The sequence below is a fragment of the Budorcas taxicolor genome, chromosome 7 (assembly GCF_023091745.1).
Source record: "Budorcas taxicolor isolate Tak-1 chromosome 7, Takin1.1, whole genome shotgun sequence".
Classification (NCBI taxonomy): Eukaryota; Metazoa; Chordata; class Mammalia; order Artiodactyla; family Bovidae; genus Budorcas; species Budorcas taxicolor.
Window position 1 is genome coordinate 108,401,454 of NC_068916.1, and position 72,089 is coordinate 108,473,542.

The following is a 72,089-nucleotide window of genomic DNA, read 5'->3' on the forward strand; positions in this document are numbered from 1 at the left end:
TTATACAGTGGAAGTGAGAAATAGATTTAAGGGACTAGATCTGATAGATAGAGTGCCTGATGAACTATGGACTGAGGTTCATGACATTGTACAGAGACAGGGATCGAGGCCATCCTCATGGAAAAGAAATGCAAAAAAGCAAAATGGCTGTCTGAGGCAGACTTACAAATAGCTGTGAAAAGAAGAGAAGTGAAAAGCAAAGGAGAAAGGCAAAGATATAAGCATCTGATGCAGAGTTCCAAAGAATAGCAAGGAGAGATAGGAAAGCCTTCCTGAGTGATCAATGCAAAGAAATAGAGGAAAACAACAGAATGGGAAAGACTAGAGATCTCTTCAAGAAAATTAGAGATATGATGGGAACACACTAACAAAATAATGCTCAAAATTCTCCAAGCCAGTCTTCAACAGTACGTGAACCATGAAATTCCAGATTTTCAAGGTGGATTTAGAAACGGCAGAGGAACCAGAGATCAAATTGCCAACATCTGTTGTATCATCAAAAAAGCAAGAGAGTTCCAGAAAAACATCTATTTCTGCTTTATTGACTAAGCAAAGCCTTTGACTGTGTGGATCGCAGGAAACTGTGGAAAATTCATAAAGAGATGGGAATACTAGACCACCTTACCTACTTCCTGAGAGATCTGTATGCAAGTCAGGAAGCAGCAGTTAGGACTGGACATGGAAACAGACTGGTTCCAAATCAGGAAAGGAGTCCGTCAAGGCTGTATATTGTCACTCTGCTTATTTAACTTATATGCAGAGTACATCATGAGAAATGCTGGGCTTGATGAAGCACAAGCCGGCATCTAGATTGCCAGGAGAAATATCAATAACCTCAGTTATGCAGATGACCACACTCTTATGGCAGAAAGCCAAGAAGAACTAAAGAGCCTCTTGATGAAAGTGAAAGACAAGAATGAAGAAGCTGGCTTAAAGCTCAACATTCAGAAAACGAAGATCACGGCATCCGGTCCCATCACTTCATGGGAAATAGATGGGGAAACAGTGGAAACAGTGGCAGACTTCATTTTCTTGGGCCCCAAAATCACTGCAGATGGTGACTGCAGCCATGAAATTAAAAGTCGCTTACTCCTTGGAAGGAAAGTTATGAGCAACCCAGATGGCGGAGGAGATCTGCGGACGCGAGGGCCCTTTGCTGCAGCTGCACAGGTACCTGGGATAAGTGGAAGCCGTGGTGGCAAGTGAAGGGCTACAGTCCCTGCTGCTGCCTAAGGCGGGCAGGTGAGGCGACAAGCCAGCGGCAGAGGGCAGGACAGGGGTCTGAGAGACTCCTTCTGAGCGTGATGGCTGCTGCGACAGTCCAGCGCCGCGTCTCATGCAGACTCTTCTGTGGCAATGCCTGCGTGAACCACGAGACGGAGGGAGACCTGGGGTCAGAGTTCCAGCTTAGGGAAAACGCCAGTTTTATTCTTTTTTAAATGAAACAAAGAGGAGTATTTTTAATGATAAAAGGTACAATTGACAAGATAAACATCATAAACCATTAGACATACAACAACAAAGAAACAAAGATACATAAAGCAAAAATCAGAAGAAATATAAGGGAAAAGAAAAAATATGTACTCATAGTGAAACATACTGACATTTCTCTGAGAATATTTCATCAAGTGCAGAAAAAATAAGAGTAGGAGCCTCTTGAATGATGTGTTTAATCATTTAAATATAATAGATTTCTATTTATATTAATTTGTACTAATCTTAGGTCCTACACAAATATATTTACAATTTTATATTTCATACTTCATATATTTCATATATTTAGATGTCCAAATACCAGCTTTATATTTGAGTTTAATCCTTACTATTTAGGGGCTTAATAACGGGCTATATAGGGCTATATAGGCCTTTCAGAAGGTCTAAGTAACTTGGGAACAACTTCAGCAAGACATATTTTAGAATTTAATAAATGGAAGCCAAGACAAGGAAAACGAGCTAGAGGTTTTAATGAGCCAGAAGTATAAATGGAAACGACAACTAGGATCCTTGGCTCTGAGTCTACGTCCCTCCTCTAAACCAAGTTGAAACAGAAAATTCATTCATCTCACTGTGCCTTACTTCATAGACCATTGAGAGGTTCAGAATTCTTTAAATGGCTCCTTTTTCTCCTCAGAGGAAGGCTTGTTGCAACCTATTTCCTTCCAGGCAGGACTCAGAGTTGCAGATAGCATCATTTCTCCTCAGGGGCCGTGACTGAGTTGGACCTTGAGTACGAGTATTCAGTGGAGACCAAGCGGCTTCCCAGGTGACTCAGTGGTGAAGAGTCTGCCTGCCATTGTAGGAGACGCAGGAGACAGCTGCTTGATCCCTGCGTGGGGACGATCCCCAGGAGGAGGAAAATGGCAACCCACTCCAGTATCTTCACCTGGGAAATTCCGTGAACAGAGGGGCCTGCAGGCTATAGCCCCTGGGGTTGCGAAGAGGCAGACATGACTGAGCATGCACGCACTCAGTGGGGACCACACCCTTCGAGTCAGGTTAAATGTGATACAATTCCATAAATAGCCTCTTCACACCAAAGCAGCATTATCAAGTACAGGTTTCCTTGGCTTTCTAGGATCCAGGGTGACCTCAGAATCTTGACTCCTTGTGTTTCTTTCGAGGGCAAACTTGAGCTTGCCCCTCGTGGCGCTTTCCTGCCTAATGGATGCGTGTTTCTCGAGAGACTTCGATGTCTAGTTATTTCTCACCCAGAGCCACACTTTAACATGTCCTCTGCAGCATGCAACGACCAGAGCTTTACAGCATCATTAAATTAGGTAGGCGTGGGCCCACCGCAGCCGAGGAGGGATGGAGTCTTTTCATCTTACTATTAAAGGGCCCTCTTTGGGAAAGGAAATGGGTGGTTTCTCATGTTTACTGGAGCTGTGGTCCTGTGAAGGAGAGAAGAAGGTTCTCCACTTACATTACACTATTATGGGATTGCAAATAACATACTGCACAATGGTGATTACAGCTCATTGAGTCTTTTGAGAACTCAGCCACCAGGGCTTGGTCTCTCTAAAGAGGTTGGATTGCATCTATGGAGAAAGCGAGAGAAATTGCTGGGTTCAGAGTGGATGGAAAGTCACAACAGCAGGAAGACAGCCCCTCCCTTTTTTCTTAGAGCTTTGGGAGAGAACTCCAGCACCATTCTTAAGTTATTCCTAGTGCCAGCGGGATGACTGAAACAGGCTTCCAGTTCTCGGGATTGCTGAGCTCCAACAGGTTAATGAACACCTAGACTAATAGCTCTGTTGAGAATTCAATTTAGAATTTTATGTAAGGTAATATCCACTTCCATGGGAATGCACATTTTTCATCTACACACAGGATTTAGCTCTTGGTTTAAGTCATCAGTTGGGTAATTTCTTCTGAAATTTCTTGCCAAAATGGAAACAGCAGCAAAATCCAAACCAGCCTGGTGCTGATAGTCATTACTAACTTCATTTTCCTTTCAGTTCAGAATAGCTTTTTCTTCAGAGCAAACATAAACGATTTGGGTCTGTGCACAGGAGTATCATAAATGCTCGGAGACATGCTACTCTGCATTAAGGAAAGCATCACGTTAAAGTCCGCTAGGAGTCTCCTGGCAATAGAAATGTTACTGGATGTCATTACGTGTGGGTTTAGATTTTGTGACCTTTAGCGGCCAGCTAACACGGAGGATGAGAGACAGACACGTCTTACTGAGCGGGGAGTGCGCAGGGTGAGACAGGCTGCAAAAGGCGATTGCTTCCGTCACATAAATCACTGTGCCTCAGCAAGGATGGAAGAATCTTAGTGATTCATGGGCACAGACTTTAATCTACTGCTTTCCCTCAGTGCCACTGAGGGGCGGTAGGAAGAGGAAGCCTTATTACAAGGAGCACTGTTCTTCTGTTGGAAGAAAGAAAGGATGTGAGAGAGGCTCAGGGCTGGCCATCAGCACGTGCTTGATCGCAAGATCGGCTATCAACATGCACTTGATCGCAAGATCAAGGGGGCTAACTGTTGTCAAGTCTTTGTGCATAACTGTCTGAGCAGTCTTAGAGCGCCGTCCATTTCCTTTAGAACCGCATGTACACACCGAAGCAGTAGGCTGGTGTTTTGAATGGTTATGTGTCCTGTTATGTCAGGATAAACCAAAGAAAATCATTTTCATGGGTGTATTGTTTCATGAGAATCCATTTTCGGGAAGTGTCTCTTGATGTCGTGTATGTGAGAGACGACATGGACAGAGGCGGATCACATACCCTCCTTTCTGATTTGGAGTTCATCACGATTCCGAGGGGAGAAGTTTCAACATTTGAGAATTGGGTAGCAAAGTACCACCTCTTCAGACTCTGCTCTCACCCTTGTTTGCAACGTGCTAAAAAAAGGGCCTGAGACATCTGGACTGTGGTTTTATTTCTGACAGTGCTGTCTGCTCCCAATCCCCAGCGCTGCGGGTGGTACCTTCTTATTCATCTTATTACTCCTGGGTATCTTTGGGGTGCAACATAAGTCGTCTCTGGCAGGAAGCAAACCCAAGGCAGACACTTTAACATCTCTTCCCGTTCCACACTCGAGACAGTAGCGTCAGACATCTGGAGCCACGGGAAGTTCCTTGGAAAGTGATTTCTCAGCGCTCACAGTGTGCTGCGAGCCCTCACACCTGCCCGCACCAGGTGTCCCTGGCGCAGCTTTGCAGATCAGCCTGCTCTCACAAGGCCCCTCCTAAGGAGAGGCTCTTGAGGCAACTCTCCAACTCTGGCATGCCCTAGAATGCAACCAGCATCTCCAGAGCGTGAGTCACGCTGGCAGGTTACATTTAATTTATAAATCAGATAACATGTTCGTTATCTCCAAGGACCTGGAAATTAGCACTGGAAATTAAATTGAGTTTCAGGCCACCTCCGTTCTGCTTTGAAGAAAACAGCAGGGAATTGGAAATGTTTTCATGGACGCCGATAATACTGTCATAAAGGAAAGTTCCCCCAGTGAAACTAGTGGTGTACACGTGTTGAAGATAGTAACGATGATTACAACCACAAAAACCTGTTATTCCTTTTTCAGCAAATTCACAGTTGGCCAGGTAAATCATATCAATGGAACTTAGATCACGAAAAGCGTTTTATCACATGCTCTTCTTACAGAGCACAGCAGGAGGAATATTCTAGATTCGGCATCTGTCACTCCAGGCTGATATACTCAGGACAACTCAGTAGGAAAAAGTAGGCCACATGCTTTAAAGCAGGCACCTTTGGCATTTTCCAGTTTTGTCTCTTTGAATATTGCTGTTGTTCTAGACCCATAGGCATTGTATGTGTGGGACAGGACAGTATGCTAAATAATTTTTGTTTGGTTTTTCCAAAGTTTTTTCCCATCAGGTAGACAGCCTCTTAGTATTTTCCCACTTTAGGATGTCTTTGACGACCCCAGAGCAGAAGTCAGAGGCTATTTCTGCCCCTTTCGCAATGCTGTAAGTTCTTTGAAGGAATGATGGTTGTATCTCAGAGGGAAGAAGGAGAACAAGGGCTTCTCAGGAGAAACCGGTGCAAACCTGCCCCAGCACCCATAGCAAAACACAAGGGGAGGGGAGAGGGGCTGCCTGCGGCGGGGCTCAGAGCAGGTTAAATACACACTTTGAGTTAAATATATGTTATATTGAATATATTATATTATATCTATATTATATACTATAGAATATATTTTAAAATATATTAAATGCATATTTTGAAATATACATTAAATACATACTTTTAATTAAATGTCATATTGGATATATTAAATTATATTTATATTATAATATATACTATAGAGTATATTTTGAAATATATATTAAATACATACTTTGAATTAAATATATGTTATATTGGATATATTATATACTATATATTTTGAAATATATATTAAATACATACTTTGAAATATATGTGTATTTGACACATGCATTCTGACTATCTGTGCCCAGGTTCATGGGGTGAGGTTCGTGCCCTCTCGTCTTGTGTGTGTATCCCAGCCCCTATGTGGTGCCCTGCACGACAGTTGGTGTGAATCACTCTGCTAGACTGTAGCTGCAGGGCTATAGAAATGAGTGAGCCTCTGTCTCCGCTTCAAACGTTCCCCTCCAAGGTCTGCTTTTTGCTGCAACTCGCCAGCCACGTGCCTGCTGCGTCCAGCAGCTCTCTGCCGGCTCTGCCAGGAGGGAAAGTGGAGGCAGACAGGAAGGTGGCGGAGGAGGAAGGCACCCCCGCCTCCCGCTGGCTTCACGTCCTTGTCACGTCCCCCAGGAGCACCTCTCACGTCAGCGTGGCGGGTCGTTCTCGAAGGAGCACTCGATTTTGCCCCTGCAGTTTCCCAGAGCCAGGGACGCTGTGTCCCCTGAGACCCAGCTCCGCCAGCCCGGCTTCCCTCTGTGGCGTCTGCCCCCCAGCGTCACGAAGCCTTTCTGAGTGAGACCCCAGCCCCTGCGGGCTGACTCCTCCTCGGAGGTCTGAGGGGTGAATCTGTGGGTCCCCACCTTCCAAGTCTAAGTTTCAGAAGTTCTAAGCTTTTCCCTCTGATCCTTCAGTTCTAGGGGCCGAATATGTGTCCTACTACATTTGTGAGCGTTGAACGTTTATTTCGTTGTGATCTTTCAGTTCTTCAAGAGCTGGACGCTATTCTATGCGTTCTTTACATGGCACTCTCTGTGACAAAGTAATGGGTAGTTTCTGTCTCCTGGCAGAGTCCTCTCCAGCACGATGGGACTTGCTCTTGCATCCCTGCTTTGGCCCCTGATGTCTAGAGTGTTGTCTTGCACTTACATGCGCAGTGACTGTGCCTTGGTTTGATTTAAATCACTGCCATAATATGGCCAGAGTTTTGCCATTAAAGCAGCGTGGTGAGGACCAGGAGACTGGAAATTTCACAAAGTCAGGTTCAAATTTTGGTTCTGCTGTTTAGTAGCTGTTTTATTTTAAGTGAATTACTGCATTCCTTCTAGCCGTAAAGTTCTCGTATGTGACCCGTCTGTAATAAAGTGTCCACCTTTGGCTGTTGTTAATGAACGCAAATGGGCCACTGAAAGCAAAATTCTGAGCAACTAGTAAGTGTTCAGTACATGAGAGTTATTACCATTGTTTAAAAACAAAAGGTGAAATTCAGAAGAAAAGTGACCCTGCCAAGCGTAGAGGCTTGCAGGACGGTGAAAGAAGGGAATAGAAGGGCAGTTAGGAAGCCAGAAGAGAGCAGAGTGTGCATTGGGAAGGGCGGGGAGGAGGCGGTCATACAGGCAGAGTGAGGGAGTGTGTGAAGCCACCTGGGCTGGTTTTTAGTAAAATCTGTCATCTTATAGCAAAGGGTCTAGAGTATGCTTCATTTTGTCCTTTGTCCATTTAAAAATCTATGACAAGTCACAAGGATGTTTAATTTACTCAGCTTAAGATAACTGAATTTCTGAACATCAAAAATTTTTTTTCAAATTTAACTATGTTGGAATCCTTTCTAAAGGAGATTACATATTTCATCACCCGCTTTCATTCTTTTCTTTGACTTATACTTTGCTAGAGAAATGTTGCTTCCAACCTTGATAACACGTCAAACATTTCCGCTTATCTCTTCCTGAAACTGCTCCCTTTTCTTCCTGTTGAATTTAGGAGTCCATGTCCTTAGACGTGGATCTTGTGACAATTCTGTCACATCCTTAAATCATACTGTGAAGGCATAAAACTCTCATCTGCTCAAGCTGATGCTTGGAATCATCTCACTTTTGTGGAATGACAGGCCGCAATTTGCGAACAGGTTCACGCACCGGCAACTGGGCTGAGCTCACGACACATGATGTTTTCCCTGGGGTGTTTCCTAGTATGTGTGTGTTATGCTAGATGCCAGGTATAAATTAGTCTCTGCCTTTGCAGAGCAGGCTGGTATGTTTGACAACAGCATCTCTTGTCTTCAGAGGAGGCCTCATATGAACCAAACCACACAGCACTTGCCGTCTTCGACCAACAAGTCAGTAAGGGTGAGACTAACTTGAGTTGATCTGTAGCAATTGCTCTGTCTGTTTAAGCCTCCACGCTTCCTCTAACAGACACATGCACACCACTAGCGCCGGTCAGCATGAATGCTACGCAGATTTCTTTGTTCCTACACTGAGTGGTTCCAGGTGGCTGTGAGCTATGAGCATAAGGTCAGTGGTGAGGAACAGACAGAAAAAACTGTAAAAGAAAGCACCGCTCATGTTTATTTATGTAGTACATATGGGTCTATGTATGTATGTGCACATATACCTGGTAGAATCCAAATGTGTGCGTGTGAATCACACACGTTTTCTCCACACTTTTCTGTTGTTTTTAAGTGTTCATGGTCTCCCTTCTCCCTGTTCGCCCTTCAACCCCTTCTCTCCGTATTAATTGGCTGTCCCCCACTGGAAAGGAAAGGAAAAAACTGTGCTGACTGCTGCGAGTCCTAAGACGCTCAAGCCACAAAGGTTATTGCTGCTGCTCAGTTGCCAAGCCACATCCGATTCATTGCAATCCCACGGACTGTGGTCCACCAGGCTCCTCTGATCATGGGGTTCTACAGGCCAGAATACTGGAGTGGGTAGCCATTCCCTTCTCTAGGGGATCTTCCTGACCCAGAGATCAAACGCCTCTGTGTTGCGGGAAGTTTCTTTATCACAGAGTCACCAGGGAAGACCAAAACCAAAAATGGGCTCCTTCTAACCTGAAGTCCTAGTGCCAAAAGGAAGCACCAAAATTGTGTGTGTGTGTGTGTGTGTGTGATTGAGAGAAGGACACACACAGAGAGGCAGGTGTAACGGTCAAGTCATAGGTTGTTAGAGGCAGCAGGGCGCTAAAGATGGCTGTGAGGATGGAGAGGCCTCTGAACTGAAGGCCTCCTGGTTAAATGTGAGTGACTCTTGATGACTATGACTGGTCATTTGTACCAAGGATAACTATGTTCATGGACACAAGCAATTCAGAGGACCTAGGACCGATCAGGGTGTGTTTGCCAATTTGCCTTTTCCAGAAGACCCTCAAATTCCCTTTCCATACAGCTTTCTGCTTATAGTCTGCTAGGGATTAGAGCTCTAGATAAGAAAATTATTAGACTACTGTTCACATTAAAGATACAAAAATTGTGAATGAGATTGTGGAATTGCATAGGATTTAATCCACAGATGGTTTGATACGTATAGTGGATTCTATGTTATTCCACGAGAGTAAGGATTTTAAGATATGTCAATCATATATAAAAATAGTGAATTTTATTATATATTATTATTAAAAATGTTTGTTGAACAGGACTAAGTTAGGAGTGTGAAGAATTACGAAGCTTTTCAAACAAGTAAAGTATAATTTCATAATTGCTTGGAAATTTTATGTTCAAGACGTTGTAAAATAATGGTAATGTGATCTTTCATTAGGAAGAAAATATATAATCACATGAAATGGTACATTTGAAATGGTACATTTAAAGTGGTAACCTTTGTTAAGAATTTTATTTATAAATTATAGGAAATGTGACTAAATATATAATTAGAATTAAAATATTATACATACACTGTAAGAGCTCTGCCCTAAACAAGGGTTTAAAATTTGACATGTCAACTTAAAAAATCAAAGGATAAAAAACTGTGTTTATATAAAATTATTAGGAGTCATTTCTAATTAAGGAGTCTTTGAGTCCTTGCTCTGGACATCATCTTATTCCATCTTGCATTGTACTGTTACTCAGCTGTGTCTCTTTGCGACCCCATGGAGCCCCCCACCAGGCTCCTCCATCCATGGGATTCTCCAGGCAAGAGTACTGGAGCAGGTTGCCATTTCCTCCTCCAGGGGATCTTCCCAACCCAGGGATGGAACCTGGGTCTCCTGCCCTGGCACGCTGGCAGGCAGGCTCTTTACCACTGAGCCACCTGGGGGTCCCTCTGCTTCCCTCTAGTCCTACCCAAGTCCACACTTTGTAAATTTCATGTTATTTTTCAGTGCATTCTAAAGACACTCCTGAGGTGTCTGCCATATGCCACCCTGTCCTAGCTGCATGTGACAGAACTATTAATGGAGCAGAGATGGTTTCTGTCCTCCTGGAGTTTGCATTCTTACGGAGGAGACGGAAAACAGCCTCATGATCCAAGAAATACATCCTATATTAAAAAAAAAAAAAAAAAGAATCTCAAGAAAAAGTAGAAAACAAAAGTGGCGACGGAGCGCACAGGCGCTGGAGTGGTCTGTTAGACGCGGTGGTGGACAGAGGCCTCCCTGAGGAGGTCGTGGTTGATCCGAGGCTTGAAGGCGACGAGCGTGCGAGGCAGGGAGCAACCGAAGCGTCCCAGGTGCAGCCAGCACCCCGTCAAAGGGCCTGGGGCAGAAATGAGCCTGTCGTATTCCAGGAAGAGAGAGAAGACCTCAGGCCAAGACGGCAAGATGGAAGAGAAGATGGCAGGTCAGCATGGAGAGCCGTGTCCTTTCTCTAACGCTGTCTCTTACACGCACCGTGTCTCCTGAAACAGTAGCCAAATGTTTGGTCACAGTTCCGCAGTCTGGGCTGGGTCGGGTGAGTCGTTCTGCTCCCCGTGTCTGCTGGTCTGAAGTGGTCTCACTCACGTATCTGAAGATCAGGGCTGGCTCCCGGCTGAGTTATGTGCTGCCCGCTAAATTTCTTTACAAGATGGTGACAATATTCCCAGAATATGAGTCTCAGTTCCCAACCGCCACCCCAGCCTCTGCTTGCATCCTGTTTTCGATGTCCCAGGGACCGAAGCAAATCACAAGGTCGGGCCCAGGATCGAGGTAGAAGTAGGAGGCGCAGGCCTTAGGATAGCTGGAGGGCTCACTGAGGTCAGCGGTGTGCACGCGCACCACGGGAGGCGTGGAAGGAGGAGGCGACTCTACTCCTTCTGTGCCCTGACTCTTCCATCTTGCTTCTCTTCATCGTTTGTTCTCTAGACTGCATTTTGCTTTTCCCCAGAGTTTAGTTGAAGTTCCTGCCACCATCCTCTAGCAATTAGAAATGATCCCAACCCTTCCTACATAACTCCACACACAAAATGTGGTCATCCTTAAATGTACCACCAGGATAATAAGATGAACTGTTGGATGTTAGAGGTAATCAGCCCTGGTCTCTGGGAGCACAATACAGCCTGTGTGTGGCACACTCAGTAACTCTGGTTTGCTACTTGGGAAGTCCTGAACCCCAAAATCTTCTAATATCTTACTTAAGAGCCACCATTTTGAGATAGTGTAACAGCTGAAGAATTGATGCTCTTGAACTGTGGTGTTGGAGAAGACTCTTGAGAGTCCCTTGGACTGCAAGGAGATCCAACCAGTCCATTCTAAAGGAGATCAGTCCTGGGATTTCTTTGGAAGGAGTGATGCTAAAGCTGAAACTCCAGTACTTTGGCCACGTCATTCGAAGAGTTAACTCATTGGAAAAGACTCTGATGCTGGGAGGGATTGGGGGCAGGAGGAAAAGGGGACGACAGAGGATGAGATGGCTGGATGGCATCACTGACTTCGATGGACATGAGTTTTAGTAAACTCTGGGAGTTGGTGATGGGCATGGAGGCCTGGCGTGCTGCGATTCATGGGGTCTCAAAGAGTCAGACACGACTCAACAACTGAACTGAACTGAACTGAACTGAACAGCTAACACTGATTTGGATGACACTTTTTTCCTACTCAATATTCATTATCCTCTGCTCTCCTGCTTCGAAGCACACAGACATTGTTTGGGAAAACATTATGCTGTTTCCAAGCAGGGAGACTTGCTAGAGCTAAGCCAGTCATAGGGAGTGCGTCCTTCACTTTCTTGGGGTTTGGTTGAACTAGGAACACCTCATTATTAGTGACCCAGCTAAGGAAAAAATAAGGAAAGCCTGCTAGAGAGGGTCACTTCGTGGAGAGCTCTCTCAATTCAAGGGACATCCGCAGCATTCTCTCTCTATTCGTTTGTCTGGGACAGAGACATGATGCTTGGAGGTGTGACAGCCATCTTGACAGAACGAGGGAAAGATTGAGCGGCTGCCGGAGACACTGGCTTTCAAATCGATGAGCCTCTTAAAGCTGCCGGAACACACTCACCGCGGACTGGGCGGCTGCAACAACAGCATTCATTCTCTCTCAGCTCAAAGGGCACAAGCCTGTGAGATGAGTCTGTCAGCGGAGCTGTGCTCCCGCTGAGGGCTTTACAGGGTGTGCTTCCTTCCTGCTTCAGCCTCTGGTCACTCGGGGCAATCTTTAGCGTTCCTTGGGTAGCACACACATCCCTGCAACCCCACCTCCATCTTCCCACCACCACTGTTGCCTGACACTCCAGCCTTCTGTTCTCCTGCTGGGTGTTGTGGAAGCAAGTGTTGACAGAAAGGTGTTGTAAAATCAAAGGAGCTGAAATGCTAAGCTGACACCTGGGGGACTGCTCCTCAGAAACTTGTCTGCAGAGATCTTCATGAAGGGGCTGCGTGAGAGTTGGAGGTGTTTTTTTTATCACCCCAAACCTAACCTGTCTTGACACGTACACTATCTTTGATGGGTAATGGAAGGGGTGAGACTGTAAATATTTATGTTAATATTTTTCACATGTACGTCAAGCAACCCTATCGGTTGATTAAATACATTCCCGCGATGTGCACATATCAAATCTATGGAAAGCACATAAAATGAAATGTTTTTCACGCGGAGTGAGGCGCTTCTTTTACTTCTGTTTGACAGGCGGGGACAATGGCTCAGAGAAGTGAGCACAGCCCTTCAGGCGGCAGGGTCGCTGAGTCCTGCTCCCAGCGCTCACTCGGCTGCCTGCTGAGAGAGGGCCGAGGGCCGAGGGCCGAGGGCCGAGTGAGTCCGTGGTCACTCATTCCCCCTGAAGCTCGGAACTCTTTCTGCCCCAATGTCACAATCCTCCAAGGTCTGCCTAGTGCCGGTTGTACACCAGCCTAGCAAGCTTTCCTTTTTTCTTTCTTAGCTAGGTCAGAATAAAGACATGCTTCTCATCCCAGAGGGTTAAATGCCAAATTTAACCAGAGAAGAGGTGGTTTTCCTGATTTTATGGAACTTTTGTGTATTCTACTGGTTACAATGACGTGCAAAAACTGATTAGAAATACAATCAACTTATAGTTAAAAATGCTGTACTGTTATGGTGAAAGAGTAGATCTCATGTTAAATGCTCTTACTACAATAAAAAACAAAAAGACAGTGAAAAATTGGTTTTCTCACAAGATGTACAGAGATATGTAACTGTACACACCCATACTGTCACAGGTTACCTGCTCTGCTGAGTGCTGAATAGATACAATATTTATTCTAGTTACTTGTAATGCCCATTGTTTTGATTTCCAAACGGACATTGAGTGGTCATCTTATTGATGGATTAAATACATCCCAGTGACGTACACACAGCAATCTACCGCAGGCACGTGGGATGAGATGAGTTCCTGTGGAGGGAGGTGCAGTTAAAAGGCCCATTTCATTTCAGCCCCCCACCCAAGTTGGCTGGTTTAGCAGAGATTTTCATTCGTCCAAACTATGCCAATGATGCATTCTGATAATTTCTCTCTAAATTGCCCTACATTTTCCTTCAAACTATTCCACTTCTTGTAGCAACCATACTTCACAAAGCTTTATGTGACAGCAAGTTCTTGTCCCTGAAATAAATGTCTAGTGGATGCCTTCCTTCAGCTATGTGGAATTGAAACTCTTCTGTTTTCATTTGTTCAGATAACTTCCTAGTCACACAGAGGCCGCAAAGGAATCAACAGAAATACTTGCTGCTCAGCACTTTGGTGGTTTCAGCCATCGCCATTAGCAAGTGAATAGAATGCCTTTTCCTGACATAAGCCAGCTACTTTTTAAATTTCCCTGTGCCTTTCCATATTCAAGAAGCTGTGATTCAAAAAATAAATGTAATTTCCATGTTTATATTAAAAGTCTGCTCCAGATATTCTCATTGAATATTTTATCTTCTCTGAAGTGTATGAGTTTCAGATACAGATAAATAGAGCTCTAGTCTGTGACCTCCTGTCTCTACACTTGCTATTGCATTTGATAGAAATTAGACTCGTCAGATCTGTAGCAGTCAGAGTTGACTGTAGTTCCTGATAAAGTTAGCCTTTATCAGTTTAAATCCTACTTTAAAGGACATCAGGAGAGCCAGCTAGACTTTGTAAAAATTATTAATGTTCTGAATGTTCTTACAAAGCAAGAAAAAGAAACATCTTCCAAAATTTCTTGGTGCTTTCACCCTAACATAAGGTCCTTAAGTTGTACGTAACATATAAGGTATTGACTGATATTTGAAGACATTTGATTAAATGCTTACTAGCTTAGGGATGGCGAGCATGAAATTAAAAGACAAGAGATAATAGCAATGATGAGTACCTATTACCAAGAGAAATTCAAGTGGTTTTATGTTAGGTCCAACACTCACTTTTTTCTAGCTGTGCATTCCGACAGGATGTGGATTCAGTGTTACTCCTGCCTAGGTAAAGTGAGGGTCGCGGTAAAGGTGGAGGATTCCTTCCTGACTCACACAGTGCCATGACCTTGTTTCACCTGTTTCAGCACAAAAAGGACCTAGTGTGGACCATTTTGGTTCCAGAACACTGCCAAAAACTACACATACGTGCTTCATAGTAGAACCGTGTACTTATCTCATCAACAGAAAATAAGGTTGGTTTTGTTTGTATATTGGAATATCTCAAAGCTCCCAGAGAGTCCAGATTCTGAGAAGGACAGTAAATCGTAGGACCTCTGCTATTCACAGAAATAAAACCATACTTTACATGATGTTAGCAAGGGCCATTAATTGGAATTTCTTTTTTAAATCAAACTTCTATATATGTTTTGGTATTTGATTACTGTATAAAACCTATTCCAAAACTTAGCTGTTTAAAAGCAACATAGGAGAAAATATTTACAAACTGTGTAGCCGATAGGTGGTTAATATACAAAATATCTAAGGTACTCAAGTAACAACAGCAAGAAAACAAATATTCTCCATGAGCATTCATGTTGCTGCCAATGACAATATTCCACTCTTTTTTATAGCTGAATACTGTTCCATTGTATACACGCTTCTCCTTACGCCAGTTGTCTTTCGATGAGCATTTGGGGTTTCTATGTCTCGGCTACTGTAAATAGTGCTGCTGTTGTCATTGGGATGCATGCATCTATTTGAATTAGCGCTTTCGTCTGCAAACTGTGGTGTTTTCACCTAGCTCTTCACCGAGGCCAAGCAGGTGCGGGAGGCCGAGTGGCACTGTCGGGTCATGCGGTAGCTCTGCTCTTAGTCTCTGTGGACCCGCCATACTGTTTTGTCTAGTGGCTGCACCAGCGTACGTTCCTGCCAACAGGGTAGGAAGGCTCCGCTTTCTCCACACCCCCTCCTGCATTTATTATTTGTAGACTTTACGATCATGGTCATTTTCACAGGTATGAGGAGATACCTCATTGTGGTTTTGATTTGCATTTCTCTAATTAGTGGTGCTGAGCGTTTTTTCATGTTCCCATTGGCCACCTGGATATCTTCTTTGGAGAAATGTCGATGTAGGTCTTCTGCCCATTTGTTTTATTAGGTTGCTTTTTATTTTGAGTTGTTTGAACTGTTTGTATATTTTGGATATTAGCTCCTTGTTGGTTGCATCATCTGGAAATATTTTCTCCCATTCCGTAGGTTTTTTGTTCATTTTGTTGGTTTCCTTTGCTGTGTAAAAGCTTTTAAGTGTGATTAGGCCCCATTTGCTTATTTTTTGCCTTTATTTCTTTTGCTTTGGGAGACTTGTCTAAAAATATTGCTATAATTTACATCTGAGAATGCTTGCCTATGTACTCTCCTAGAAGTTTTATGGTGTAATGTCTTATATTTAAGTCTTTAAGCCATTTTGAGTTTGTTTTTATATATGGTTTGAGTGAGTGTTCTGATTTCATTGATTTACTGCCCAGCTTTCCCAGCACCACTTCCTAAAGAGGCTGTGATTTCTCTACCATATCTTCCTGCCGCCTTTGTCATAGATTAACTGACTGTGGGTGTGTAGGTTTAGATCAGGGCTCTCCACCCTGTTCCCCTGATCTGTATGTCTCTTTTTGTGCCAATAATGCACTATTCTGACTACTGTAGCTTTGTAGCTTTGTAGTATACTCTGACATCTAGAAGGATTATTCCTCCAACTTTGTTCCTTTTCCTCAGGATTGCTTTGGCAATTCTATCTTCTGTGGTTGCATATAAGTTTTAGGATTATTTGTTCTCGTTCTATGAAAGATGCCATGGACATTTTGATAGGGATAACATTAAATTTGTAGGTTGCTTTGGGTAGTGTGGCCATTTTAACAATATTAATTCTTCCTGTCCAAGAGTATAGAGTAGCTTTCCACCTCTTCACATCATCTTAACCTTCCTTTATCAGTGTTTTCTTGTTTTCAGCATACAGGTCTTTGACCTCCTTGGTTAAGTTTATTCCTAGGATTTTTTTTTTTTTTTTTTTTGAGGGAGGGCATCATTTTAAAGGGGCTTCCCTGGTGGCTCAGAGGTTAAAGTGTCTGCCTCCAATGCAGGACACCTGGGTTCGATCCCTGGGTCGGGAAGATCCCCTGGAGAAGGAAATGGCAACCCACTCCAGTATTCTTGCCTGGAGAATCCCATGGACGGAGGAGCCTGGTAGGCTACAGTCCACGGGATTGCAAAGAGTCAGACACGACTGAGCGACTTCACCATCACCATCATCATTTTAAATGGATTTTTTTTTTTCTCCAGCAGAGTAGATCTTTATTGTTCTCACAAAGGGGAAGAGGGAGAACACATAACTATATAAGGTGATGATGTGTTAATTATCTTGATTATGGTAATCATTTCACAATGTATATATATATTAAAACATCCATAAATACATGCAATTTTTGAAAATTATACTTCAATAAAGTTCAAAAAAGTAAAAATAAAGCAAGACAATTATTAGCTCATGAGTTTGTAATTGGTCAGGATTATGTGTGGTCCGTTTGCTTCTGTGCTGTGTGGTATCAGTTGGCCCAGACGAGGCTGATAGATTCATCTATAAGCTGGCTTACCCACAGGATGAGCAAATTGTTTATTGCTATCAGCTGGCAGGTCAGCTAGGACTGTTGTCTAAAATCCTTGACTCTTGTTCACATGGACTTATCTGTGTAGTTGCTTGGGCATCTCAGAGCATGGGGGCTGGTTCTAAGAGGGAGAAAGCAGAAAACATCAGTCTTCCTAACTATTTGGCCTCATTTCTACTGTATTTTAACAGTCAAAGAAATCCCAAGCCAGCTAAAATTCGAGAGGGTGAAGGAATCGACTGCATTTGATAAGAAACTGGCATACCTGCCTGGTCGTTGGTCAGTCGCCCAGTCGTGTCCAGCGCTTTGTGACCCTTCGGACTGCAGAATGCCAGGTCTCCCTGTCCCTCACCAGTAGGTTCTCACCTGATTTCTGGTCAGTAGAGTCTCTGAAACTCTTTTTCAATCACTGACTAATCATTTTCTCCTTTGTAAATGTCAGCTGCATGCTCATTTGCTTTAGTTGTGTCCGACTCTTTGTGACCCCATGGACTGTAGCCCTCCAGGCTCCTCTGTCCATGGGATTCTCCAGACAAGAATATTGGAGTGGGTTGCCATGCCCTCCTCCAGGGGATCTTCCTGACCCAGGGGTTGAACCCGTGTCTTTTATGTCTCCTGCGTTGGCAGATGGGCCCTTCACCACTCTCACCACGTGGGAAGCCCAAATGTCAGCTACCAGTGTTTATTTGAGAGATAGAGAAGACTGATGCCCAACATAAAAGTCTAGGAGACGCAGAGAACAGAAGTAGTCTGAATATGGGGGTACCTGAAACTGCAGCATGGCTCTGCATTAATATCTTCTGATTTGATAGTCCTCAGGAATGCCTGAAAATCTGACTAGCTTCCTGGATTGTCATATTTTTCAATATGACTTTAACTAATATTAGCTGTCTTTTTTTGCTTGAGATTGAAAAAGAATATTTAGAAACCAAGATATGAAATAGCAATATAGGAAACACAAAAAAGCTGAGTTTGCTGGATTTTAACTCAGAGTATAGGAATAAATGCTTGTATTCACAAAAGTAATATTTTTGCCTAACTTCTTTAGAGAATTTCATCTGAGAGGATGGTTTCTCTCTAGGCAAAACTAAAATAACCATTTTGTGGTGAGGCAACTGCTCTCAATGTCAACTTGGGTATTTCAAGCTCAACATAATATGGTTAGTAGTCTTGAGAGCGTCATATCTGGGTTTTTCAACCTTGGCAGTATTGATATTTTAGGCTGGCTAATTTTATGTTATAGAGGCTGTTCTGTGCCTTGTGGGATGATTAGCAGCATCCCTGACCTCTTCTCACTAAAGGCCAATAGTTCTCACCAGTTTTGAGAACCAAAAACTGTCTCCAGACATTGCTTGATGTCTCCTGGGGTAAAATTGTCCCCAGTTGAGAACTGCCAGCTTTTAAAAAATTGGTAATTAGAAAAAAGCTTCTCTAAGGCAACTTTGTCCCCGTAGTGTTCTTCTCTCTACCCTTTCATAGTTGAAGGTATCTTCATGACCTAGATTTGTCTTCCATTTAAATGAAAAAAAGGCTTCTTCAATTTAAAATTTAAATTTATAATTTCAAGAACTATAAAAATGGATGTGTTTGCTTATTTTTTCTGCGTTTTACCCCAGTGCTATTTTTGGTGACCCCAATAAATGACTTTCAAATTTAATAATTTAAAGAAAGAAATTTAAAAAATAGAAAATATACAAGCTCCCAATCCTGAATCTTCAGGATTGGGAGCTTGTATACACCCGTGGTGGATTCATGTCAATGTATGGCAAAACCAATACAGTATTGTAAAGTAAAATAAAGTAAAAATAAAAAAAGAAAAAAATAATAATAATTTAAAAAAAAAGAAAAAAATAGAAAATATAAACAAGACTTCATGTAACAGTGCTGGAAAGAACCTTTGCTATCTTATGGCAGCAGAACTAGAAGAGCTTTAGATTGAATGTTGTTCAAAAAATTCTTATTTACGAATAAAAAAGGCAAGATTTAAAAAGGTCATTTGATGTGGTCACATCTTCAGGCTCAACCACAGGTAGAATCAAAAGTAGAAGCCAGAATCTCTCGGTTTTAAGCCCAGCTCTCTTTCCACTGTCCCGTGGTGCCTTTCAAGGGAGTCCTCCCTTATTATCCTCATGGAGCAGTATTTTTGCATAAACATATGTTGCAGTATTTTTAGACAGGACCCTATAGCACTGTGGGTGTAATATTGAAAAGCTGCAGGAAGAGAAGAGCTAGCAAGGAATGCTTATTTTAAGAAAACTTCATGTCTGTGGAGTCTGTTATGATGAGGTTTAACTGTACTAATAAACAGTTGGATATGTACTTTCTATTTCCAGCATTTGGCTGTAGCAACACCTACATGTGAAACTTTCTCCTTGTCTGCTCTCCCACTCTCAGAAGCCCTGAGAGATTGTTTGACATTGACACCATGCTCTTGGGAGTATAATTTGCCTCACCTGTTTAAGAAGCAGGCAAGTCTAATTCCAAAGGTTTTCCCTAGGGTGACATTCACACTGTGGCTTGACAGTGTTTTGACTGGCTTCCCATAGAAATGAGGCCCTCGGAATGAGATCAGAGGAGGAGCGTGGGGCACCTGCCTTGCAGTGATGGGGAGAAGAGCTCAGACGAAAGCTGCCTTGGAGATGTCTCTGAGCCAGAACTTTTCTTCTCCAAGGTTCTACTGTCTCTACCTTCTAGCTTCCTCCCAAACCTCTCTCTATGTTGCCCATTTGCTATTCCTGATGCCAAAAAAAGGTCTTCTCTTAGTTCAGCCGATTCTTTATACATTTGGCCTTTAAAAATTAGGATAACTCTTCTAAACAGCCATTTATTGAGGGGCAATTTACTGATACTAGCAAGTGACTCAGGATGGGTACGTCCTAAGGGAAGATGAGACATAGACATCTTATTCTAAAGATGGGGAAATCAGGCACAAGAAATGAAGGATGTGTCTGAAGACTCAAACACCTTAAGCAACAATGCCAAAGATTCAGCGCTTTACACCAGACCCTGCCCTCCCAATGCTTCTTAAACGCATGGTCCTTAAGATGAACTAGAGAGGAGCGAAATGTTTGGCATCTTGTCTGCTGGAAAAAGAGAACACCTGAGATATGGAAGTCAAAGGTAATTGTTTACAGTGTTAGAGGATGTAGTAGGTATTCTCCACTATCTCTTACCCTCTTCTCTTCAAATAGTATTTTTAAAATGTTGTTGTTGTTCAGTTGCTAAGTCATGTCTAACTCTTCGTGACGCCACAGGATGAAGCACACCAGTCTCCCCTGGCCTCTGCTGTCTTCTGGAACTTGCTCAGATTCACATCCATTGCATCTGTGATGCCACCCAACCACCTCATCCTCTGTTGTTGCCTTCTCCTCCTGCCCCAATCCCTCCCAGCATGAGGATCTTCTCTAGTGAGTCAGCTCTTCACATCAGGTAGGCAAAGGACTGGAGTTTCAGCTTCAGCAGCAGTGCTTCCAATGAATATTCAGGGTTGATTTCCTTTAAGATTGACTGGTTTGATCTCCTTGCAGTCCAAGGGCCTCTCAAGAGTCTTCTCCAACACCACAGTTCAGAAGCATCAATTCTCCAGCGTTCAGCCTTCTTCATGGCCGAACTCTCACATCTGTACATGACTACTAGAAAGACCTCTTTTAAAAAATAAATGATTTTTTAAAATAGAAGGATTACATGAAACTATTGTTGTTATTCTCAAACTTAATTCAAAAATATTGGTGAGGGTCAACGCTCTAGTAGAAAGATTGGTATTCATGAATCCTCACCAGACATTTTCTTAACATCTGGCAAATGAACCACTTTAAATTGTTTGGGATATATGCTTGGATGGGTAGGTGAATGGATAGTTGGCTAGATAAGCAGATAAACCGTAGATAGAAAACTTAGGGTTCCTGCTGCATCTCTAAGTATGTCAGTCCTGCTTTTTTGACTGGTTGGAACTGCCTCCCTAAAGCTATATATGCCTTTTCTTATTCCTTCTCCGTCACTGGTGCTTAGACTCCTTCCTCTTTCCCCCAGTGTAATCTGTATCTATTTCACTTGAGAAGGGATGAAGACTTTGAGTTTCTAAACTCCTTCTTTGCATCAAAGAATGCTGCTGAACTCTGAAAAGGAGCAAAGGAAGATCACAAAAAAGAGGAAGTACAGATTTCTCTAATCGCTGGTACTTTTTAGGCAGTCAAAGCAACTAGGTGTTTCAAGTTGTTTATGATTATGGAAATTCTGAATAGATCACAGAGTCTATCTTACTGACATACTAATGTCACTGATCTGTTCTCATTTGGTATCCATCATTGTATTCATTGTCACTGATAATTTATCGGTTTGACTGTAATGCTTCTTTTTTTCCAACAACTTTGAATAGTCAGTAGTTAATATCCTCCCTGTAAAAGACTTGTATAGAATTGCTACCAAGAGGTTCCCAAACATTGGTTCTCTATGTACTATACTCATTTTGAATTTTCTAAACTCTTAAGAACAGAAATAATTCTGTTTAGGTCATTTAGAATGATATATTCTATTTTTAACAGTTTATATAAGAAAAAAAATGGTTTTCAGTTGTCAGAATGCAGCAAAATTGTTTGCTCGTCCTCTGAAATGGTGGGGAAACATTTTTAAAGATTTGTGTACAAAGACATTTATCATAGCTTTATCTATAAAGAAAAAGTGGTTAACATGGATATTCCAACACAGTAGATTAAATTGTGGTACATCCAAACAGTGAGATGCTGTTCCATGAAAAAAACAGCCTCAAGGATTCATTAATTGAGAAAATTTCACCCCAAATGACGTGTGTTGACTCCTCAGGTGAAGGGAGGTATGTGTTCAAAGATTCCCCTCTACTCTTGTGGAAAAGAGTTTTCACATGGGAGCAGGATGGTCAGTCCCCCTGGCCATTCTGCTGGAGGGTGAAGTCTTGGATATGGCCAAAGAAAAAGGCAGTAATCAAAGGCTTCCCTGGATTTTCACACTTGCTCTTGGAACTTTTTTCTCTCTAGATTCTCTCTCTTAAAAGTACATGGTGAGTATAGCGGTCCAGGAGAAAGAGGAAAACAAATCTCTTAGCGTAATCCTAAACCAGAGAGCCCGACATAGCCCCCTGTCACCTATCAGATATGGTCAAATTCCCCAGAGATGGGGCTCTGCAGAGAAGCATAAAGCCAGGGCCTGACAGTAATAATGAGAGTAGCTGCTGTGAGGTTTGGGGAGTTTGTGGTCCCTGCTGTCTCTCAATCTCATGCACGATATGTTTTTACATTAAAAAAATTCAGTCTACCAAACAGCATGCAAGATATATATGAAAAAATATATGATGGATATAACAAAACATTAAGAACACTTCTCTGTAAATGGAGAAAGCATGAGTAACTTTTATTAGTTTTTCTTGAAACTCTTCTGTGTTTTCTATGATGATCTTTTTTTAAAATCAGAATAATCACATGTATGTGAACTTCTACACACAAATATACATGCCCGAGGCATAAAAAAGAAGGGCGAAGTATATTTCAGATTCTGTGGGTGTAAGTTTCAAGACAAGATCAAAAAGCGTAGCTCAAATATGTTCATTGCTTATCTGAGAAAATAACACTGTGATTCCATTTGAATATCAGTGTAGATCTGTGTTCATCTGGCCGTAATTCTGTACAGAGGGTTTATATCTACACAAAGCAAAGCTCATTGTCTTGGGTCTGCGCAACAGCATACCCATCCTTACAAAGGCTGCTTGGTTCCTGCTCGAGGGTGGAAAGAGCAGCTCACTGAGCAAAGAGAAAGACTCTCTGCTCAGCTCAGGGCTCCTGGGCCAGCGGGACCCCCACTGGAGGCGAAAGCGTCAGGGGGGCCAGCCACTCTTCCAGTTCCTCACCGTGCTGAGGCCAAATGTTTTTCCCCTTTGATCTGGAGGGCACAGTCATGGGGGTGGCAGCCACACAGAGCGAGCAGTTGGGGCTGGCCGCCCGCGGGGATGGCCACGTGCCCCTCGCGGCTCCTTCGGGGCCTGGCGGTGCTTGCAGCCAGACTCCTGGTGAGCGTGGCCTTCTGTCTCCAGACTTGTCCCGGACTCCAGCCTTCCTCTCTTCAGCAGCATCTCGGTTGAGCTTCTTGCATGATTCTGCACAAATCCTGACCTGCTTCGCACCCAGATGAAAAGCTGAGAACTGAGAGAAAGAAACAAATAAGGAGATTTGGACCTTTTCGTGTCTCACCCCTGAAAATTCCTGGTCAGCTCCCAGAAATGCATGTCTAGTAGCGCCAGATACTTCTGGGTGCTAAGTAATTGTTCATGTTGGTGCTCAGAAATATCGGCCATTCTCGGGTGTCTCCAGATCAGAGACGTTTCTGAGGCATTTGTGGAAGTTTGGAGGGCGATGGGAGCTGCTTTACCTGTTCAGAGCCTGCTCCAGCCTCTGCAGGAACCTCTGAAGCCCTGCCGATGTGGATCCAGATGGCCAGGTTGTCCCAACTTGCGCTGAGGCTAACTCTGGACTGTAAAAGCAGCCCCAGGAGGTGCCTGCTGTTAACCCAGGTGACATTTAATCTAGTGAGAATCCACACGTGGTCCTGGGACTTGAGTCCTGAGCCTTCAGTTGGAAAGCACACGGCAGTGGGCAGCGGGCTGAGATGGCCCCCAAACTCCGCCCCCTGGGGTGCGTGCCTTGCATACTTCTCTCCCCGGGGTGTCCGCAGAAACCATCGACATCGTGGCACGTCATTCCCATGATGAGGTTATGAGCCGGCTGACTCTGAGATGATCAAAAATGAAATTATCTAGATGGGGCTGACCGAATCAAATTAGCCCTCAAAGGCCCTCGGCCCTGCCTGACGGGATTTGAAGCGGTCGAGTGTGAGGGGCTACGGTGGCCACAGGGCAAGGGAGGGAGAGCCTCTAATAACCTAGAGTGGCTCCTGGCCCGGGACCAGCAAGAAAATGGGCGCCTGGTCCAAGAGCTGTCAGCAGCTGAACAGCCTAAGTGCATTCGGAAGAGAGCCCCAGGCATCAGACAAGACCCCAGGGCTAGCTGATGCCATTCTTTTAACCTGGTGAGACCTACCTAACTCATACCAGGCTCCTGACCTGTGAAAACTGTTCAGTGATACATTTGCATTGTTTTAAGCTGCTAGTTTTATGATAACTTATTATAGAGCAGTAGAAAACTAATATATGCCTCAAAGTGCATTTAGTTTATGGTGTAAAAACTACACTGATAATCTCCATGAAGGTGATCACCCAGCTTCTCCTTAGTCGCCTTCAGTTCAAGGGGGTTGTTCTCTTTCAAAGCAGCTCATTCATCTGCTAGAAAAGCTTTTAATTATTAGACATTAGGATCTTTTTCATAGAGGGTTGAAATCCACTCTGTGATTTCTATTCTTTGATCTCGGGTCCATGCAGTGCCATTAAAAAAAAAAAATCCCCAAATCTTCCATCATATGTTAGTGTTTCAATTATCTGAAGAATGCCAGCTTGATCTAACTAGATCTAATGTACTCTGTTTAAAATCTCAGACTGCCGGGACTGCCCTTATCTGATACTTTTCCAGATATTTCACCAACTCAGGCACTCGGATTTGTCAGACATTCTTAAAGCTGGAGACCCAGAACGTTGTCCAAACTGTGGTCTATGAGTAAGGACCCTAGGCTTTTATCACCTCTCTAATTTGGGTATGGAGCAACTAACTAAGAATGTGATCAAGTTTATTTTAAGTTAGGGGCCCTGGGAAACAGACCATGACCTAGAGTTTCGCTTGTAAGGTGTTCAATGGTGGGTGCGCCCGGAAACAGCGGGAGCGGGGTCCTGGGGGAAGCGGGTAGGCGGAGGAGATGCGAATACCCAGCGTAGGTGCTGTGGGAGCCTCCGCCTGCACCCAGCAAGCTCTGGAACCCTGATGACTGCATAGAGCGGACCTGAACTGAGCCAAGAGAGGGCCTTTTATACCGTGTCATCCACCAATCACGGTGTAGCCGGCTCCTGGGGTGGAGGCAAATGCCAGATCATCAGTTGAGGCCGGTTTCCAGGGAGGGACTAATCTATGGGCCTCGGGCCGCTGGGGATGGGGTGTCTCGAGGGGTTAGAGCTGGCAACCAACGAGAGTTTAGTGTCCACTTCCTGTGCTCCTCAGACCTACTTGCTCCATAGAAACGCTCCATTCCACCAGCAAACAGCGGTTCCAGGCTTCCGGTTGGTTTCACTTCCTGCGGAACCGAAGAGAGGAAATTTGCAGCCTCCTGCCGCTGATACTCACCTCAGGATGCAATTTGCACTCATTTTTGTCCTGTATTGCTCAATGTAGATCCTCACCTTCAGCTAGCATCTCGGCTGGTCTAAGGTGTTTATTTGGATCAGTTCTGTTCAGTTCAGTCGCTCAGTTGTGTCCGATTCTCTGAGACCCCATGGACTGCAGCACGCCAGGCCTCCCTGTCCATCACCAACTCCCAGAGTCCACCCAAACCCATGTCCATTGAGTCGGTGATGCCATCCAACTATCTCATCCTCTGTCGTCCCCTTCTCCTCCTGCCCCCAATCCCTCCCAGCATCAGGGTCTTTTCCAATGAGTCAACTCTTTGCATCAGGTGGCCAAAGTATTGGAGCTTCAGCTTCAGCATTAGTCCTTCCAGTGAATTTTCAGGACTGATTTCCTTTAGGATGGACTGGTTGGATCTCCTTGCAGTCTAAGGGACTCTCAGGAGTCTTCTCCAACACCACAGTTCAAAAGCATCAATTCTTTGGCACTCAGCTTTCTTTATGATCCAACTCTCACATCCATCCATGACCACTGGAAAAACCATAGTTTTGACTAGATGGACCTTTGTTGGCAAAGTAATGTCTCTGCTTTTTAATATGCTGTTTATTTGGTAAAATGACTCAAATCCTCATCACTGAAAGGGTGGAGGCCCTAGTCAGCCTTGCCTTTTTCAGGACACGTTTGCTGTAGCTATCCATTTCCTGACCGCTGGGCAGAGAGTAAGAAAGAGATGCTCCAGTGTATCACCTGGATGTCCGGGTGTTCTCCCTCCCCCCAGCTGTGAAACAGCCCACCTGCCTCATCCTATGACTGGGGTCGATTTTCCCTGACAGGCTGTAAGTCTTCCTTGCTTGCTTGTCTCTCAGCACGAGGAACCTGTCATAACTGGGTGGCAGACATAGCTCAACGTTTAACTTCACGCTTTCTGTGTTTCCTTGTAAATGTATTTCCTCTTGGGAGCTAAGACCCAAGACACAAAGCTTAGACGAGTGGGGAAAAATACCAGACATTTCCAGGTAGGTCACTGGAATAATACCAAGCAGTTCCATTATTTCTATCTTACGCCAGGGGCGGCAGCTGGGAGGAGCCACCCATGCCCAAGGCCAGGGCCGGCGGCCGGGAGGAGCATCCAGAGGAGCAGTGGGGAGGGCCTAGAGGAGCTATCCCACGTTGAAGGTCAGGAACGGTGGTGGTAAGGATGCACCCCTCGTTCAAGGTAAGGAGCAGCAGCTGTGCTTGCTGGAGCAGCCGTGAAGAGATACCCCACGCCCAAGGTAAGAGAAACCCAAGTAAGATGGTAGGTGTTGCAAGAGGGCATCAGAGGGCAGACACACTGAAACCATACTCACAATCTAATCACACTAGGACCACACCCTTGTCTAACTCAATGAAACAAAGCATTGCCCTCGGGGCAACCCAAGACGGGTGGGTCATGGTGGAGAGGTCTGACAGAGTGTGGTCCACTGGAGAAGGGAATGGCAAGCCACTTCAGTATTCTTGCCTTGAGAACCCCATGAACAGTATGAAAAGGCAAAATGATAGGATACCAAAAGAGGAACTCCCCAGGTCAGTAGGTGCCCAATATGCTACTGGAGATCAGTGGAGAAATAACTCCAGAAAGAATGAAGGGATGGAGCCAAAGCAGAAACAATAGCCAGTTGTGGATGTGACTGGTGATAGAAGCAAGATCCGATGCTGTAAAGAGCAATATTGCATAGGAACCTGGAATGTCAGGTCCATGAATCAAGGCAAATTGGAAGTGGTCAAACAAGAGATGGCAAGGATGAACGTTGACATTCTAGGAATCAGCGAACTAAAATGGACTGGAATGGGTGAATTTAACTCAGATGACCATTATATCTACTACTGCGGGCAGGAATCCCTCAGAAGAAATGGAGTAGCCATCATGGTGAACAAAATGGGAAAGACTAGCGATCTCTTCAATAAAATTAGAGATACCAAGGGAACATTTCATGCAAAGATAAAGGGCTTTATAAAGGACAGAAATGGTATGGACCTAACAGAAGCAGAAGATATTAAGAAGAGGTGGCAAGAATACACGGAAGAACCGTACAAAAAAGATCTTCACGACCCAGATAATCATGATGATGTGATCACTAATCTAGAGCCAGACATCTTGGAATGTGAAGTCAAGTGGGCCTTAGAAAGCATCACTATGAACAAAGCTAGTGGAGGTGATGGAATTCCAGTTGAGCTGTTTCAAATCCTGGAAGATGATGCTGTGAAAGTGCTGCACTTAATATGACAGCAAATTTGGAAAACTCAGCAGTGGCCACAGAACTGGAAAAAGTCAGTTTTCATTCCAATCCCAAAGAAAGGCAATGCCAAAGAATGCTCAAACTACCACACAATTGCACTCATCTCACATGTTAGTAAAGTAATGCTCAAAATTCTCCAAGCCAGGCTTCAGCAATACGTGAACCGTGAACTCCCTGATGTTCAAGCTGGTTTTAGAAAAGGCAGAGGAACCAGGGATCAAATTGCCAACATCCACTGGATCATGGAAAAAGCAAGAGAGTTCCAGAAAAACATCTATTTCTGCTTTATTGACTATGCCAAAGCCTTTGACTGTGTGGATCACAATAAACTGTGGAAAATTCTGAAAGAGATGGGAATACCAGACCACCTAACCTGCCTCTTGAGAAATCTGTATGCAGGTCAGGAAGCAACAGTTAGAACTGGACATGGAACAACAGACTGGTTCCAAATAGGAAAAGGAATACATCAAGGCTGTATATTGTCACCCTGCTTATTTAACTTACATGCAGAGTACAACATGAGAAACGCTGGACTGGAAGAAACACAAGCTGAAATCAAGATTGCCGGGAGAAATATCAGTAACCTCAGATATGCAGATGACACCACCCTTATGGCAGAAAGTGAAGAGGAACTCAAAAGCCTCTTGATGAAAGTAAAAGAGGAGAGTGAAAAAGTTGACTTAAAGCTCAACATTCAGAAAACGAAGATCATGGCATCTGGTCCCATCACTTCATGGGAAATAGATGTGTAAAACAGTGGAAACAGTGTCAGACTTTATTTTTTGGGCTCCAAAATCACTGCAAATGGTGACTGCAGCCATGAAATTAAAAGACGCTTACTCTTTGGAAGAAAAGTTATGACCAACCTAGATAGTATATTCAAAAGCAGAGACATTACTTTGCCAACAAAGGTCCGTCTAGTCAAGGCTATGGTTTTTCCTGTGGTCATGTATGAATGTGAGAGTTGGACTGTGAAGAAGGCTGAGCACCGAAGAATTGATGCTTTTGAACTGTGGTGTTGGAGAAGACTCTTGAGAGTCCCTTGGACTGCAAGGGGATCCAACCTGTCCATTCTGAAGGAGATCAACCCTGGGATTTCTTTGGAAGGAAAGATGCTAAAGCTGAAGCTCCAGTCCTTTGGCCACCTCATGCGAAGAGTTGACTCATTGGAAAAGACTCTGATGCTAGGAGGGATTGGGGGCAGGAGGAGAAGGGGACGACCAAGGATGAGATGGCTGGATGGCATCATGGACTCGATGGACGTGAATCTGAGTGAACTCCAGGAGTTGGTGATGGACAGGGAGGCCTGGCGTGCTTAGTTCATGGGGTCCCAAAGAGTCAGACATGACTGAGCGACTGAACTGAACTGAACTGGTTCTGGGACCTGTGACTTTGACATACTGAGTGAACTTGATAACTTTATAATCACAGCGGTTTATAATGGTGGTTGATTGAAGGCATAGATTCTGTGCAGATGGATGGATATCGCAGTATCATAACCATTGTGGCACTTCAGTTGTGTCTGCAAAAGAGCATTTGATTTCTCCATCATCCTGATGGTTTCTGAGGGTGATATATAATATCTGTTAGAATTAGTGGCTATCAGAGTTATATGCCCACTGACAAAATTCTGCTGCAAAGCAGGATCCTTAGACCGATGCCATGTTAAACAAGATCCTGCTTCAGTGAATCAAAAATCTGTAAATCCTCAGATAAGCCAGCTAGCTGAGATACAGAGAACATAAAAGGCAGCCGTATACCCAGAATACGTATCAGTTTTTGTCAAGATGAAATGCTGACTCTTCAAGTGGTTCCATCAGAATGAAAGAGGTTCGATGCAATGCACTTGCCACTGGCGACCGGCTCCTTGAGAGGCAGGGGTGCAGCAGTGGTGTGCAGCCGCATCAGGGAGACCGCGGCAGCCTTTGTTTCTGGCAGGTCGAACATTCGGCAGTGACGGAAATGAGAGTGGCCTTCGAGAGTGGGAGTTCCATGCCTAGCCTCCATTCCTGTCACTAACGTGACTGTGTTAACAAAATCTGTTACAGGTAGTGGAGGAGCTGGTGATGAATACAGGTGAAAATCCACTGGCGAAGTCGTTCAGTCCCTCCCCCAGTGGATAAGATCTGGCGGACATTCACGCGTGACAGCAAGGTTTCCACCTTCGTGCCCGTTTCCATAGGGTGCCTCTTTTCGACTTTCCTTGTTACAATCATCTTTTCCATCCCGCACCCAAATTAATAAACAAAGCCATTCACCTCTGTCCATAAATTAATATGTATTATTACGTCAGGCTGGCTTCCCTGATAGCTTGGTCGGTAAAGAATCTGCCTGCAATGTAGGAGACCCTGGTTCGATTCTTGGTGAGGAAGATCCGCTGGAGAAGGGATAGGCTACCCACTCCAGGATTCTGGCCTGGAGCATCCCAGGGACAGTCCATGGAGTCACAAAGAGTCAGACACGACTGAGCGCGTTTCACTTTCAACTGCCATTACGTCAGCGTACTTTTCTACCTGTATGTAAACCAGGTGGCTATCTGAAGCCCTGCCCCACTGGAAGAGCCCCTCTCACCACTGTGTTTTAGCAGCAGATCACACTGGGGTAACTGTGCAGCCACAGCTCATTTCTGGCTTGTGCCAACATGCGCAGCCAGCCCATCCATGAATCAGCCAGTCTTGCCCGGACTCCCCAGCCCAGCCCCTTTCCAAACTGGCCGCGAGGACTGCTCTGCAGGCACCGAGGAGAGGGGCAGGGCAGCGCTCCCGTGGTGGAAGTCATGGACCTGTGGCACCAGCCAGCGCCGCTGCCCTCCGCCCTCTGGCCTTGTTCACGCCAGCTTCAGAGGTGCTTCTCCCGTCTTGTGGTGAAGCACCGTTGGGCCCCCGCACACGTGTGCCTTGGTGGGTCGGAGAGGAAGCGGCTCACGGCGGCCAGTCTGTCTCCGAGGCCGCTCACGTCTCCAGATGCTGCCCTGCTGCTCTCAGAACTGGGCAACACGCCGAAAGCTACGGATTACAGAGGCGCTGGCGGAGCCTTTCCCCAGAGCCCAAGGTTTGGGGCTGTGATTCTGCTACTGGGGCTTGCCATGATGTCGAAGGGCATGTCCTACCACTGGCGCCTCACCTGCCACTGGGCCTTCCCAGCCGCACAAGCAGAGCGGCGGGGCTGTGGACCCACCGCCAGGGCCCCCGTCAGAGGTCACCCCTGGCCTGGGCCCAGAAGTCAGCCACCGTCTGTTCCTCCCAAATGTGAGCAAAGCAGTGTTCCTAAGAGTCAAATACACTGGCTCCAGAACCTAAAGAGGCCACCCAGTAACGCGCATCTTTAAATGCAAAAATGGGTCTTCTGCTTTGAACGGTGGATGGTACGCCCCTCATTACTGAGCCCTTAAAAAAGTGACAGGCCTGAAAGTTTGCGGGGTTTACCTCCTACCATCTGGAGCACGTCCCTTTCTGACACCGTGAACATTTTGCCACTTCTTTCTCATCCAGTTTGATTAATGCAATGTCGTACACATGTGGACCAGTGGAATTTGCTGCCAGGTGTCCAAATAGAGTATATCCCTAAGGATTACATTGTCCAGAGAGCAAGAGAATCAACATAGGCTAGGGTAAGCCTGTAAGTGTGTACGTTTGTGAATTTCCCAGGAATGCAGACTTCTTCAGGTCCTCCGTCCTGACTGGGATGGAGGATAGCTCTCTTGTCTGATCAGTGGTCGTCTGCCACTGAAACCCTGCTGGTTTGCTCTACTAAAGATGCCACAACCTACAAGCAGCAGTAGCAACGGAGGTGACGACTTGGGTGAGTTAGACGTGGTCTGCGGTTATCCTCCAAGGCATCGCTTATGTAGGTCACGCTGGTGAGGCAATGGATATGTGATGTGGCCACCACCTGGCCTGTCTACAGGCCATGAAGAGTGGCATTAATTTCTTCAATTCGGCCTATATGCCCTGCTGTTTTCAACTTAACTGTCTTGGTGGGAGATGGGGGGTAGTTTCAGAGAGGTAGTTTCCAATTAGCCTTCCTTCATGCTCGCTTTTACAGACTAGGGGAAAAACAGAGCGTGCTCTCAACCTCCAAGTAGGCCATGACATTCAGGGACCCGAGAAGTGACCACTGAAGGGCTTCATGGACCCCCTGCACCTACTGTGAGCTGCCCCCACCCAACACGCCATTCGTTTCCTTACCTGGCAAAACCTGCCGCAACGGGAGGGCTATAAAGACGCTTTGAGTCCCTGGGTGTAACTGCCAGCTTGATACTTGCTAAGCTTGTTTTGAACACTTTATTTCATTATATATTATCTTAGTTCAGGCTGCTATAGCAAAATACCATAGACTGGATGGCTTAAAGACAAATTTAGTTTGGGCTGCTATAGCAAAATACCATAGACTGGATAGCTTAAAGACAAATTTAGTTTTTACGGTTTTGGAGGCTGGAAGACCGAGATCAGGGTGCTGGTATGACCCAGTTCTGGTGAGAGCTCCTCCAGGTTACAGGTGGCTGCCTTACCATCGTCTCTTCACCTGGTAGAGGGCAGAGGGAAGGAGCAAGTTCCTCAGTGACCCCTATAAGACACTAATACCATTCACGAGGGCCCCACTTTTATGGTGTCATCTAATTCTAATTACCTTCCTACCTCCTAATACCATCACACTGGGGGATAGGGTGTCGGTATATGAATTTGGTGGGAACACTAACATTCAGTCTGTAACGTGTATGGTGAAACAAAGTAAATGGTCCTTGATTCCTTTGGGGAAGAGTTTGATAAATCACAGTCATTTCTGTGCTGTTGCAAAGTCCTTCTTCCTGGGGACTGATCCTCTCCTTCAACAATCTAAACGTGGGCTTACATCCAGAATTTGGCCAAGGGATCGTGAGTTTTCATTGAGGTGACTGCCTTTGGCTTCCAAATCTTCCACTTTTATTTTAAACATATAAATTAAACCATAAACGCATTGGCTACCGTCTGTTTTGCTGCTAGCAATTCCACATTCCATACTCCTCTGGGTTAGGTTACCCTGGATGCCACTCTGAACATGCCCTTCATTTAAATAATTGTGTCCACCTTGCTTATGATGAATGAATGTCATCATCTGACTTCTCTTGTGTTGAGATCCCTTTACCCTGCTTACTATTAGGAAATAACAGATTTTTGGGTCATCAGCTCTGAAGCATAGGAGACAAGCACAGCTGAATTTATCAACAACTTCCATTTCTTATTGTTTTCATAAACAGGCTGGATTTTTGGATATATTTTTAGGAATAACCAAAAGAATCTGCTGGTGAATTTTGAGTAGAGAATGAGAAAAAGAGAAATAAAGATGAACACTAGAGTTTTGGCTCTAAAAATGGGAGTAAGATGTGCTTACTCACCACTGCACTGGAGGCTGCAAGAGTAGCAGGCTGGGTGGAAGAGGAAACTGGAGAAGCACGGAAACTTGTAGAGCTGGAATTTATTTTTTGTGCTGGAAGCTAAGACTTTGCATATAATCCTGCTACATTTCAGCCGCTTATTTTTTGGTCTGTCTGGTTAGCCTGGGATATTAGGAAAATAATCATCTGTCTCTAATTGGAGCTTACTTACCAAGGTCTGACTCTGAATCAAACCAACATCTGTGGTGGTAAAACATGAGATAAAGGAAGAAGTCAAGATGCTTGGCACTCTTCCAGGTCTTCGTATTTCTCAGTATTCCATATGGCTCTGTTTCTTGGGCGGCTGGAAGCAGCTGCCTTTCAGGATTTAACATCTGCATGGGGGAATTTAAGAAGGAGATGGAGGAAGAAGGTACCACCATTGCCATTATACATCGTGGATTTTCAAGGAAATCAGGTAAGACACATCTCTGAAGAGCGCACTCCACTGGAAATGGCTCTAATAATATTCAGGGGCTAGAAAATCTGACCTTCTCTTCCTGACTCGTTAAGGGGTAGCTAGTTCTCCTTGCTGCACTGCTACAGCTTCCCTGAAAGAATCAACTGTCAGATTGAAATGTAGTTTGTCAGCAAGCTTTCCCCTCACTGATTACAGGGGAGACTGAGCCAGCTGCCTCGTTAAGAGCCTGGCTTTTAGACAGAGCAGATTATGCCAGAGAGCAGGAAATGGTCGCACCATTTCACAAATGGGAAAATGAGGGAGTAAGAAGTTTTTGATTTTTCTAAATTCATATTGGAAAATGCCAAAGCTGTCAAAGAGGGCTGCTGGTCAGTTTGGGATCAGTTACAGGGAAATCTGTCCTGTGGCATAGAAAAATATAGGAAAGAAGTTGACTAGGACAGCACCTATGTTCACTGGCATGCTGAGAAAATGGTGACAATCGGATTGAAAATAAGACCCTATAGGCAGAAGTAGTTTTTAGTGGTCTAGTTCCCCACCTCTACCCACTCCAGTGTCCTTGCCTGGAAAATCCCATGGACAGAGGAGCCTGGCAGGCTGCAGTCCACGGGGTTGCACAGAGTCGGGCACGATGCAAAGAAGTCGGGCAGACTTCGCGTCACACTTCTCCACCTCTGAAAGGCTTATTTAATCCCATTTGTAAAGGACTACACAAGAAAAGAGGCTGGAAGCCCTTTCCAACACCCCTCAGACAAATGTTGAAAGTCGCCCATCTGTGTCCTACTCTTTGCGACCCCATGGACTATACTGTCCATGGGATTCTCCAGGCCAGAATACTGGAGTGGGTAGCGTTTCCCTTCTCCAGGGGATCTTCCCAACCCACGAATCGAACCCAGGTCTTCCACATTGCTGGTGGATTCTTTACCAACTGAGCTGAGGCATTTCCAATTTCTCTTGAGGATACACAAATTTTATTTGCTTGTTTACTAAAGCTCTCTTTTCTGGGGTGCTAGAGATTTGAGTCTCAAATTTCTTTGACACTTTGCATTCTCCTACATTTGGTGGTTTCTGGCATCCTTTCATGATACTTCCTAATTCAGAAAAATTCAAGATGGAAAAGAAATTCCCCAAAGCAGTCAAACTTGGAGCCTTAAGTTAGCCAAGATGGTTAGTCAAAAAGTGCCATCTCAGAGAATAAAGACCTCAATCAATGAAAACACTGGGAAGAAGAAATATAGATGGCAGCTGAGCACGGGGAGCTGGGGAGTCAGGGTCAGAAGGAATCTTTCTTCATTGTGTGCAGTGCTGTTTGCTTCACATACATTTCACAAATCCTTTGCTAAACAATTACAGAGCAGTGGAGAGGCAGTTAAGTCAAGAAGTGTAGAAGCAGTCTAGTCTTCTGAAGTTTGGGGCAGGGAGAATAATCGTTGTCCAAGGATGTCTAGCTCCCGTCTCCAGAATCTGTGGATGTACTACCCCACACGGCGGAAGGGACATTGCAGATGCAGTGAAGGCTGAGGACTTTGAGACGGGGAGATGATTCTGGATTATCTGGGTGAACCCAGTCTAATCATGAGTCCTTAGTGTGGAAACCTTTCCCGCTAGATCAGAGAGAGTGTGGCAATACACGAGAGGTCAGAGAGAGTGTGACTGTGCTAGCTTTGAAGATGAAAGAAAGAGGCTAGAGCCAAGAATGCATGTGGCTTCTAAAGTCTGAAAAAGGGAAGTAAGTGGATTCTGCCCCAGACATCCCGGAAAGGATCACACCTTAGCACCTACCCAGTGAGAACTTGAATTCCTCACCTCTCAAACTGTAGGTTATAAATGCGTACTGTTTAAGCGGCTACCTTCTTGCCAGTTTGTTATGGTGGTAATAACAGCTAATGTAGATTACCTCTTTGATAAATTTTACTATAACTAAAAATCTGGGACATACAAACATGCTATAGTCACCAAGATGTGAAGTACAAAAACATGGGCAGATGGCCCTAGAGCAGCCATTTTTTTTAAAAGAAAAATAAAATTAAAAAAAAAATTTATATATGTGTGTTTTTCTGATTCTAGAAATAATTTCTATTCAGTACAGAAATTCTGGAAAGTAAATAACAATATAAATAAAAGAAGAGAATATAATGACTTAAAACCTCAACATTCTTTGTCACTACTACCATCATATTGTTATAATCTTACTTAAACTCTTTCCAAGTGTGTGTGTGTATATATGTACATATACATACATATACATTTGTATTGTGTTCATATATGTATATATATATATATATATATGACTGCAGCCATGAAATTAAAAGACGCTTACTCCTTGGAAGGAAAGTTATGACCAACCTAGACAGCATATTAAAAAGCAGAGACATTACTTTGTCCACAAAGGTCCATCTAGTCAAGGGTATGGTTTTTTCAGGAGTCATGTATGGATGTGAGAGTTGGATCATAAAGAAAGCTGAGCACTGAAGAATTGATGCTTTTGAACCATGGTGTTGGAGAAGACTCTTGAGAGTCCCTTGGACTGCAAGGAGATCCCACCGGTCCATCCTAAAGGAGATCAGTCCTGGGTGTTCATTGGAAGGACTGATGTTGAAGCTGAAACTTCAATACTTTGGCCACCTGATGCAAAGAGCTCACATCTTTGGAAAAGACTCTGATGCTGGGAAAGATTGAAGGTGGGAGGAGAAGAGGCCGACAGAGGATGAGATGGTTGGATGGCATCACCGACTCAATGGACATGGGTTTGGGTGGACTCCGGGAGTTGCTGATGGACAGGGAGGCCTGGTGTGCTGCTGTTCATGGGGTCGCAAAGAGTCGGACATGACTGAGCGACTGAACTGAACATAAATACACATACAGAATAATTGGAATTTTGCTTTCTATGTTGGGCTTCCCAGGTGGTGCCAGTGGTAAAGAACCCTCCTGCCAATGCAAGAGACCTAAGAGGTGTGGGTTCGATCCCTGGGTCGGGAGGATCCCCTGGAGGAGGGCATGGCAGCCCACTCCATATTCAAGCCTACAGAAACCATGGGCAGAGGAGCCTGGCAGGCCACGGTCCATGGGCCACAAAGAGCTGGACTGACTGAAGTGAGTGAGCGCTGGCAAAGACAAAGAGCCCAGCCAGAGCCCTTACTCTGCGGTGGGAATGGTGGGCCCAGCTAGCTGGGAGGGCTCCGCTTTCCTGCCCCCGAAGGATTTGGGGAGGCACTCGTACACAGTCTACATAGCTACTGAGCCAGAAACTCGGCAGGCATCCCGGATATCTCTTTCTCCCTCATCCCTCATCCCCTACCCATCATCAGCCTCCGCCAGTGTCACGGTCCTAGGACACTGAATCTGTCTCTTTCCTGCTCTATCCCTACTGCCCCTATCTGAGCCGTCGTCATAGTCTATGGCCTAGACTGTGTCATTAGCCTTCTCTGTTGTCTCATTCTGGTTCTCCAAAGCATGTCTTCTCAGGCAACCAGAGTTATATTTCCAATTTACATATCAAAAATTGTGCATAAAATAATTCAGTGATTTTCTATTGCTCCAATGGAAAATTTGGATTTGACCAAAAATTATTTGCAGAGTGTGCCTTCTTCCTACTTATCCAGTATTTTCTTGTGTAGATGAATGCTTTGGGGGGAATTTAAAGTAATTTCAAAATTCTGGTCTCAGTCATCACTGTATATAGTAGGGAGAAATGCAAGAGAATGTTCCTATGAATTAATTTTAAGGAAATTTTGGGCAGAGGTGCTGCTGCTGAAAATTAGGTTCCATGTGGTTGACATTATATGGTAAAGATATTTCTGTGTCATTGGAAGATTTTTCAGATGTAGGAGAGGAGAGTAGGATAGACCTTGAAGATGGTATGGTCCAAGGGATCCCCCTACAAAAGACTAAATAATAATGGTCTGTAGATCTTGTTAAAACAAACCCCAGGATTCTTCTGTTGCTGCTGCTGGGATTCATGGCAAACATTTCACCCACTGGTCCTGGGGAAGTGCGTCCTCTGTGTGCCTCAACAAAATGAACAAAAATAAGCTGGCCTTCATTGAGTACGTGTGCTATGCCCAAAACTCTGATGTTTAGAGATGACCTGAAGTACACAAGAAAAGTCAAGCAAATCGAATCTCGGTCATTCTGCAGAAGAGGAAACGAGGTCCATCTACAGGCATTCCTCTGAACAGAAAAATTCATGGAGAACTCAAGGAACTAGGGCAAATTTCCAGGAAGTGGGTGCCTGCCTGCTTCAGAAACAGATGGAAGGGGAAGCAAAGGGTGAGGAAGAAAGGACCAATTGCTCAGAGTCGGATGCTGATGGTCTTCAGAGCATTTGCTGATGACGCATTAACTTGGTGGGTATGGCCCTTATTATTTTCAAATATTAATTGGCTTCTCCCATTTTGTTCCAGACAGACTTTGAAGCAGACTACAGGCTATGTACAATGTAACGAGATAACATTTATTGGAAGCAGGTGACGAATTTCTCAACAAAGGGTCAGGGATCATGAAGTAGGAAGAAAGTAGAGGAAAGTGATGCCTATGAGACAGTTATTTATTCTAAAGCACCAGGGTCAGCTAATGTGCCTCTTGCAGGCAGAGATGATTCCCGTCCTAGCGAGGATAGGGTAGCAGGGTTTAGCCAGCAGATAAGGTCTTTACACTTCAGGAGGCTGACAAGTAGATTCCCATTCTGGGTTATCCACAAGTATCTCCCACTACCTCTTTCAAAATAGTCATTGTACTCATGGTTATCTGAGTAGTGTCTAATTTCTCTGTTTAAGCTCCGTTAAAAACTTGGTCTGGAATGTATAGTGATGTATTTATCATGTAACACAAGACTAGCATTTAGTAATTAAGCTCAAGAGCATTGGATCAAGGCAAGAGAATCATGGGAGAGTTAAAATGGATTCTCTCAAACCAGACAATAAAATTTCTTTCTCAAAAAAATGGCCTCTTACGGATGTATAATATGCAGTCACATGAACAGTGCCATAATCGTTGCTGTCAGTTATTCAGTTGTGTCCGACTCTTTGTGACCCCATGGACTGTAGCATTCCAGGCCTCCTGTCTTTCACTATCTCCCAGAATTTGCTCAAACTCATGTCCATTGAGTGGGTGATGCCACCCAGCCATCTCATGCTCTGTCATCCCCTTCTCCTCCCGCCTTCAGTCTTTCCCAGAAACAGGGTCTTTTCCAGTGAGTAAGCTGTTGGCATCAGGTGGCCAAAATACTGGAGCTTCAGCTTCAGCATCAGTCCTTCCAATGAATATTCAGGACTGATCTCCTTTTAGGATGGGCTGGTTTGATTTCCTTGCAGTCTAAGGGACTCTCAAGAGTCTTGTCCAGCACCACAGTTCAGAAGCATCAGTTCTTCGGTGCTCAGCTTTCTTTATAGTCCAACTCTCACATCCGTACATGACCACTGGAAAACCATACCTTTAACTAGACGGCCCTTTGTCAGCAAAGTAACGTCTCTGCTTTTTAACATGCCATCTAGGTTTGTCACAGCTTTTCTTCCAAGAAGCAAGCGTCTTTTACTTTCATGGCTGCAGTCACCACCTGCAGTGATTCTGGAGCCCAAGAAAAAAAGTCTGTCACTGTTTCCACTGTTTCCCCATCTGTTTGCCATGAAGTGATGGGACCAGATGCCATGATCTTCGTTTTTTGAATGTCGAGTTTTGGGTCAGCTTTTTCACTTTCCTCTTTCACTTTCAAGAGTTGTTGCAGTTCCTTTTTGTTTTCTCCCATAAGGGTGGCGTCATCTGTGTTTCTAACTGGGCTTCCCTTGTGGTTCAGATGGTAAAGAGTGTGCCTGCAATGGGGGAGAGGCAGATTCTATCCCTGGTTTAGGATGATCCCCTGGAGAAGTAAATGGCAATCCACTCCACTATTCTTGCCTGGCAAGTCTCATGGACAGAGGAACCTGCCAGGCTGTAGTCCATGGGTCGCAAAGAGTCGGGCATGACTGAGCGACTTCACTTCCACTTTCATTTTCATCTGCACATCTGAGGTTAGTGATATTTCTCCCAGCAATCTTGATTTCAGCTTGTGGTTCATCCAGCCTGGCATTGCACATGATGTACTCTGCATTTAAATTAAATCAGCAAGGCTACAATATACAGCCTTGATGTACTCCTTTTCTAATTTTGAACCAGTTTGTTGATCTATGTCCAGTTCTAACTGTTGCTTCTTGACCTGCATACAGGTTTCTCAAGAGGCAGGTAAGGTGGTCTGGTGTGCCCATCTCTTGAAGAATTTTCCAGTTTGTTGTGATCCACACAGTCAAAGATTTTAGCACCGTCAACAAAGTAGATGCTTTTCTGGAGCTCTCTTGCTTTCTCTGTGATCCAACAGATGTTAGCAATTTGATGTGTCATGGTGTATATAAATAATCTGCTATTGTTGGACATCTTGTCTATTTCCCGTAGCACTCTGCCGAGTTCTTCATCACACGTCTTTACTACTGTCACAGCCAGACTGGATTTCTGGAGTGAAATCATCATATTGAAAGATGTGAACTATTAGAAATGAAGTATTGCTTTCTCTTTATGGAGTAACGGCCTTAAATACTAGCTGGATGATTGTATCCCTCTCTCTGCTATTTAGTCCCCACATTCAGGGGTCAGTTTAGACCTGTGACTTCCCAGAAGCCACTGCACATTTTAAAAGGCACCATTCACAGACCCTCCCCAGGTTTGTGCCCACCATGCATTGTTTGTAGGCAGAACGACAGCCTCCGCCAGGATGTCGAGGCCCTGATCCCCAAATTGGTAAATACATGATGCGGCATGATAAGCAGGAGTTAAGGTTATAGATGGAATTGTTTGCTAATCAGCTGACTTTAAAATCAAGAGGTTATCCTGGATTATTCTGGTGAGCCTGATAACAACATTCCTTCAAACATGGAAGGAGGAGACAGAAGACTTAGTGTCAGCGTGGAAGGAAGGAAGAGAGACTCAAGCGGCCATTGCCGGCTTTGAAGGCAGACGAGGGCCCAGAGCCAAGGAATGCGGGGAGGCTCTAAGAGCTGAAAAGAGCAATAAGGTGGATTCTCCTTCAGAGTCTCCAGAAAGGACCAGCCCAGCCAATACGGTGATCTAATCCCGGTGAGATCCATGCTGGAATCCTAACTTTGAGAACCGTGAGATAATTAATCTGTGTTGGTTTACGCCACCAAGTTTGCGGTGATTTATTACAGCAGCCATAGGAAGCCAGAGCAGCACTCTTCAGCTTCCAAGGACCAAGCTCTGCCTATCCACACTTACGCTCCCTTTATCTAGGAGAATAACTCTTCCCATTCCAGCAGCAAGTGCTTGGCCAGCTGTCCATGCTGCCGTACCTTCCGCTTTATGGGTGGACCCCTTGAGGCACAAAATAGAAATTCAGAGGAAGGGGGCTGTCAGCTCTGAGCTCAGAGCTCCAGCCTGGAGTTTAAGCTCATCGAGGTCTGACCAGCAGGTCGAGTGATCCTGGCACATGCCATACCTTGGCCACACCGCCACTGCTCTTGGCTCTTGTCCTGCGCTTGCCTCCCTTGATAGGTGCCAATCAGCATATATTCTCCAAAGGAGGAAATGTTCTGTTAGCACCACTTCTTAACTTATTTCAGAAGCCCTTCTCCTTCACAGATTCTAAGCTGAAAAATCTTTGCAGGCTTTTAGGTACAGGCAGCAGATGTGGATATGGCAGATGATCTGAAACAAGGTGATTGCTTGGCCAGTGTCCATTTCATCCTCTGTCAACAAATCCCAAGAGGAGACCAAGCTCCGCGTGAGTGTCTCTGGGAAATAGATGATTGTTTTATGAGACTCCTGTTGCAAGTCCCAGGGAACTTGAACACCAGTCATGGGAAGCCACTTCAGTGGAATTTAACAGATGTACACAGTTCTGGCCTAAAAGCCATGCTCATGGTCTGGGTGTTCAATCAACAGTGCCGATATCAGATCCAGGCTCAACTAGTGCTTGATGGGCACCGACAGCGTAACAGACCCCGTGCTAGGAGCAGTCACCGTATCAATTTTCACAACAGCTGTCCCTTTACTAAGGAGAACACTGTGGTTCGTGAGGCTGCACGTCCTCCAGCTTGCACAGGCTGGTAGCAGAGCCAGTTTTTGGACCCTCAGCCTTTCGCCGTGGAGGCAATGCTCTTCGCACTCCGCACAGTCCCAGCCTCCCAGCACTTGGACCGGGAGACGGCGGAGCGCGGCAGGAAACCAGTGCCCCTGAGCGCTGCTCAGCGGCCAGCGGCCCGGGGCGCTGCTTCCCGCCAGGCGCCCGGCACAGAGTAAGAGGGGGCTGGTTCAAGCCACGGAGAGGGAAACCCACCCGCAGCAGCCTCGGAGCAGAAAACGCGAAAAGGGGAAGAAGGTGGGATTTTCAAAAGGGAGTCTGGTACTCCAAGTACAACCCCACAGGGACAACCACACGAGTGTTTTTCATTATGGAAACATTATCTAAATAAAAGGGACCAGAATCACAGCATTCGAGAACCAGAGGGGACCTAGACATCATCCGGTCCTATTCCTCACTTCCAAGATGAGGAAACTAGCGGTGAGAAATATGAAGGCTCCTGGCCAGACTCCTACATGAACCAATCATGCAGGTTGGCTTGCAGCTTCTCAAGAGTTAGAACAATGGTTTTATTTATGCACGGTATCTCTCCTAGAGAATGGTCATTTAAAATAAGAGCACTTTATAATATGGCTATATAACTTTCACATGTTTTCATGGAAAAAAATGCCATTTCTTCACAGTAACAGATCCTGTTAAAATGACTAAAAAATGTAACAGAGCTCTAGAGCACTTTTCAGCCTTTTAGTTTAAGACCCAGAGGAGCAAAGGAAAAAGCAAACAGATATGATTTGTCTGCATGAGTGGATCTTTTGATTGTGGCTTTTCTTCAAATAAAACAATTAGGGTAAAATAATGAGTCATATACTTAAAGAGATATTTTTATCTTTCATTGAAACGTAAATCATTCCTGTTAATAATGATAAAATATCAACTGAGGAAAGCATGAAAACGTTTTTGTTTCCAAAGCAATAGAATGACCAGTAACTTTATCCCCAATGCTTATACTTGCTACATGTAAATGAACCGTGAGAAAGGAAAGTCACAATAAAAACGGAACAGCCAATCCTGGAACAGCGTCTAAAAGAGCTCAGAGCAGCCATCCATCCTCTTAAGCTGACTGTCGATCCTGATGGAGGACTCTGATGCTTTCCAATAAGAAGCAATAGCAAACCTCTGAGGAATGAAGAGATGAACTTCACATGGTACACGACACGTGCCATTAAACACGAACAAAATCTGAGAAAACAGACTACTGAGTGTTCCTATGATTTTTATTTATATGTGCATCGGAAGACTCCATCCTCTTTAGATAAACTGTATCAGTTCAGTTCAGTCACTCAGTCATGTCCAACTCTTTGCAACCCCATGGACTGCAGCACGCCAGGCTTCCTGTCCATCACCATCTCCCAGAGTTCACTCAAACTCATGTGCATCGAGTCGGTGATGCCATCCAGCCATCTCACCCTCTGTTGTCCCCTTCTCCTCCTGTCCCCAATCCCTCCCAGCATCAGAGTCTTTTCCAATGAATCAACTCTTCACATCAGGTAGCCAAAGTATTGGAGTTTCAGCATCAGTCCTTCCAATGAACACCCAGGACTGATCTCCTTTAGGATGGACTGGTTGGACCTCCTTTCAGTCCAAGGGACTCTTAAGAGTCTTCTCCAACACCACAGTTCGAAAGCATCAATTCTTCAGTACTCAGCTTTCTTTATAGTCCAACTCTCACATCCATACATGACCACTGGAAAAACCATAGCCTTGACTAGATGGACGTTTGTTGGCAAAGTAATGTCTCTGCTTTTGAATATGCTATCTAGGTTGGTCATAACTTTTCTTCCAAGGAGTAAGTGTCTTTTACTTTCATGCCGCAGTCACCATCTGCAGTGATTTTGGAGCCCAAGAAAATGAAGCTTCTTCCTGTTCCATTGTCTCCCCATCTATTTGCCATGAACTGATGGGACCAGATGCCATGTTCTTAGTTTTCTGCATGTTGAGTTTTAAACTAGCGTTTTCACTCTCCTCTTTCATTTTCATCAAGAGACTCTTGAGTTCCTCTTCGCTTTCTGCCATAAGGGTGGTATCATCTCCATGTCTGAGGTTATTGATATTTCTCTCAGAAAACTTGATTCCAGCTTGTGCTTCATCCAGCCTGGCATTTCACCTGATGTACTCTGCGTGTAAGTTAAATAAGCAGGGTGACAATATACAGCCTTGATGTACTGCTTTCCCAATTTAGAACCAGTCAGTTTTTCCATGTCTGGTTCTAAATGTTGCTTCTTGACCTGCATACAGATTTCTCAGGAGGCAGGTCAGGTGGTCTGGTATTCCCATCTCTTTCAGCATTTTCCACAGTTTGTTGTGATCCACACAGTCAAAGGCTTTAGTGTAGTCAATGAAGCAGAAGTAGATGTATTTCTGGAATTCTTTTGCTTTTTCATTGATCCAGCAGGTGTTGGCAATTTGAGCTCTGATTCTTCTGCCTTTTCTAAATCCAGCTTGAACATCTGGAAGTTCTTGGTTCATGTACTATTGATGCCTAGCTTGGAGAATTTTGTGCATTACTTTGCTAGCATGTGAGATGAGTGCAATTGTGCAGTAGTTTGAGCATTCTTTGGCATTGCCTTTCTTTGGGATTGGAATGAAAACTGACTTTTTCCAGTCCTGTGGCCACTGCTGAGTTTTTCCAATTTGCTGGCATATTGAGTGCAGCACTTTCACAGCATCATCTTTCAGGATTTGAAGTAGCTCAGCTGGAATTCCATCACCTCTACTAGCTTTTTCCTTAGTGATGCTTTCTAAGGCCCACTTGATTTCCCATTCCAGGATGTCTGGCTCCAAATGAGTGATCACAACCATCGTGGTTATCTGGGTCATGAAGATCTTTTTTGTACAGTTCTTCTATATGTTCTTGCCACCTCTTCTTAATATCTTCTGCTTTTGTTTGGTCCATACCATTTCTGTCCTTTATTGTTCCCACCTTTGCATGAAATGTTCCCCTGGTATCTCTAATTTTCTTGAAAAGATCTCTAGTCTTTCCCATTCTATTGTTTTCCTCTATCTCTTTGCATTGATCACTGAGAAAGACTTTCTTGTCTCTCCTTGCTACTCTTTGGAACTCTGCATTTAGATGGGTATATCTTTCCTCTTCTCCTTTGCCTTTCACTTCTCTTCTTTTCTCAGCTATTTATAAGGCTTCCTCAGACAACTACTTGCATTCTTTTTCCTAGGGGTGGTTTTGACTATGGCCTCCTGTACAATGTTACGAATCTCTATCCATAGTTCTTTAGGCACTCTGTCTATCAGATCTAATCCCTTGGATCTATTTGTCACTTCTACTGTATAATCATAATGGATTTGATTTAGGTCATATCTAAATCTGAGCTATCAAGGATGGAAATCAGTCCTTTATATTCATTGGAAGGACTGATGCTGAAGCTGAAACTCCAATACTTTGGCTATCTGATGTGAAGAGCTGACTCATTTGAAAAGACCCTGATGCTGGGAAAGATTGAAGACAGGAGGAGAAGGGGACGACAGATGATAAGATGGTTGGATGGCATCACCAACTCAATGGGCATGAGTTTGAGCAAGCTCCAGGAGTTGTTGATGGACAAGGAAGCCTGGCGTGCTACAGCTCATGGGGTCACAAAGAGTCAGACGCAACCAAGCGACTGAACTGAACTGAATGGTCCAGTGGTTTTCCTTACTTTCTTCAAGTGAAGTCTGAATTTTGCAATAAGGAGTTCATGATCTGAGCCACAGTCAGCTCCCAGTCTTGTTTTTGCTGACTGTATTGAGCTTCTCCATCTTCAGCTGCAAAGAATATAATCAGTCTGGTTTCAGTAGTAACCATCTGGTGGTGTCCATGTGTAGAGTCATCTCATGTTGTTGGAAGAGGGTGTTTGCTATGACCAGTGGTAAAACTCTGTTGACCTTTGGTAAAACTCTATTAGCCTTTGCCCTGCTTCATTTTGTACTCCAAGGCCAAAGTTGCCTGTTATTCCAGGTATCTCTTGAATTCCTACTTTTGCATTCCAGTTCCCTGTGTTGAAACATTCATCTTTCTGTGGTGTTAGTTCTAGGAGGTCTTGTTAGTCATTAAAGAACCATTCAACTTCAGCTTCTTTGGAGTTAGTGGTTGGGGCCTAGACTTTGTTCTCAATGACTGGATGATAGCACAGTATATCCCCACCGCAGCGCTCACTGTAGTTGGTGGGCTGCACGAGGGTGTGTGTGCACGCAAATTAATATATTGTCTGCATATTCGTACATGATTGCAAACCTGGTAAGGACTCATCTAACTTGAAAGATGAACTAGAAGGCATGCTAGGTGTTTGCAAAATGAGTCCTGAGGATTTGGAGTCTCAGTGATCTAACCCCTCCCTAGAAGGGGAATCAGGAGTGATAGTGAGAGCTGAAATTTGACTCCGAGTCAGTCTGCAAGCTAGTAATTTGTTCTCTGCTATTTACAGAAACTGTGTAATTTTTTTTCACAGTTCCTTCAACATCCTGGTGAGGCTGCTGTTGTTTTCCATCTCATGTAGGAAGCAGACTAAATATGGAATTCCGAAGGGGTGCAATTACGTTAAAGAAAAGGGAGGTGGGAAATGATGGCTGAAGATCTCCGTGCTGGAAAGTCCTAGCAGTGCCAGGTCGAGTTCTAGTTCTGGGTGAGACGGAGACCTACTTGGCAAGGACCTGTCTTAGTGGCGCCAGCACAGGAGGGCAATACCTGAAAGTAGCGAGTGGACAAGTTCTCTGGGCAGTTCAGTTCACTTCTTTGATTCTTTTATTTTTTTGGCTGGCTCTGTTTTTTTTGGCTCAAAATTTTGCTTTTATTTTGGCATCGCTGACTTCTTAGGGATCTTGAGATGATTCTAAATTTAACAGTCGAGTTTAAGATGTTTAAAGTTTAGTGCAGAGAAAACACTGGAAATCTCCATAAATAAAATATGGACAAGAAGCATTCTTCACCCATTGGAAAGGGAAAGCAGATTGTGCCTGTATGTGCACCTACAGTCACTGCAAACATTTCCTGCCATGCTAACTACAGAGTCACAGGCTACAGCTGATAATCACCGAACCAGAAAATATCCCACAGCATCTTTATTGGGATAGTAGTAATGTAAGCAGATTGGAAAGGAAATATCAGAAAAATACTAATAAAAACCAATCCAAGTGGTCATCTTTTAATAAAAATAAACCATGGCATTCTGAATTTGCACCATGGTGGGAATAATGGGAATGCATTTCCCATTAAAAATGTCTAAAAGAGCTGAGTATATTATAAAAACACTAATAAAAGATATTTTAGAGAGTCACATGAATTTTATTAAAAAAATAGCCTATAATAAACTCACTGATAAAGATAAAGAGAGTCACTTCATAATGATAAAAGTATTAGTTCACCAGGAATATATAACAGTTTAAATTTTTTATTAACTTATTAATGCCATTTCATATTTTTAAACCCCAAAGTGACAGAATTTTAAGAGGAAATATTCAGGAGAAATGTTCAAGTCTACTCTCTAACTGAGAGATATTTTTAACACCCCTCATAAGAACCAAAAGATCAAGCAGACAAAATAAATGTGTAAGAAAATAGAAAAAAATTTAAAATATAGCTAATGAGCTGGAAATAATAAACACTTGCCATTCCCACCCAACAAATATAGATGGCTCACTGTCTTCAAAAACAGGTAAAAGTGTAAAATTAGCCACATACCCGTCTGTCATTTGCTGGCTCTCCGCGGTTAGGGTTTGCTCTTAAACTCTGAGTCTCCGTCTCCTCACCTTTAGAATGATAGCAGTAGCAGTTATCTGGTGAGATTATCGGGAGGATTGCTTTGAGCAATGTGTGTCAAGTACCTACTGAGGAAACAGCATCTGTACATCAGCCTAGTACTGCCTTCTCCCAAGTTCCAAAGAGGAGACCTTTCCTAAAGCTCTTCTAATGTATCGAGGATTTGTAAAACGACCTTATGTTCAATTTGTCCCTAATTTTAAAGGTTTTATACAATTTTCATGGTTTTTTTTTTCTTCCTGCTTCTCTCCTATGCTTTACAGTCCAACATTTAATATCAAATACTTAATTCCAAAAGGTTCTGTTCCTGGTGCTTCAATCATCGCCATTTTCCCATGCTGGGCTTTTCACAGTTGTATTCTATTTTCTGAGCATAATAATGCCAGTTGCTGCTGGATGATAAGTGCACTAAGGTTTTCGAGTAGTTCTAAAATTCAGAAGAAGCCGTTTTATTCAGAGATCATAAATTCTTCCCCATGTATATTTTCAGTTTTTACGAATTCCCACAGCTGTCAAATCGTGTCCAGGTGGTTTGCTCAAATGCCATCACTTTTCGAAAGTATCCGCAGCAATCACTTGAAGTGCTCTGTCGTTTTGTGTGATGGCTTGCTTGTTTTCAGAGTATGTATTTAACTTAGCCAGAATATCAACTCCTAGGAAGGCCCGCAGTTAACTTCCCGCCTCTTTATTCCTCCACAGTTCTTAGCAAGCGTTAACTATGGTCAGTGCTCAATAAATGTTTGTTGACCAGAGGCTTACCAGATGAGAGAAAGATCAAGGAAGGGGAAGGGGTGAGCGGGAGCAAGAAGGAGGCATATGAAGGAGGCAGGCTGACACACACTTCAAAGGCTGGCTGTTTCGGGAAACCCTGCGAGTACAGCGAGTGATGGAGTGCAGATGGGGCGAGGTTGTGCGCAGGTCCTTGATGCTGTTGAGGAGGTACAGTACAAACCAGAGCTGCGAGCAGGCTGATTTCACTTTCATTAGTGGTGGCACAGATTATAAAATATTTATGTTCATATTCTAAATATGTATTCCTGGAGTAAATAAATAATTTACTGTTCAAGTTATAAATTATTTACTTAGTTATTCTAAATATATATATATTTGCATTTTGCTGAAAGTAAAACAGGTAGACTGATGGTCTTTAAGTGGTCCTAAAAGAAAAAATACATAAATCAAGACTTCAGCTACAAGAGAAAGTGTTCTATTACAGAGAAAGAAAGAGCAGAAGATAGCCCCCAATACATTGCCTTCTTTGTAGGAAATATTGATTTTACCTGATAACCCCGGTGCCCAATGTGAATTTTGTGGATTTTGTTTGAAATTTTTGAGCTGGGCTTCTGGATTAGAAAATTCGATATCACAAAAACTTAAAAAAAAATTCCTTTAATTCCTTAAGTCTCGCTGTGACTTCAAAGCAATAGGTAAGATCCTGTCCTGGTCGGGTTGGGTGCACCATCTCACGTGCTTTTGGGCTGGTTCATTCATTGGAATCACTCTGCCAAAGATTCAGATCCCCAGCAATGACTCGGAGAAAAGCGTCTTCTTGAATAACTTGCTTGCTTCTTAAGCATATTATCTGTTGGTTGGACAAACAGTTCAGACTCATTGTCTTGGCAAGCAGAATTCTGAGTCAGAGTCGTCTGGGGACACATCTGTCCCCAATATCAAGCATGGAATCGTGCCTTCTTGCCTTCCACACGTGGGCCTGAATGCCCTCAGCGTGGCCCAGTGGGCGTTACAGTATATGGTGATTAAGGGTGCGGATCTGCTGCACAAGACTCTCACCTCAGTCCTTGAGACAAAGCCTGGACATTGAGTTAGAAAGGAAGCAGGCCTCCCTGTGTGCTCACAGGACTTACTCCACACGGCATGCTGACAAGACCGCAGGCTCTTGAGATCTCCCTGTTTTATCTGGTGATCTTGGGCAAGTTAACGTTTATGGGCCTGTTTTCTGATCTTAAAAAGGTGGTAGTATTGGGTTGGCCAAAACATTCATTTGAGTTTTTCCATAAGATGTTATGGGAAAACCTGACCAACGTTTTGGTCAACCCAATACTATTACATACCTTATGGGCTTGTTATAAGGAAAGGATGAGTTAAATCACATAAAACTCTGGGGTAATGCTTTCCATATAGTAAGTGTTTGATGAAGGTCAGTTAGTATCATTGCTATTACTGATACATAAGAGGGTCATGTATGGATGTGAGAGTTGGACTGTGAAGAAGGCTGAGTGACGAAGAATTGATGCTTTTGAACTGTGGTGCTGGAGAAGACTCTTGAGAGTCCCTTGACTGCAAGGAGATCCAACCAGTCCATTCTGAAGGCAAACAGCCCTGGGATTTCTTTGGAAGGAATGATGCTAAAGCTGAAGCTCCAGTCCTTTGGCCACCTCATGCGAAGAGTTGCCTCATTGGAAAAGACTCTGATGCTGGGAGGGATTGGGGGCAGGAGGAGAAGGGGACCACCGAGGATGAGATGGCTGGATGGCATCACGGACTCGATGGACACGAGTCTGAGTGAACTCCGGGAGTCGGTGATGGACAGGGAGGCCTGGCGTGCTGCGACTCATGGGGTCGCAAAGAGTCAGACACGACTGAGCGACTGAACTGAACTGAACTGAAGAGTTTTCTCCATTAACTTTTGAGTTTTATTTTAAAAAGCAATTTTCCTGATTACTTTTGGTAGCTGGCTGGGTATTCATCATGTATGTGCGCTCTTTGTGACCCTGTGGACTGCAGCCCACCAGGCTCCTCCGTCCATGGGGCTTCCCAGGCAAGAGTGCTGCAGCAGGTTGCCACGCCCTCCTCCAGGGGCTCTTACCCACCCAGGGATCGAACCTGCGTCTCTTGCATCTCCTGCATCGGCAGGCAGACTTTTACCTCTGAGCCACATGGGAAGCCCCAGCAGGCCATGTCATACGATCAATAAATATTTATCAAATGAATGAATAAGTGGGTATATATGAATAAATAATGAACAAATGAGCAAATGTCATGGGGTCAGCGCTCTAGCACAGTGTGAATCCTGAATAGTTAAGAAATTTTTGTCCAAAACTTGGCTGGAAATTGAAAAGATAGTGTCTGATTTCCCCATGCCGTAGGCTAGAAATCTGTAAAAACAGATGCCCTCGTAAAGGAGAAGATCTTGAACTTCTCGATGACCTTCTTACATGACTTTGTTGGGTCTTGCTTGCACGCTTCCTACCGATGAACCCATATCATGGACAACAGTCTTCGGGTGGCACAGTTGTGGGCAGCAGGACTCTTTCCTAGGCTTGATTGCACTTGCCACTCTCCAGAAGTCTGCAGTCACTGTGGTTTCCAGTCCTTCCCTGGATTATAGTGACATCGCTACTGGGAAATCCCCTAGGACATGGCGTCTGATGAGGGTATAGCTGGTTAGAACTTGTGGCAGTCAGTGAGGGGAAGCAATGGCAATCCTTCTCTCTGAACTTTCTGTAGACAACACAAGGCCCAGATCTGGGTGCAGCTTAATCCAGTTGTCAGCCTGTGAGTGGGCAGGGGAGGTGCTGCCTGGACCAGGGCCAGTGGAAAAATCTTTGTTATCAGGTGCAGATCATGACGGTAGGGGAGGAGGTAGCCTGTCCTGTCCACAGGCAACAGCATCCTCAACTTGAGTGTCAGAGGGGAGCACGGAAGTCCCCCCAAAAGCATCTGTCCTGTTAAGACTCAAAAGAGAAGCTTTCTAGTCCTGCTCATCTCTGCCTGGATAAGAAGGGCACCGAGAATAGTATTTACTTTAAGCTTTAATCTGCCTGAAAGTCATTCTTGGCACTCATCCTCATCCTTTCCTGATACTCACTCTACCCTGGGCCTTGCCAAGTCAGGGTCACTCACCTCACTGCTGGACTATCCCAAAGGGAAAAAGTGATGGACACAATGAAGGAGAGAGAATGAGACTCAGGGGCGCGATGGCAGGGACCTCCACCGTGTGCCACAGTCAACTGTAAAGATGACCAACCTGTCAGAATACCCTTGTCTCAATTCTTGCTATTTTTACCCATGAAGTTTCTAAGAAGAATTTATGTGCTTCAGTACATTATTAGTAGAAATCATTTTTCATGTCACTAAATTATTTGCTATCTATTGGGAGTTCAAAGTTCTCATGGCTTTTTACTTTTTTGCTGCACCATGTAAGTCACAGGGTCATGGTTCTCTGACCAGGGACCGAACCTGGGCTCTGGCACTGGGAGTGAAGAACCCTGCCTCCTGGACCGCCACGGAATCCCCTCCAGGTTCTCACAGCTTTTTGCCACCTTTTCTTGTTTTTCTCTAAAATAACTTTTGATCTTTAAGAGTTAAAATGTTAATAGTGCTTTTCTTTAAGATAGTGCATGATTTTTATTTGCTTTTGTGTGCTTTTGTGTACTTTCCAAATATCATACAAAGAACCTCCATCACTGTAGTAATCAGAAAAGGCTATTAAAGTCATAATGAGATTGCAAAAGAAAAGCTCACAATGCTTCCCGTGAGGCCGTCTCTGGCTTTCTTCCACGAAAACATTCTCTCTCTGCGTGTGAGTCACCAGAAATTGCTCAATGCTTTGTTGTTCTTGTTGCCTTCACATCTCTTTCACATGGCCTCACCTCATTCATCACCTCTGCTTCTACTCTTAAGATAAGATAGCTCATGGAGGGAGAAAGAAAGATGCTACTTGTCAGTGAAGAAGTCCGAAATACGTCTTCCAACTTTGTAGCCTGGATTGCTCCTCTAGACACTCAGCTGTGCTTTTTACCCTCCCCCACCTGCTCAAGGAACATTTCGTGGCTGGCCCTGGAGCTGAAGGAGGAGAGCCGGGTGCCTTCCCATGCCCTCCCCGCCTCCGCCGCCGTCTCTAGTCCGGGTATCAGCAACACTGCTTCTTCTCCCGTCACCAAGATGCGCTGGGAACGCTGCTCGAGCCACCGCAGCAGTTCAGCCTGGTCTAGCCATTAGCTCGTGGCAACTCGTTTCCTGTCTCCCATGTTTATTTCTTAACAATTTGGAAGACAGCCAAGATGCCTTTTCTCTCCTCCTTACGTTTTTCTGTTTCCACTGCTGACTCACATCTGGGCTGTGAGTTGCTTGGGGAGAGTTGCTGGCCTAGTAAGCAACTTGTGTGCCTTCTCCACCCCTGAGTCTCCCTTTGGGAATTGATCCTTGGCTTTACGGAACGTGGTCCCCCACTATATGGAGCACCTGAGTGTGGCTGGGGCTTCACCAGACCTGATTCTTCTCTCTCCCATCCTTTCTTCCTCTTCACCTTTTGGAAAGAGAACCTTGCTACACCCTTTCTCATTGCAGAACATTCACAGTGAGATTGGTGGAAAGAGATTTCAGTCAGTCTCCTAGGAAGGAGACGGACAACAGCTGCCCATTTAGAAAGGGGAAAGTTATGTGCATTAGAGACTCAGATATTCTATGCTGCAGCTCCTGAAAACCCCACTGAGAGAAGACTGTCCTGACTCCGTTTAATCAATGCCTTTTCTCCTATTAGATGTGGCATGATCGGTGAAGAGGCATCGAGCGTTCTCTCTGCGGGAACACCTTCCCCTTGTGCAACTACCTGGCTAGACTCTACCCATCCTTCAAGATTCAGTTCGAATACCTATCTTCTTGAGAATTACTTTTTCCTGCCTTAACCCCAGTAAAGACTTTTCTCCACGGCCCACTCCTCTTTAGCTCCAAATGTACAACACCCTCTTTGCCACAGTCCTCACTGAGTCTGAGCACATCAGGAAACGTGTTGCGTCTTCCTTTCCTTCTCCTCCTTGATATCTAGCAGAGCGTGGAGCACCTAGCTGTTTAGAGCAGTAGAGTCAGCAAGCGTGGGCTGGGTGGGTAAAGTTTTGTGGCTCTGATCACTCTGTTGAAGTGCCAAAGACAGAACCCAGGGCAGCGGAGAAGGCCACACTGTCTCACAAGAATTCCTCACCTGATTCACGTTCCCAGTTACCCAGTTACATCTCTTCCTTACTGGACAGACGAGCTGCCAATAGGAACAAGTTTTCCTGAAAGCAAAGTCCCTGCCCGGCCTCGGGGCTCCACAGCAAGGTCCTCATCCTGGAAAGGGCTGCACCGCGCTCCGTTCTTCATGCCAATGGTCAGCCCTTAGCTGTCTGATGCGACTTTCATTTTGGTCGCCTTTCTGATTCTTCTAGTGTTGGCACGAGATGAGTGGGTAAGAGGAAAGTCTCTCATGTTCCACGGCAGCTTGGCAGTCACCCCCAGCTCGGGAAATCCGGAGACCATCCCAGCTCTGTCTGTGCTGTGGCCTGGCTCCAAGTGTTTTAGTCTAAAAACTGAGCTCCGTCCCTGTCTGAGTCAACACAGGCACTTCGCACACACTCTCTTGTCGGCTTTGCGGACAGTGTGTCCCAGAGTAGGAATGCCAGCTCTCTACGGGCTCCCTGAGATCATCATCGTGTTTTTCAAAGGAAGACGTAACAGCCAGCAAAGGCCAGTGATTGCCCAAGGACAGATAGCACCTAGTAGTAAAAACGGGAGCCAATTAGAGGCAGGGCCTCCTGACCCCCATCGAGGGCTTGATCTGGACGCCCTGAGCTGAATGTTCTAGCCTGTAGGAGTGTTCACGGCTGAGCTTGGAGTGGGAAAGAAAAGAGTAAGCTTCCCCACTACCCAGATGGAGGTGGAGACAGGGAGAATTCCACAAACACTGGCATCTGACCTTGGGCAGCTATGGCGTCTCTCTGGACCTTGGTTTCCTTGTCTTTTAAGTGGGGATGATAACAGCCACCCTACCGACTATTTGGAAGGTGAGGTGACATCATGTCAAACAGGGCCTGACACAGCGCCAGCTCGGGGCCGGCGCCCAGTGAGCACAGCCTGGCACAGTGCCGGCTCTGGGATGACGCTCAGTGTCCATCTCTGCTCCCCTTCCAGCTCCAGAGAGCTTCCCGGGGGCAAGTGGGGCCACAGCCCATTGGCTTCCAAGCAGCGGCTCAGGACACGTGTGTGAAGGGCTGGAGAAAAACCCAGTGTGTGTGAAAGCAGCCACATTCCCGGAAAGCCTGCTTATTAGCACTGTTTACTCATCGCCCTTCTCCTCCTCCTCTCCCCCAGCAAAACACCAGGATCTGACTTGAGGTACTGCCCTGGGAAGGCAGGACCTCGCGTGGGTTTCAGCGGGGCTGCCTCGTGCATAATGCATCCTGGCCTCCAAAGGGGGCCTGGCTGGCTGCCCGCTCTTTGCTTCCCTCTGTATCTCCCATCATTATCCATAAAAGCCTTCATTATAGTTTGGGTCCCCTTTATTGCACATATAAATAAAATCTGACAAAATTGTAAGTAAATCCTTTAGTGGTAAAAGCTGAGAGGAGAGAGCAAAAATTAATTTTATGCATGAAGAATCTCATTAAGCAGCTTCACGGAAATAAAAGGAACTGGCATCGGAGACTGGGGGGTGCAGGCTTCTCTAGAGCACGGGTCCCACGGCCTTGGCAGGGAGGTGTGGGGGACGGGGGTAGTGGGTAGAGGGGGCAACACGCTCCCGCAGCCCTGGTGGCACCAAGGATCACGCTTGACACCAGAGACAAGCCTTCAGGAAAGGCGCTGGTTTGGGTTTCAGAGGCAGGCAAAGCCTAGCCCAAGGCCCTGAGAAAAGATGGCCGCAGCCGGCCCGAGCTCCTCGGATCCTCTCTGCACCGCTTTGCTGTTGCTCAGTCGCTCAAGGTGTGTGACTCAGTGCGACCCCAGGAACTGCAGCATGCCAGACTTCCCTGTCCTTCACCATCTTCCAGAATTTTCCCAGACTCATGTCCATTGAGTCAGCGGTGCCATCCAACCATCTCCTCCTCTGCCCAGTGCCAGTCTTAACTCCTGTGTGATGAAGGATGGGGTGTAGCAGATCCAGGATCCATCTGCTACGGAAAAGAAATACACGGTGAGTTCCACTGCTCTGCCAGTGAGGCCCAAGCACCAGGGGCTAATTCCAAAGTCGTGCTTAACTGATGGATATTATGCATTTTTTCACTGCAATTTTTCTGATTTTGATCCATATTCTATGGAATCAATGATCCATTTAAAGGGGTTTGTTTCCCCTCCTGAAAAAGGAGCTGTTGACATAAAGACAAAAGCAATGGGTTCCGTTCATCTCCTTCCACAGCTTTCTGCTTTGAGCCATTGTATGTTCTAGTCCATGCTGTTCATCAACACAAGATGAGTCTGCTTTAGATGTAAAATAACTCTTAGCTGTTTGTGATTTCAGTGAGCAAGGACCATTTCAGGCTCGAGTCACTTATCGCTGAGTTTTGACTGGTTGACCATGTGTGTACATGCAACAGATTTTGACACACAGTGCAGCCTCAAGCCCAAGCGGGAGTCAGGATTGCCGGGAGAAATCTCAGTAACCTCAGATGTGCAGATGACACCACCTTTACAGCAAAAAGTGAAGAAGAACTAAAGAGCCTCTTGAGGACAGTGAAAGAGAAGAATTAAAAAACTGGCTTAACACTCAATATTCAAAAATCGAAGATCATGGCATCCGGTCCCATCACTTCATGGCAAATAGATGGGGAAACAATGGAAACAGTGACAGACTTTATTTGGGGGGCTCCAAAATCACTGCAGGTGGGGACTGCAGCCATGAAATTAAAAGACGCTTACTCCTTGGAAGGAAGGTTATGACCAACCTAGATAGCATATTTAAAAGCAGAGACATTACTTTACCAACAAAGGTCCTTCTAGTCAAGGCTATGGTTTTTATAATTGTCAAGTTTCAGTTAGGTTCAGTTCAGTCGCTCAGTCGTGTCCAACTCTCTGTGACCCTGTGGACTGCAGCATGCCAGGCCTCCCTGTTCATCACCGACTCCCAGAGTCCACCCAAACTCATGTCCATTGAGTCGGTGATGCCATCCAGCCATCTCATCCTCTGTCAACCCCTTCTCCTCCTGCCCTCAATCTTTCCCAGCATCAGGGTCTTTTCCAAAGAGACAGTTGTTTGCATCAAATGGCCAAAGTATTGGAGTTTCAGCTTCAATCAGTACTTCCATTGAATATTATGGACTGATTTCCTTTAGAACGGACTGGTTGGATCTCCTTGCAGTCCAAGGGACTCTCAAGAGTCTTCTCCAACACCACACTTCAAAATCATCAATTCTTTGGCGCTCAGCTTTCTTCACAGTTCAACTCTCACATCCATACATGACTACTGGAAAAACCATAGCCTTGACTAGACAGACCTTTGTTGGCAAAGTAATGTCTCTGCTTTTAATATGCTGTCTAGGTTGGTCATAACTTTCCTTCCAAGGAGCAAGTGTCTTTTAATTTCATGGCTGCAGCCAACATCTTCAGTGATTTTGGAGCCCGCCCCCCCCGCCCCTGCAAAATAAAGTCAGCCACGGTTTCCACTGTTTCCCCATCTATTTGCCATGAAGTGATGGGATCAGATGCCATGATCTTCGTTTTCTGAATGTTGAGTTTTAAGCCAACTTTTTTACTCTCCTCTTTCACTTTCATCAAGAGGCTTTTTAGTTCCTCACTTTCTGCCATAAGGGTGATGTCATCTGCATATCTGAGGTTATTGATATTTCTCCTGGCAATCTTGATTTCAACTTATTCTTTATCCAGTCCAGCATTTCTCATGATGTACTCTGCATATAAGTTAAATAAGCAGGGTGACAATATACAGCCTTGACGGACTCCTTTTCCTATTTGGAACCAGTCTATTGTTCCATGTCCAGTTCTAACTGCTGCTTCTTGACCTGCATAGAGATTTCTCAGGAGGCAGGTCAGGTGGTGTGGTATTCCCATCTCTTTCAGAATTTTCCACAGTTTATTGTGGTCCACACAGTCAAAGGCTTTGGCATAGTCAGTAAAGCAGAAATAGATGTTTTTTTGGAATTCTCTTGCTTTTTCCCTGATCCAGCGGATGTTGGCAATTTGATCTCTGTTTCCTCTGCCTTTTCTAAAAGCAGCTTGAACATCTGGAAGTTCACAGTTCACGTACTGTTGAAGCCCAGCTTGGAGAATTTTGAGCATTACTTTACTAGACTGTGAGATGAGTGCAATTGTGTGGTAGTTTAAGCATTCTTTGGCATTGCCTTTCTTTGGGATTGGAATGAAAACTGACTTTTTCCGGTCCTGTGGCCACTGCTGAGTTTTCCAAATTTGCTGACATATTGAGTGCAGCACTTTCACAGCATCATCTGAAGGATTTGAAATAGCTCAGCTGGAATCCTATCACTTCCACTAGCTTTGTTTATAGTGATGCTTCCTGAGGCCCACTTGACTTCAAGTATAGATGTGAGAACTGGACCATAAAGAAGGTTGAGCAACAAGAATTGATGCTTTTGAACTGTGGTGTTGGAGAAGACTCTTGAGTGCCTCTTGGATTGCAAGGAGATACAACCAGTCCATCCGAAAGGAAATTAATCCTGAATATCCATTGAAAGGACTGATGCTGAAGCTGAAGCTCCAATACTTTGGCCACCTGATGCGAAGAACAGACTTATTAGAAAAGACCCTCATGCTGGGAAATACTGAAGGCAGGACGAGAAGGGGATGGCAGAGGAGGAGACGGTTGGATGGCATCACCGACCTGATGGACATGAGTTTGAGCAAGCTCTGGGAGATGGCGAAGGACAGGGAAACCTAGCGTGCTGCAGCCACAGGGTTGCAACGAGTCAGATGTGCCTGAGCAACTGAGCAGCAGCCTGAAGAAAAGATCAGGTTTTAAGAAAATACTGTTTTCTTATTTTCCAGCGTGGTGTTCATCTCATAAAGAATAGGCAATCAGAAATAATGGGGGCTGTATTGGGTATCAGAGAAAACAAGCAATAGCAACAATAATAAAGACAGAAGGAGAGAGCACCCTTCAATAACAGTCCCTTATTGATGCTAAACTGTTCCAGAGAAACTCCATCTGTAAACCTCTGAAACGTACTGAGAAGACACTCAGCATTCTGCCACTTGCCTCTCTGGCTTCAACAGGACAGAAATAGTATTTGGATAATGTCAGTGGGGAATTGAATTCAGAAGCAGCAGAAAGTTCAGATTGAGTTCGAATCCCAGTTCCATCTCTTAGCCAGTCTGAGACCTTGTGTGACACAGGTAATCTTTCCGGGCCTCCATCTCCCCCACATTCTTTTGAGGATTGTAGAAAGCTCAGCAGCCTGTTCTAGCAGAGGCGCTCCATAAATGACAGCTCTTCCCAGTCTCAGGGAGCTGAGACTGGATGTATAAGGTGAACCAGATTGTAATCTCTGGGTCTTTTCCAACCACTTGCATCTGACTACTCCTTCATCTCACTACATAGCTTCTGTTCCATATGTCATGCCTTCACTTTGATGAAAGTACCACAGATTAGAATAAAGAGCAAATACATTTTTGAAATGTCAGCCCCAGAGCATTGTTTGGATATGGCTTCCAAGTTCCTTTCCAGATTGTTTTCAAAGAATTCAATTTTCTTTGTTAACTATGCTTGCTGATCAAGGCACCTGCTTCATTGGTTGGGAATGCCTTTGGCTTTATAAAACTCTTTCTTCAGCATAAGCCCCCACTTAATTGCCTCGTCTCCATTGCTGGGTTTGCCTTTTGTTTTGTCTGTGAGCAAAAAAGGTATTATTTTAGCTATTAATACCTCATTTAAAATAAAAAAAAGACTTGTAAAATCTAACTAACTCTCATGCCTACAACTTATTAGAGAAATATCCACGACATTCTGTGTAAGTCATTTGCTGCTTTTTATGCTTGAACGCGGGCTTAACACTTTGAAAAATGCTTTCTTCCTAGGTCCTTTTTCATGCTTGTCTACCTCATTAAAACATTGCTTGACAAAGGTGAAAGAAACTTCAGGGTTTTCCAAACCAGCTGTACATCCTACCTTTTGTAGGGAGTTAGGGAAAAAAAACCAAAACAGCATCTTGGAACTCACCAGGACCCAGTATAGCTTGGGAATTTCTTAAATTACCCATGTGCAACTGTTTCATGAATTGGTATTTGGAGAACATTGAGCTAGTCCAAACCCCACATTTCATAGTTAAGGGAATTAAGAGACAAAAGAGTAAAAGCAACTGTCAAGGTGGCTCAGCTGGATAGTGGCAGAACAGGCCTCTGCCTCCCAGGGCCATTCTGAATCCCACTTACATATGGCTCCTTGAAACAATTGGTTTTGATACTATTATCTCTTTGGGAATTTTAAAATGATTTCTTTAACATGTGACTGAACATGTAGACTCTAATGCTTATTTTAAATCATAGAAAAGAACATTGCAATATCATAATGGCAAAAAAAAAAACAACAAAAAAAACCAAAACCCAGGTCACTGGGTAATATGCTTCCAAAAGAACCCAAGAGATTCTCAAGAGAAAATGGACAAGACCGGAAATTCCTTGAATGCACCTCACTTATCTGACTGACTCACTGGGCCTTGAGATGACCAGCCAAGCTATCTTTGCTCGTCTAACCACCGCTGGTCCCAGCACTGGGGAACCTGTGCAGTGAGTGGTCACCCTGCGACCCGCTGGTTGAGCCGCGGCGGAACAAAGACGCCCTCCCACAGATCTTTACGACACCAGGTTACGGCAGTTGGTGGAATCCGGCCGCTCCTTCGGCCGCATTCCCCATTCCGGCCGTCTCCTCTGCAGACTGGGTCTGGAGAAGCGGCTGGGACAGGCGGGCGCAGCGAGTCTTCCCGCGCTGGCCGCGCAGCTGGCCTCAGGGCCGACGGTAACTGCAGACCCTGCCCTCGGACTCTTTCCACGCTCTCTGGGTGGGCGGCAGCCCTCTCTGCTCCGTTTCTGGTTTGCTTTAGCTCTCTTTTCCCATCACCGTTTCAGAAATTAATCCCTTTGTACGTTTTCAAAGTTTGAATGTCTTGAGTTCCCCCGAGGACATTTAATGTAAAGACAATTTGTTTATAAATAAGGCCGTGTTAAATTCTCAGCCTCAACTTCCTCATGGGCAAAATGGAGAGCTTAACCATGAGAGAGGTATTTGGTCACCGATACAAGTCACTAATATTAACCCAACAACTGCTGAGGGATCCAGGTTATTCCTAATTGTTAATAATCACTCCTAATTAAATCGACAATTTTGATACAGACGTGTTTTTCTTATGAAAAATTCCAAATCCCTCTACCATATTCAAAAACAAATATGCTCAGCTTGCAGAATTTGCAGCTTTTAAATCTATGTTCCAAAAGCATCCCGTGGTAGAAGAGTGTATTTCTTCAGTGTATTTATCACAATGTGTTGTAATTGGTCGTTTTAGGCCCTTCTCTTTACCAAGTTTCGAACTCCTCGAGGCCAAATGCCATGATGTACTCATCTCTGCGTCCTTGAGAGCCTAATGCAGTGCCTGGCCCATGATAGCTGTTCAGAAAATGCTTGCTGACTGGATGAAGAAAAGGTCTCAAGCGTAAGAAGACAATGAGGGTCGTGGCAGCCAGCACAAAACTCCTAGTTTGAAAATCGTTTTCTGTCTTTGAGTTTCAGTTTTCCAAGTTACAGAGGAATGATGATCAGTTTTGTGCTCTTCTGTCTGCCTTGTAACTCACACTGCTGTGGGTTAGAAACCTTGGCAGGGATAAGGCAAGAAGCCATTCTGTCAAACTTGGCAACTTGCTATAAATTTGAAAAACAGGTCTATTCAGTTTAAAAAAAAAAAAAAAAAAGAGGCAATCTGGGCTTCCTCTTCTCTTCACTGGAGTCAGAGAGTTACAACATTTTTTTCAGGCTTCATTATCCTCCCCTCTGTTATAAGAGAATAGGGAAATCAGCTTCGATGGGGATGTATTTTAAGCTGGTGCTCTACAGCAATGTGGCCATTTGCTGCAGAGGAAGTGGTTTACGAAAAAACCCTCCGTAGAGTTTAGACACGCTTCATGGACTTTTCGGTTTAATGGTGGCTCCTGTGAAGGCACAGCTGATCTATACATTCATCCAACAAATAATTGTTAAGGATCCAATAAATGAAGCCAAGACTTTTCTTTACAGTTAGTTTTGGAGATAAAGCATGAGGTAAGCAGAGAAAGCTTCCTGGTCTTTGGAGCTTTAGCAGATATTTAATTCTCCTTTGCCATTATAGAGTCAGCAGCTGTTGCAGATCAGCTTCTAGAATCCCTCAGAGTCTCGTCTTCAGGCCCTGGCAGGGAGGCGTGGGCTGCCTTGAAGATTCCAGGGGAGAAAAAGCAGAGGTCGCCTGCTGTGCCTCACCAGCTCCACCCTAAATGCACTCCTGCTCATCTTGCTGACTGTGAAACTGAACTCAAATAGAGCCTGCCCACTTTGATTTGCTCTTTTCTCTTAATGATTTCCAAAAGGTAACAGGAGAATAGAAAATAAAGGAACAAAAGAAGATACACCCGAAGTAGTTTTTAAGCGATTCATCTGGAAAGCTTATGCACAGCTGCCTGTGTGTCTGAAGGCCATTACCAGTTCCTGGAAGGATAATATCCCCACTTCCTATTCGCTGCATTTATCTTCTCTGCTTGGCAGGAGAAAACCATTCTGCTTTGCCTTGCAGGAGATCAGGGACCAATTTTCATCTCACCTGCTTTCATTCGAGCTCATACCACCACCTAGTAGGGCGCTGGGCATGTAGGGTTCAGTAAATATTTATATACTTTACTCAGTGGTGCTATTTTCCTGTGTACCAATGAAAACAAGACAAAGTCACTTGAGCCAGAGAGCTCTGCAGTAGTGGCGAGGAGAACTCTAGGCATCTTTAGCAGAGCAGCTCACTGCACCAGGCCAGAGTCACCTTTTCACAGTGAGTGTGACTCTTTCTAACCCCGAAATCAATAGTGTTGCTCTAATGTTTACCATTCCCGGATGACTTCTTGTGGAGCTTTGTAAAGAGCAGAATGACTCACTGGGTTCTGTCCTGACACTATGTGACCTCAGAAAAATTACTTAACTTGGTTGGACATTTATTTCTTTATCTGTGCAACTTGGAACAGAGCATCTCTAAGAATAGAACGGGTGAGGATTTCTCTTGGTACCAGTACCACTCTGTTGGCAGGTCCTGTCTGGAGCATGGTACTTTTAAAAGTTGGGAGGCCACACTTTGGCTCAGAAAATGAATACGATGTCTGTTGTCTGGGCGGAAGGATGAGTTTGCAAGTTGAGGGCTGTGCGTACACCAGCTGTGTTCTTCCTAGGTGTGTGGCCATGGACAGATTACTAAATTGATTTTCTCGTCTGTAAATGAGTATAACATATCTACTTTGCAAAGTTGAAATGAGAATTAAATATGATGACCCATACACAGCACTTAGTACAGTGACTGGATCATGGTATACACCCAGTAAATGTTACCTAATATCATTTTTGTTGCTGTTAATGTCACATTTCAAGAATGTATGCCTAAGATCTCTTTCTCAAGTAGCTCAGTGGTAAAGAGTCCGCCTGCCAAGCAGAAAATGTGGGCTCGATCTCTGGGTTGGGAAGATCCTCTGCAGAAGGAAATGGCAAACAACTCCCGTATTCTTGCCTGGGAAATCCCAAGGACAGAGGGCTATAGTCCCTGTGTCGCAAAAGACATGACTGGACGTGATTAGCAACTAAAACAAACAACATGCAAAACATCTCTTTCAGCTCTGATATTTAATTACGATAAGCCAGTACTTACACTTGACGAAAAGCCATGGGTCAGCCTGGGCTTCCCTGGTGGTTGAGACTGTAAGGAATCCACCTGCGATGTAGGAAACTCAGGTTCAGTCTCTGGGCTGGGAAGATCTCCTGGAGAAAGGGAATGGCCACCCATTCCTGTATTCTTACCTGGAGAATCCCATGGACAGAGGAGTCTAGTGGGCTGCAGTCCACGGGGTCTCAAAGAGTTGAACATGGCTGAAGTGACCTAGCACCTGTTAGAGCAGCCTGAGGGTGTGCATTGAAATATTTGATTTTGGATAATCTGTTAAGTGTCATTAGTGGTTTGACACGGTGTCAGGAGCAATCGTTCTGCATAGGAGGCTTAAAGAAGTAAATGCTGTTTCTATATCAAGTGGACTTCCAGGTAATGATTAATGCAGCTAGGATGCAGTCTTCTTTGTGCTTTTCATTTATTTATGAATTCTATAGTTAGCCCATCCTAAAGGAGATCAGTCCTGAGTGTTCACCGGAAGGACTGATGTTGAAGCTGAAACTCCAATACTTTGGCCACCTCATGCGAAGAGCTGACTCATTTGAAAAGACCCTGATGCTGGGAAAGATTGAAGGCAGGAGGAGAAGGGGACGACAGAGGATGAGATGGTTGGATGGCTTCACAGACTCAATGGACATGAGTTTGGGTGAACTCCGGGAGTTGGTGATGGACAGGGAGGCCTGGCATGCTGCGGCCCACAGAGTCGCAAAGAGTTGGACACGCCTGAGCGCCTGAGCTGAACTGATGGTGAGTTAGAGACACTATTGTAGGTGCTGGAGTTCAGTTCAGTTCAGTCGCTCAGTCATGTCCGGGCGCTAGAGACGCAGTGGTCATTGAAGGGGACAAGACTCCTGCTCTCCAACAGCTTAATTCTGGTGAGGGCAACAGGCAAAAAATAAGTAAATAAATAAAGGTCAGCCTCAGATCATGATGGGTGGTGGGAATACAGTTACACAGTCATGTGACTGTGTGTATTAGACAGTGGGTGCTCAGCAAAGGCTTCTGCGAGAGCAAATACTTGAGTCGAATGCTGATTCATAAGTAGGAATCAGCTACTTGAGGATGTGAGGAAAACTGTTTCTTGGGGACAGCGGGCCCTCATGTAGCAACTTGTAATCAAGGGACAGATAGCAGCCCAGATTGGTTGGGGTAGCGTTAGCTCAGAGAAGAATGATAAGTGCTGAGATGGAGAGTAATGTTGGGTCTGATGGTTTGGGGCATCAGAAGTCCTGATTAGAAGTTTAGATTTCATTCCAAATGTATTGAGAAGCCATTTGAATGCTGTCAGCAGGGAAGCGCTCTGGTTTCTTTGTGGCAAATGGATGCTAGCAGACAAAAGTGGAATCAGTTGAATCAGTTGACCCTAATCCAGCTAAAAGCTGAAGGGGGTTGGAAGGTGAAGAGAATGGATAGATCTGAGATATGTAGCAGAGATGGAGGTGAAAAGATCGGCTTCCAAAAGTGCATATCGTCTTATCTAGTGTGACATCTGCCCCACATCTGGAAACTTCTTTAAGGTCCCAAGCCCACTATTTCCACAGGCATTTTCCTTCATCTGCAACTATTCTGCTTAGTGCTCTGGAAGCCCGAATGAATCAGTGCAGCTTTTCTGAGCATTTTTCTCAGAAAAAAATGTCTTCCATGCAGCTCACATACTGAGAAACGGAATCGATGGGCAGCGCCAAAATAAATGCCTACGCTGCTCTCTTGGAGGTGTTAGTATGATTTTCATTGTTCTTCTACAAGAAATTACTTCAAGTTCACAGCAAGTGATCAAATACCCATTAAGACACTCACTTGTTAGCGAAGGAACATGAAGGAACCTAGATTTTTAAGCCAAAGTGAAAGCAAAGTGAAAGAAAGAAGTCTCAAAACTTGTGACATCCCCCCTGCTTGACTGCGTGTGGGCTCCCTGCTTCCTAACCTTCCTTGAGAGCACTAGAGGTTGTGTTTGTCAATTTGCAGGGACTAACTTCCTCAGAAGAATCTGTGATCCTTCCTTGCAGCGCCTTGTCTCTGCTACAGTGCTTTTAAGGTATCAGGCGTCCCTGCCGTTCTCCAGGGGGGGTTGAGAGGTCCAGCCCCTTCGCCTCTCACGCAGGTGGATGGCGCAGCCCTCCTGCTACTGACCTCCCTTATCTGTCACTGGCACAACTCGCTACAGACCTACTTCTCCAGCCTAGTTTGCCTTTCATCACGGGCAGATTGGCTGTTCATTGGTATGGAATGTATAATTGGAATTTTCTAGAACTGGTGAAAATGTCACACAATGACTATTTTATATCTGCCTTCTTTTACTCAGCATAAATATTTCAGATTCATCCATTTGTATATTAATAGGCCTTTCAATGGGTGAGTAGTAAGTAATTCACTGTGTTTCTGTGTGTCTCTGTGTGTGGGTATGCATCACAATTCATCCATTCACCGTTTTGTGGACGTTTGGATTGTTTCTAGTTTTAGGCTATTACCAATAAAGATATTATGAATATTTGTGCACAAGTTTCTATTATATTATGAATATTTGTGCACAAGTTTCTATGTGCACACAGGCTTTCATTTCTCCTGAATAAATACCCAGGAATGGAATGTCAGTGTCATGCTGTAGGCATATGTTCCACTTTTAAAAAAAACTGAAAAATATTTTCCAGAGAAGTTTTACCATTTATTATCAGTCGTGCATAAAACGTCCAGCTGCTCCATGTCATCTGAGACACTCGATGTGGCCAGAAACTGGGGTAGTCAGGCTGCCCAGCTCTGGTAACACACATTCACAGTTCACGATCCAGTTGAAAAGAGAAATCAAGCATCTCCTTTCTGATACTATGTATAAAACATCAGGAAATAATCCTACCAGCGTGCCAATCACCATCCTGTGATGTTCTTTACCAAGAGAGGAGAAATATGGGAATTTCCATCATGGCCACAGAAAATAGGGGAGAGAAAGTTCCTCAAAGCTTGGAAGGGTTATTACCAGTGTAAGAGAGAGAAGGGATCTAGGCAAGCAGAACAAAAGATGTTACAGTATCTCCTCAAGTCTAAGGAGTTTGAGGGAGAGAGTAGTAGCAATACCAATAAAGTTCATGAGTGATTCACAGAGCTGACAATATAAACCTGGCTTTCTCTGTCTGTAAAGACCAACATAAGAAGGGGAAGGGTGGTTCTCAAGTTGAAAGACTGAAGTAAAGGACCCTGTGTGATCACCCAGAAGTGCTCAGTAGGCGGTAATAAATATTCCCAGGAATAATAATTTTCTGAGCCAAGGGATAAACCAAGACAGCAGCTTTTTAGTATGCCTTGAAAGCTTGAGAGTGCCCCCTTGGAATTCATACTCTGACACTTATCTTATGACTTTAGTTCTGATTATAGGATTCTATTAGTGGACCATTTACATCGAGTTCAGTTCAGTCTCTCAGTCATGTTCGACTCTTTGTGGCCCCATGGACTGCAGCTTGCCAGGCCTCCCTGTCCATCACCAACTCCTGGAGCTTACTCAAACTCGTGTGTGTTGCGTCAGTGATGCCATCCAATCATCTCATCCTCTGTCATCCCCTTCTCCTGCTGCCTTCAATCCTTCCCAGCATCAGGGTCTTTTCAAATGAGTCAGCTCTTCTCATCAGGTGGCCAAAGTATTGGCGTTTCAGCTTCCAGTGAACACTCAGGACTGATCTCCTTTAGGATGGACTGGTTGGATCTCCTTGCAGTCCAAGGGACTCTCAAGAGTCTTCTCCAACACCACAGTTCAAAAGCATGAATTCTTCAGTGCTCAGCTTTCTTTATAGTCCAACTCTCACATCCATACATGACCACTAGAAAAACCATAGCCTTCATGAGACGGACCTTTGTTGGCAAAGTAGTGCCTCTGCTTTTTAATGTGCTGTGTAGGTTGCTCATAGCTTTTTTCCCAAGGAGTCTTCAAATTTCATTTAATTGCAGATACCAATTGCAGTGATGTTGGAACCCCCCAAAATAAAGTCAGCCTCTGTTTCCATTGTTTCCACATCTATTTGCCATGAAGTAATGGGATCAGATGCCATGATCTTAGTTTTCTGAATGTTGAGGTTTAAGCCAACTTTTTCACTCTCCTCTTTCACTTTCATCAAGAGGCTTTTTAGTTCCTCTTCACTTTCTGCCATAAGGGTGGTGTCATCTGCGTATCTGAGGTTATTGATATTTCTCCCGGCAATCTTGATTCCAGCTTGTGCTTCATCCAGCCCAGCGTTTCTCATGATGTACTCTTCATGTAAGTTAAATAAGCAGTGTGACAATATACAGCCTTGACATACTCCTTTTCCTATTTGTAACCAGTCTGTTGTTCCATGTCCAGTTCTAACTGTTGCCTCCTGACCTGCATACAGATATCTCAAGAGGCAGTTCAGGTGGTGTGGTATTCCCATCTCTTTCAGAATTTTCCACAGTTTATTGTGATCCATACAGTCAAAGGCTTTGGCACAAATAGCATTTACATGACATGGAATATAATATGTTCAAGAACTATTTCACTACCTCCCAGTTAAAGCAAGCCCTAGCCCTGACATTCAGAAGGATTCTGTGTGTCATCTCTGTCTATGCCATTTTCTTTTTTTTACTGGTTTTAAGTCTGAAGCTCCTTCAAGAATGTGCTCAGTTCATGCTGATACATGAAATGTTTGGTCTTCTCCGTACAACTGATGATTCCAGTTCCAGTGACTGAGTGAGTGTGCAGATAGAAGTGGGAATTGTTAGCCTGAGGTACTGTTTTGTCTTCTGTTTCTATGAGCCTGATCTTTCTTTGTATTTTTGTCTTTAGTGTGAGATGACATTTTTAATGTTGATGTTAGTGATATTATATAATTACAGATCAGTGATGCTTTACAGCAACAAAGAAATTGCATGATTGGTATGGGATATTGGTATCTCTCAGGTGTTTCTGAACTTAAACCAGTTACATTGTTTCCGACACTTACGAGATTTGAATAATTATCTCATGAAACATATGAAATCATTACTGTTATTAGGGAGTATTTCAGTGAAAGGTAATGCGCGTGTTTGAATTCTGAATCAAAAACAGGAAGATCACTTGAATTGCAGGGTTTCAAATGTGCTGGCTTGGCGCTGAAGTGTTGAATCTTGAGCTGCACTGTACCCACTATGTTCCTCTCTCACGAAACTGCGGCAGTAGACCTGCGAGCTGGTATGAGGCTCGTCTGCAAGCGAGGGAGTTCTCCCAGTGCGTCCACTCTTTAAAGCCAGGCTCCTGGGTCTTGGGTTGCATTGCTCATTCTTTCTTTTCAAAAACTCCGAGACTGGTTCTCTGTCACTTGACAGAAACACGCGTCAGTTCCAGGTGCCGTGTTGCGTGGCTGTACCAAGACCACAGGGACTGTAAAGATGAAGGCACCTTATTGTATGTAGGCTGACTTGCCTGAGTGGCTCACTCACATTACTTCTTTCCCAAAGCAGAGTGGCTTCTTTGCTCTGAACTTGAAGCTGCCCTGAATAAGAACAGCAAGTCAGGCCAGAAACAGGAGATGCTCTGCAAATGGGTCTCTCCCACTGAGAGCATCAGGAGACTTCCAGGGCTCTCAGCAATACCTGATATCCCCCGGGCTTGAATTGTCTCCGTGAACACCATCCAGTAGACCATGGGAAATTTCCATATAAAAATTGAAAATAGCTACTATACCTTTCATACATTTCATGAACTCATGGAGCGTCTTGCTATCTTTATGACACGATGACTCAGCTAAATACTTGCTGAGGATATTTGTGCTCAAAACTGTGGCTGCAACTAAGGGAGTCTACAAAAGGTAGAAAAAGTCATTCCCTTACTGTTTAGGAGTGAAAAACAGGATGAAAGCAGGCAGAGATTAACAGGAACAGTTATTGTACTGTGAGAGTGAGAACCTCAAACTGGGATCCAGACGCCTGGGTGCATCTTCGGGCTGTGCTAGGTTTTATGGGTGCTACCCACTCCAGGATTCTTTCCTGGAGAATCCCCATGGAGAGAGGAGCCTGGCTCTCTGCGGGCTGCAGTCCACAGGGCTGCAAAGAGTCAGACATGACTGAGTGACGAACATTCCACTTTCACTTTTGGTAAATCATGTCCCTCTCTGGACTGCACATGCCTCATATACAAAATTTAAGTGTTATGCCATCTGCGAAGAACCTCACAGAAGCATGGCCGAGAGGAGCTACCCCTTGCCTGAGGTTGGGGAGGCGGCCAAGAGCTGCTAGCCCACGCCTGAGGCCAGGGGCAGCAGCTGGGAGGAGATACCCCTCATCCAAAATAAGAAAAACCCAAGTAAGATGGCAGCTGTTGTGAGAGGGCATCAGAGGGCAGACACACTGAAACCATAATCACAGAAAACTAGTCAGTCTGATCACACGGACCACAGCCTTGTCTAACTCAGTGAAACTAAGCCATGCCGTGTGGGGCCACCCAAGATGGGGAGGTCATGGTGGAGAGGTCTGACAGAATGTGGTCCACTGGAGAAGGGAATGGCAAACCCACTTCAGTATTCTTTCCTTGAGAACCCCATGAACAGTATGAAAAGGCAAAATGATAGGATACTGAAAGAGGAACTCCCCAGGTCAGTAGGTGCCCAATATGCTACTGGAGATCAGTGGGAAAATAACTCCAGAAAGAATGAAGGGATGGAGCCAAAGCAGAAACAATAGCCAGTTGTGGATGTGACTGGTGATAGAAGCAAGGTCCGATGCTGTAAAGAGCAATATTGCATAGGAACCTGGAATATCATGTCCATGAATCAAAGCAAATTGGAAGTGGTCAAACAGATGGCAAGAGTGAACTTCGACATTCTAGGAATCAGCGAACTCAAATGGACTAGAATGGGTGAATTTAACTCAGATGACCATTATATCTACTACTGCAGGCAGGAATCCCTTATAAGAAATGGAGTAGCCATCATGGTCAACAAAAGAGTCCAAAATGCAGGACTTGGATGCAATCTCAAAAACTACAGAATGATCTCTGTTTGTTTCCAAGGCAAACCATTCAATATCATGATAATCCAAGTCTATGCCCCAACAAGGAACACTGAAGAAGCTGAAGTTGAATGGTTCTATGAAGACCTACCCTGCTTATTTAACTTATATGCAGAGTACATCATGAGAAATGCTGGGCTGGAAGAAGCACAAGCTGGAATCAAGATTGCTGGGAGAAATATCAATAACCTCAGATATGCAGATGACACCACCCTTATGGCAGAAAGTGAGGAAGAACTAAAAAGCCTCCATGAAAGTGAAAGGAGAGTGAGACAGTTGGCTTAAAGCTCCACATTCAGAAAACTAAGATCATGGCATCTGGTCCCATCACTTCATAGGAAATGGATGGGGAAACAGTGAAAACAGTGTCAGACTTCATTTTTTGAGGCTCCAAAACCACTGCCGTTGGTGATTGCAGCCATGAAATTAAAGACGCTTATTCCTTGGAAGGAAAGTTACGACCAACCTAGACAGCACATTCAAAAGCAGAGACATTACTTTGCCAACAAAGGTCCATCTAGTCAGGCTATGGTTTTTCCAGTAGTAATGTATGGATGTGAGAGCTGGACTGTGAAGAAAGCTGAGCACTGAAAAATTGATGCTTTTGAACTGTGGTGGTGGAGAAGAATCTTGAGAGTCCCTTGGACTGCAAGGAGATCTAACCAGTCCATTCTATAGGAGATCAGTCTGGGGTGTGCTTTGAAAGGAATGATGCTAAAGCTGAAACTCCAGTACTTTGGCCACCTCATGCAAAGAGCTGACTCATTGGAAAAGACTCTGATGCTGAGAGGGATTGGGGGCAGGAAGAGAAGGGGACGACAAAGGATGAGATGTCTGCATGGCATCACAGACTCGATGCATGTGAGTCTGAGTGAACTCTGGGAGTTGGTGATGGACAGGGAGACCTGGCGTGCTGCAATTCATGGGGTAGGAAAGAGTTGGACATGACTGAGTGACTGAACTGAACTGAACTGATAAAGACCTACAAGACCTTTTAGAACTAACACCCAAAAAATATGTCCTTTTCATTATAGGGGACTGGAATGCAAAAGTAGGAAGTCAAGAAACACCTGGGGTAAAAGGTAAATTTGGCCTTGGAATATGGAATGAAGCAGGGCAAAGACTAATAGAGTTTGCCAAGAGAACGCACTGGTCATAGTAAACACCCTCTTCCAACAGCACAAGAGAAGACTCTACGCATGGACATCACCAGATGGTCAACACCAAAATCAGATTGATTATATTCTTTGCAGCCAAAGATGGAGAAGCTCTATACAGTTAGCAAAAACAAGACTGGGAGATGACTGTAGCTTAGATCATGAACTCCTTATTGCCAAATTCAGACTTAAATTGAAGAAAGTAGGGAAAACCGCTAGACCATTCAGGTATGACCTAAATCAGATCCCTTATGATTATACAGTGGAAGTGAGAAATAGATTTAAGGGCCTAGATCTGATAGAGAGAGCGCCTGATGAACTATGGATGGAGGTTCCTGACATTGTACAGGAGACAGGGGTCAAGATCATCCCCATGGAAAAGAAATGCAAAAAAGCAAAATGGCTGTCTGGGAAGGCCTTACAAATAGCTGTGAAAAGAAGAGAAGCAAAAAGCAAAGCAGAAAAGGAAATATATATGCATCTGAACGCAGAGTTCCAAAGAATAGTAAGGAGAGATAAGAAAGCTTTCCTTGGTGATCAATGCAAAGAAATAGAGGAAAAGAACAGAATGGGAAAGACTAGAGATCTCTTCAAGAAAATTAGAGATACCAAGGGAACATTTCATGCAAAGATGGGCTCAATAAAGGACAGAAATGGTATGGACTTAACAGAAGCAGAAGATATTAAGAAGAGGTGGCAAGAATGCACAGAAGAACTGTACAAAAAATTCCTCACGACCAAGATAATCACAATGGTGTGATCACTCACCTAGAGCCAGACATCCTGGAATGTGAAGTCAAGTGGGCCTTAGAAAGCATCACTACGAACAAAGCTAGTGGAGGTGATGGAATTCCAGTTGAGCTGTTTCAAATCCTGGAAGATGATGCTGTGAAAGTGCTGCAGTCAATATGCCAACAAATTTGGAAAACTCAGCAGTGGCCACAGGACTGGAAAAGGTCCATTTTCATTCCAATCCCAAAGAAAGGCAATGCCAAAGAATGCTCAGACTACCACACAATTGCACTCATCTTACACGCTAGTAAAGTAATGCTCAAAATTCTCCAAGCCAGACTTCAGTAGTACGTGAACT